This window comes from Vipera ursinii (assembly GCF_947247035.1).
Source record: "Vipera ursinii genome assembly, chromosome: 1".
Taxonomy (NCBI): domain Eukaryota; kingdom Metazoa; phylum Chordata; class Lepidosauria; order Squamata; family Viperidae; genus Vipera; species Vipera ursinii.
In genome coordinates this window covers 8,184,525-8,256,409 of record NC_139512.1, presented here as the reverse complement: position 1 = coordinate 8,256,409, position 71,885 = coordinate 8,184,525, and the positions used below count along the sequence as shown (strand labels likewise).

The 71,885-nt window shown below is 46.0% G+C and overlaps 2 protein-coding genes across 2 annotated transcripts in view; both read left to right on the top strand.

Moving 5' to 3' along the window:
* Nucleotides 1–16,221: 16,221 nt before the first annotated feature.
* On the top strand, nucleotides 16,222–59,488 carry APC2 (APC regulator of WNT signaling pathway 2; the record flags this gene model as incomplete). Its single annotated transcript, XM_083349292.1, has 14 exons — nucleotides 16,222–16,534; nucleotides 22,055–22,145; nucleotides 22,733–22,922; nucleotides 23,926–24,034; nucleotides 24,243–24,356; nucleotides 25,380–25,457; nucleotides 31,678–31,770; nucleotides 35,547–35,931; nucleotides 39,576–39,671; nucleotides 43,243–43,382; nucleotides 50,478–50,555; nucleotides 51,394–51,510; nucleotides 52,404–52,618; nucleotides 53,791–59,488. Exons 1-14 carry the CDS (start codon nucleotides 16,379–16,381, stop codon nucleotides 59,486–59,488), a joined length of 7,560 nt encoding a protein of 2,519 aa, XP_083205418.1. The 5' UTR covers nucleotides 16,222–16,378.
* Nucleotides 59,489–66,514: 7,026 nt separating this feature from the next.
* TJP3 (tight junction protein 3) overlaps nucleotides 66,515–71,885 on the top strand; it is a 50,045-nt gene continuing 44,674 nt past the window's right edge. The window contains exon 1 of the mRNA XM_083363531.1: nucleotides 66,515–66,761. The gene's annotated coding sequence lies outside the window, so the exon portion shown is untranslated. The remainder of the gene's footprint in view (nucleotides 66,762–71,885) is intronic.

The window sequence follows — 71,885 nt, the reverse complement described above, 5'->3', positions numbered from 1 at the left end:
ATAATAGCCTCAGAAGGAATTAAAAAAATAATTTTTTGAATTCATATAGCCAAGAGACATGAAGTGGCCATAATCTGTGTATTTACGTATGAACTTTAATATCTATTTTAAATAATGTTTCTATGTTATATACATTATTGCTATTTATAATCATCCAGTAACTGAGGTTCTGTCAGTGGTGCATGATCAATTCTTTTAATTTTTCTGGTTTTCAGCAAAATTGTGCCCATAGCAAACCAGAGATCATTTAATTTGTTGTTGTTAGTTGCGAAGTCGTGTCCGACCCATCGCGACCCCATGGACAACGTTCCTCCAGGGCTTTCCTGTCCTCTACCATCTTTGGGAGTCCCTTTAAGCCCACGCCTACTGCTTCAGTGACTCCATCCAGCCACCTCATTCTCTGTCGTCCCCTTCTTCTCTTGCCCTCAATCTTTCCCAGCATTAGGCTCTTCTCCAGTGAGTCCTTCCTTCTCATTAGGTGGCCAAAGTATTTGAATCATTTAATAGTTGCAGCATTTGTTTATCGATCACTGCAAAAATAGTCGTACAATCGGATTGGTGACATGAAGCTCCGTTATGGTTGTATGTTGAGGACGACAGTCCTCAACGTATGTGTAAAGTCGCGTGCTTCACATAGAGACGGACACAGAGTTGGGGTAAAGATGAGTTTATTCTGAACAGAATGAACTGGGGAAACAGGGAAGCCTGGCGTCTATTTGTACCTGCCCAGGTGGATGGCATCCAATCAGTTCAAACCTGGGCTTCCTGCCAGTGCAGGTGACAATGGGTGTAGATCCTGGCTTCCCACCAGGCTGACCATGCCTGGGGCTGTCAACAGCTTAACTCATTAGGCTTATCCTGAGTGAGCAGTTATCGCCCGGAGCTGTCCAACCCCTCTGCTGATCTGCACCATCAGCCTCCTGCTGTGCTGTCCTTTGTGTATGCTGGGAGGCATACACTGCAGTATGACCCCAGCTGAGCTCAAGATTTCTGTTTTTAAGCAAGGCATTCCTTAAGTGAGTTTTGCCCCGTTTTATGACCTTTCTTGCCACAGTTGTTAATTGAATCACTGCAGTTGTGAAGTTAGCAGCAAGGTTGTTAAGTGAATCTGGCTTCCCCACTGACTTCGTTCATCAGAAGGTCACAAAAGGGGATCACATGACCCTGGGACACGGCAACCGTCGTAAATATGAACCAGCTGCCAAGCCTCTGAATTTTGATCACGTGGCCATGGGGATGCTGCAAAGGTGGTAACTGCGAAAAACAGTCACAACTCACTTTTTCCAGTGCCGTTGTAACTTTGAATGGTCACTAAATGAACTGTAGTAAGTTGTGGACTACCTGTGTCACTAAGTCAGTGTCAGCTCTTTGCAATCACATAGACTGATCTTCTCCAGGATGATCTGTGTCCAGCCTGGTTCTTCAACCATACTCAGATCCATCCACCCTGCTGCTGATTCTCCTCTTCTCTTTCCTTCCACTTTCCCACCATTAATGTCTTCTATAGAATAGAACAGAATAGAATAAAATAACAGAGTTGGAAGGGACCTTGGAGGCCTTCTATGTTGTGATTCAGGGTCAGCCTGTGGGTTCGGCAGTTGGGTCGGACGACTCAGAGGAGGAGGAGGGGGGTGTTGAAGAGCTTGCTGAGGGGATTGGACAGCTTGATGAGAGCCCCCAGCAAGGCCCCTCTCATCTGGTCACGATGCAGACCCAGCTGTGTGAGCCTGACAGCGTGGATGAAGATGACCCACAGCTGGCCCTGTTCAAGGACGCCCGACGCAGGAGGCAGTCAGTCAGGAGTAAACAGAGGGAGGCAATGGGGCACCTCGGAAGGAGGCAGAGAGAGGCCACGCCCTGAACTGTATTTAAGGGGAATGTGTGGGAGGGCTGGTTTGCTGAAGGCAACCGCTTGGATTGTTCCTGCTTCTTAGCTCGTGTTTTATGGTTGGTGTCTTGTCTTGCTCTGTTTTATGTGAATAAATTTGGCAGGCGTAATTCCAGCCTCTTTCCGTTTGTAGAGGGGTTGTCCCTGCCTTTTCTGCAGGGCCGGTAGCAGGCTGGTACAGAACATTCTAGTCCAGCCCCCTGCTCAGGCCAGAAACCCTATACCATTTCAGACAAATGGATGTCCAGTCTCTTCTTAAAATCTTCCAGTGTTGGAGCGTTCACAGCTTCTGGAGGCAGGTTGTTCCACTGATTAAGTGTTCTGTCAGGAAATTTCTCCTTAGTTCCAGGTTGCTTCTCTCTTTGGTTAGTTTCCATCTGTTGCTTCTTGTCCTTCCTTCAGGTGCTTTGGAGAATAGCTTGACTCCCTCTTTTGGGGGGCAGCCCCTGAGATACTGGAACACTGCTATCATATCATCGTTCTTCTCTTCGTTAAACTAGACATATCCAATTCCAGCAACCGTTCCTTTTATGTTTTAGCCTCCAGACCCCTGATCATCTTTATTGCTCTTCTCTGCGCTCTTTCTAGTGTCTCAACAGCTTTTTACATCATGGTGACCAAAACTGGATGGAGTATTCCACGTGTGGCCTTACCAAGAGATGATAAAGTGGCATTAACACTTCACATAATCTTGATTCTATCCCTCTGTTAGTAGCAGTCTAGGTCTTTGAATAACACATCCCAAATACGATCATTTGAGCAGTATCACTTGTCCCTTGAGTGAGAACCCTGATTACTTTGTTTCATGACCCAGCAGTTTCTTTCTTGGCTGTGCACCGGATTCTCAAGAGACTTATCCAACACCCAAGTTCAAAAGCATCCATCCTCTTTCTGTCTCACACTTTTTTCAAAGTCCAACTTTGGCTTCCAAAGAAGGTCAAAAGGGAAACACACACACACACACACACACACACACACACACACACACACACACACTGTTTTAGCAGTGGCTGATGTAGTCAAGATTATGCACAGCTGGTTAAACACTGCATTAATCAGATCCCAATAGCAATCTGGAAGCCCCCCTCCTTTTTGAATTCATGTTGAACTAATTGGTTTTTTTCCAGATCATCTCCCAAGGTGGGGGGGGGGTAGGGGGAGCATTTTGTGGACTTTTTAAGAATCTGCAGGCAGAGCACAAAGAAATTCAAGTGGTCCTTATGAGTTGGGACTGCAGTTGAGCCCAAGATTTTTGTCATTAAGCAAAGCAGTTGTTAAGTGAGTTTGCCCCATTGTACGACCTTCCTTTTTTTTGGCCGCACACAGTTGTTAAGCAAATCACTGCAGTTTGTTAAGTGAATCCTGAAGCCATTAATTGAACCTAGTTTTCCCCTACTGACTTTGCAGCCAGCTGCTAAGCGTCTGGATTTCGATCCTATGACACTGGGGATGCTGCAAAGGTCATAACGGTGAAAAACGTTCACAAGTCATGTTGTTCGGTGACGTTGTAACTTTGAACGGTTGCTAAATGACCTCTTGTAAGTTGAGGACTACCTATAGTTCCATCCCTGCTCCAAAATTGCCCCATAGAAGCCAGGGTCCGAAAAGCACTTCCAGTTTACCTCAGCAGCATGGCGTTTATTCTTATAAGTAAGCTCACCAAGAGAGGAAAATCAATGGGGTGAAGATCCCTGTGAGGAGGGGGAGAAAGGAAAGTGTGGGTGTGGGGGGGGTGTAGGAACTCTCCCCTCCCATTACTTTTATCTACCAATTTCTTGGAAACAATTGGCCAACACTGTGGTTACCCAAGAGAAGAATCTGGGCTTTCATTGGTTGGCCGCATTAGCCTTCTGCCACTTTTTCCTCTGCCCTCCCCCTCGCTCTCTCCTTTTATGCTGATTTATTCATCCTAAAGGACAGGGCCCCGGGGGTGTGCTTGGCTCCTGCAAAATGAATGGGCACATCAAGGGATGAACCAGCTGTTTTGCTTCCAAGGAGAAGGAAAAGGCAAAAAGAAGAGATTTATTAGGCAATTGGAGGTTGTTTTAGATGTTCAAAGGAAAGATCACCACCTTGCATGGATGGGTAACCTGGCTCACCTCAGGCAGGGTATATGGATCCATAGACAGATAAATGCGATGGGGGTTGGGGAGAGGCAGTGGAGCTGCCTGGCTGGGCTTTGTATTAATCAGATTTGGCTAAAACCAGCTTTTGCTTCTTCGTGGCTGATCCTCAAACCAATCTGAGTCAGAAAACACACAAAGAAGTTTTCTGCTCCTTCTGAAGAGGAGGTGGTCCTAATTAGTGGCTTATAAAACTGTAAGCAGTATGGGGAGGGGGTGGAAACAGAAAAGCATTTTTCCTTTTTTTTCCTGTCGAATTATTTTGATTTTTTTTCCAATCCTGCTTTTATTATTTTTATAAATAACTCAAGGCAGTGAATATACCTAATATTCCTTTCTCCTCCTGTTTTCCCCACAATAACAACAACCCTGTGTGGTGGGTTGCATTGAAAGAGAGAGGGGTTGGCTCAAGGTCACCCAAACTGTCTTACGTGCCTAAGGCAGGACTAGAACTCACCATCTCCTCTTGAGTGGTCCAAAGTCACCAAGCCACCTTTCACGCTTAAGGCAAGATTAGAACTCGCAATCTCCTCTCGATTGGTCCAATGTCAGCCAGCTGGGTTTCATGCCTGAGGCAGGACTAGAACTCACCATCTCCTGGTGATTGGACCCAAACTCACACAACTAGCTTTCATGCCTACAGTGGGACTAGAACTCACTGTCTCCTGGTTTCCAGCCTGGTGCCTTAACTGTGACCAAACTCTGTCTCCTGGAGCTCTTCTCCATTTCATTAACAGCAGAATAAAAGAATCCCCATTCTCCCAAAATGAATTTGCCTTTTTATGCACAATGGACTTTCCAACTTATACAACTTAGTGTCACAACCCTTGGCAAGGGCAGGTGTTGGCATACTTTGAGATGAAAAGCCACTATTAGGTCTGATTCTCAGGGAAATGTGCATAAGAAGCATTGCTAGATGGGTCCCCCCCCCAATATATTATGCACAGACCCCACAGGTTGTCTCAAAACTCAAGACAGCATATAGAGCAGAGGTCCCCAACCTTTTCGGCACCAGGAACCAGTTGCGTGGAGAAAGGTTTTTCCACGGACAAGAGAGTGTGTGGACACTAAGTTGATGTTGAATTTAATTACGGCAGCGAGACTTTTAGTAGGGCAATATTGGAAGAAGGAAGAACTGCCGACTATAGAAGAATGGACTCTAAAAGTTTCTAACCTGGCGGAAATGGCAAAGATCTCAGCGTATTTGAAAGACCATTCGCAACAGCGATATATTGTGGAGTGGAGAAGATGGATTGATTACATCCAGAATAAATATGGGACTAAAAAGTTTCATTTAGCATTTGAATAAGTATTGATGTGATATTTATATTGCTTGTAGTCATTTTACAAGAGTTAAAGTGCGATAGACTTAATAACTTATTGTCGTTAGCATATGGTAGATTATGATTGTTTTTACTTTTATACCTTGTATTTAGCTCTGGGAAGTCGGGGAGGGGGGAAGGGGAGGGAGGGAGGGTTGGGGTGGGTTGGGAAGGGGTGGGTGGGTTGGGAGGGGTTTTGTTTTGTTAAAGATAAAATGTACTGAAAAACTTTTCAATAAAAAAAAGAGAGTGTGTGGTTTGGTGTGCTGCCTGCATCCCACAGATGGGGCTTTGCTTGTATGTTGTATGTTGCTGGCATGCCACGGCCCAGTACCGGTCCACGGACCGGGGGTTGGAGACCTCAGATATAGAGCAAAGGTGTCCAATATTGCAAACTTTCAAGACTTGTGGACTTCAACTCCCAGAATTCCTCAGCCAGCCAGGGCTTCTGGGAGTTGAAGTCCACAGGTCTTAAAGTTGCCAAGGCTGGACACCCTTCTGCTACGGAAAGCATCTCCCCTCACTCCCAAATTGTAAAGTTCAAAAATCAACGAGTGACCAAGTGGAGACTTAAAGATGGCGCTTCTGAGTCCCATCCAAAGCCATAATGGAGGTAGTCCTCAACTTATGACCACAACTGAGACAGGAAAATTCATCTAGCATCATGCAGTTGTTAAGCAAAACATCCACATAACCACAACCTGCAACTTGCCACCTTCCCTGCTGGCTCCCCCATCGCCTTTGCTTGTCAGAAGGTGGCAAAAGTGGTCACGGGAGGCCAGGAAGCGGCAGCCGTCATAAAGATGACGTATGTATGCCCAAGCATGCAGATTTTAATCATGTGACCATGGGGAGGCTGCAACAGTTGTGTGAAAAACGGTCATAAGTCACTTTTCCCCCCCAGGGCTGTTGTAACTTGGAACGGTCGCTAAGTGAGCCGTTGTAAGTCGAGGACTACTTGTGTCAGTTTGTTGAGGGCTGTCTTTATGGGATTGTTACAAGGAATATGCCAGCAACCGGTCCACACAAACAAGCAAAGCCCCATCCGCAGCACACAAAACCACGCACCCTCCTGTCCACGGAAAAACCTCTCTCCACGGAACCGGTCCCCGGTGCCCCAAAGGTTGGGGACCTCTGGTCTAGTGAAGGATGCTTGCTCAGAGAGGACCAATCGGGATGGTTGGTACATTCCTGCTCTTTTAATGGGATTCCCAAGGACAGGACGGCTTTGCCCTAAGGCTGAGCAGACATTAGCCTAGGGGCATCAAAGCTTCCTTCCAAATCTTTCTAAAAATGCAAATCTTAATTGCTGGGAGAGGGCAACATCAGTCAATGTGGCCCAGAGTGCCATGTGCCCTTCAGCTGACGCTGCCCAAGGATACTGTCAGAAACGAACAGTTACTTTGATAATGCAGTATCACAGCTATGAGCTTGATTAAGTACCCTTAGGTTGTGAGGACTCGCAAACACCCTTCCTCCCTCCCTCCCTCCCTCCCTCCCTCCCTCTCCTTCTTTCCTTCCTTCCTTCTTCTCTCCTTTTTCTTCCTTCCTTCCTTCCTCTCCTTCCTTCTTCTCTGCCTCTCCTTCCTTCCTTCCTTCCTTCCTTCCTTCCTTCCTTCCTTCCTTCCCCTCTCCTTCTTCTTTCCTCCCTCCCTCCTTCTCTCCCTCTCCTTCTTTCCTTCCTTCCTTCTTCTCTCCTTTTCCTTCCTTCCATCCTTCCTTCTTCTCCACCTCTCCTTCCTTCTTTTCTCCGTCCTTCCTTCTTCTCTTCCCTTCCTTCCTTCCTTCCTTCCTTCCTTCCTCCCTTCCCACCCACAAGAGAATTAAGTCCAGCCCACCTTGAGTTCCATTGACTCTTACCTACTGCCAATTTGCTTTAACCATTAGTAGGTCAGATTCTTGTAGATAGCTGAAGCTTGCAATAAATCTTGATATTCATTTGAACTGCCCGGGTTCCCTGATTTCCTTGGCACTTGACACTCCCCAGGTTTTGACCTAATTCCTTTTTACTATTCGTAATGAAAATGCTTTTTAACTCCCAGCTGTTTTGTTCCATTACCCATCTGTTATGAGAAGGGCTTCCAGGCGGAGATGAACAAGAACTCTTATCTTAGAACTCTTTTCTGGCACTTCTGCATTAATTATTTAGGTAATTTATCTGCCTCCCTTCAATATACAGGTAGTCCTCCACTTACGACAACAATTGAGCCCCAAATGTGTGTGGCTAAGCGAGACAGTTCTTAAGTGAATTTTGCCCCATTTAGGCCTTTTCTTGCCACAGTTGTTAAGTGAATCACTGCAATTTTTAAATTAGTAACATAACTGTTAATTGAATCTGGCTTCCCCGTTGACTTTGCTTGTCAGAAGATCGCAAAAGGTGATCACGTGACCCCAGGACACAGGACACAGGAACATTCATAACAGTCATACTGGGCATTATATTTAATCGTTTTTTAACTTTTGTATTCTGTTTTTATATTTATTGCCCTGTACACCGCCCTGAGTCCTTCGGGAGAAGGGCGGTATAAAAATATAATAAATAATAATAAATAATAATAAATATGAGTCAGTTTTCAAGCATCTGAATTTTTGATCACATTGGCCACAGAGATGCTGCAAGGGTCATAAGTACGAAAGTGGTCATAAATCACTTTTTTCAGCACCGTTGTAACTTTGAATGGTCACTAAACAAACTGTGGTAAATTGAGGACTATCTGTAAAAGTATTTTGGGGGTGGCTTATGACATTGTCCTAAAACCCTATAATCTTATGCCGACAAACTCTATAAAAACACCAGCAGTTTAACAAGGCATTGTCAGCCAAAGAAGACCCAGGACGTTAAATAAGTTATTAAAAGAAGGAGAAGGCAGCCTTTTTGTGGAGATTCTCTATCATCCAGATCATGGTTGTCCCAAAGGTGATTTCTAAAAGGCAAATGGACTTATTTGGGTTTTTTTGTTGTTTGTTTGCTTCCCCACCTTCATTTCTGAACTGAACTGAAGAAGCTTCTTGGACGAGAAGCGAAAGAATTTTAAGGGAAAAAACCCCCAAGAAAGTCAGGTTGTTTTTTTTTTGGGAGAAACACCTTTAGGACAACAAGGCAGCAGAAACAAAACTGTAGAATGAGGCGCATTATTTATTTATTTATTATTTATTTTAATCCCATTTATATCCCGCCCTTCTCCGAAGACTCAGGGCGGCTTACAATTTAAGCACAAATCAAATGTGCTTAGCAGTAGCCTTCATTCTATGTATATGCCTGCTTATTAGGGCTTTCACACACACACCCCAAGCGGCATTATTACAAAGTCAGCTTAATTGCCCCCAACAATCTGGGTCCTCATTTTACCTACCTGGGAAGGATGGAAGGCTGAGTCAACCTTGAGCCTGGTGGGACTCGAACCTGCACTAATTGCAGGCAGCTGGTGTTACTTAAGGAGGCATTAGCCCACTGCTCCACCAAGGCATGATGAAGCTTCTTGCCACATCAAAAAAAAATGTATCAAAAGTTTGGGGAACAGAGATACTGTCATCTGAGGTTGGAAAGGTGATGCCCAAGGTATAAGCATTGCAGACGCTGAGGCTGTCCCCCCCAAAAATTTAACTTACAGACCATGAAACGTGACCACCAATGTTGGGCAAAACTCAGTGGCAGGACCCAGATGTCATGGTTCCGACTAATGAAAGACTTCAAAGAATCTTCAGGCAAAAGAGGAAAAAGAATAAAAAGCTGCCTCTTATATTGTCAAAGCAAAAACATTCAATGTTTGCAGCGTTGACACCTGAGTTGCCAGCAGGAAATCTTGGATCCTAATAACGTTTCTGAGCAGACCTGGGAAAAGTTTTCTCTCCAAAATTTTGAAGAGTCAACATTGATCAAGGTAGAACAACCTGACTCTAAAAAAGGCAACTGTGGGGGGAGGGTCTTCTGCGTGGAAAGACATCTGTCTTGTACAGTGAAATTCCTAGATTCTGCTTCTAACATCTCCCAATACAGCTGGGGAACCTCTGCCAATGTCTTTTTTACATACAAGTAGTCCTCGGCTTACGGCAACTCGGAGCAAAATTTCTACGGCTAAGCAAGGCAATATTTAAATCAGCCGTGCCCAATTTTAGGACCTTTTTTTGCCATGGTTTTTAAGAAAATTATTGCAGTCGTTAAGTGAATCATGCCATTGTTAAGTGAATCTGGCAGTTGTTAAGCCAATCCGTTCCCCCCCCGCACATTGCTTGTCAGAAGCCTTGTGGGAAATCACAAATGGTGGTCATGCAACGGTCATAAATACATGCCAGTTGCCAAGCACCCAAATTGTCATCATGTGTTCGTCAGGATGTAGCGACAGTCATAATTGTGAAGAAAGGGTATAAGCAGTGGTGGGATTCTATCTATCTATCTATCTATCTATCTATCTATCTATCTATCTATCTATCCATCCATCCATCCATCCATCCATCCATCCATCCATCCATTCATCCAGTGGTGGGATTCAGCCAGTTCACAGCACTTCAGCAGAACTGGTAGCTAATTTTTTGTTGCCCAGGTCCAGAATGGACATCCATGCAGAGAATCAGTTGTTTACATATTTGAATCCCATCACTCTATCTATCTATCTATCTATCTATCTATCTATCTATCTATCTATCTATCTATCCATCCACCCATCCAGCGGTGGGATTCAGCCGGTTCATTTCCTCTATTTTCTCAGTAGGAAGCCCTGGCTTCTTTCAGGACTCAATTGCAGAAGGCTGCGGTTGCCCCCTGGCATGGAAGGCGTGGGATCCAATCAGCTGCTCTGGAGCGCCTGAGTAGAGAAAGCCAGCCGTGATGCTCTCCTGTGAGATTCCTGACTAGCAAAGGGAGGGGGGAACAGCACACGCACGTGTGTGTGTGTGTGTGTGTGCGCGCGCGCGTGCCCATGCAAAGCTATGCCGTCGATCTTTCCAGTCACATGACCTGTCATTTACAATCGGGGACTCTGAAAAGGAGGAACCCACATGCATGGGAATGCTTTTTTTTCCTTCCCACCTTAGTACAAATATCAAATGGAACAATAAGTCATTGATATATATATGTAAATATATTAAAGGATGGGCAGAGGTGCAGGCCTCCGCTCGGAAAAGGCACGGGAATGAAACTGCTGGATAAGGCAGCAGGAGAGCAGCATCAGGAAGATCAAAGCTAGATGCAATCACATGCAGAATTGGTGACCTGGAGGTTGTCTCTTGTGAGCTGAGTGCCCTGAAGATTCCCCTAACCTTGGCGAATCTGGCTTGCTTGCTTGCTTGCTTGCTAAGGAACAGGTGAGTCGGCTTGTTTGGCATCTTCCCTTTGTAATCGGGTGGCGGTGGGCAAAAAACGGGGCCAGCAGAGATAATCAAAAAGGATCCACTAGACTGTAGGGCAAAACAGGGAGGGAAAGATTGCAAAGGCATTAGTAAAAACCTCCACCGCCTTCCCTGCGATTTCTTAAAGGGGGGGGGGACTGGAGAAGGAGTTTGCTGCTAGACAAAGAGATGAAAGAGGAACGAGAGACAAAAGAATGGGATTGTGGAGCCCGAAATGAAGTGGAGAAAGACGATGGACTGCAAAGACCAGAAACGGCTCCAGAAGAAGGAACAATGGCCCGTTTACTAAATTAGCGGTTCCCCCCTCCCAGCTCAGATGCCTTGGTCCTTTTAAGGAAAAGAACACATTTTGTACAGGAGTTTTATTCATTCCGAGTCAATGGACCAATAGAAAGGTTTCCGTAATGAAAGAGCGGTATTATTCCCGCTCTTGGGATCTGTCCAGGGTTTGGCAGGAGAAGCTGGATTTCTGGTATTCGGTGGGTTCCTGATGCCGAGTCCTTGACCCTGGACTAAAAGGGGACAAGAGGACGGGTCGGTTGTGGCATTGCAAGGATTGACGTGTGAATGAATGAACCCTTCTCTTGTTCACGCCCGTTTCCTTGGGGATGCTGAAAAGTGGTGGGTTTGGTCCAAGGAGACACTTTGTCCTGAGCAGAGATTGTAGAACAGAGACGCCACATCTGCGTTGTTTGGAAGAAAGGAGGAATATAACAGCTCACACTCTGTCACCTCTTGATTGGATTACCGTAATAAGCCCTACGCGGGGCTACACTTGAAGACCATTTGGGAACTGCAGCCGACCGAAATGCAAAGAACAGTCAGTGATGGGTGTGTCGTAGTGTGTGCATGTGTCTCTGTTGCTTTGTGAGTGCACTGGCTGCCACTTGACTTGACTCGTGACCTCTCGTATAGACTACTGCAATGCTCTGTACATGGGGCTGCCCTTGAGGACCACTCGGAGGCTCCAGCTGGTGCAGAATGCGGCCGCGCGAGTTGTGATGGGGGTCTCCCAATACTCCCATGTAACACCTCTACTCCACGAGCTGCATTGGCTTCCAGTTGCCCTCCGGGTGAGATTCAAGGTGCTGGTGATGACCTATAAAGCCCTAAATGGCATGGGTCCGGATTACTTACGGGAGCACCTGCTGCCGGCGTCAACTTTCCTTCGTCCTGTGCGCTCCCACAGAGAGGGCCTCCTCAGGGTGCCGCCGGTCAAAGAGTGTCGACTGGCGGCCCCCAGGGGGAGGGCGTTCTCTGTGGGCGCGCCAGACCTTTGGAACCGCTTACCGGTTGAGCTCCGGATGGCTCCCGACCTTCGCTCTTTCCGCCGTGATCTGAAAACTTACCTATTTAAACAAGCCGGCCTGGTCTAATGGGTTTGGGGTATTTTAATTAGTAAGTTTTAATTATTTATTGTAATGGGCTAGTTCTATTTAATCTTATTTTTAACTTTTGTATATTGTATTTTTATTGTATTTTTATTGCCCTGTACACCGCCCTGAGTCCTTCGGGAGAAGGGCGGTATAGAAATTAAATTAATAAATTAATAAATAATAAATAAATAATATTTCCACTTGGGTGCAATGCGAGGTGATGTTCCAATCTCTGTAGCTTAGGGTTGAACTGTGGGGTCCTTGATGCTCTCTGAACCTGGTGGTTTCCTTCCAAACAGTTCATTAACCAACTAGGTAACATCATCAGTGCTAGACAGTACTGGTTATCATCTATAAAGCGCTGCATTCAACCAGCTTAGTTGCTTGATGGACCACCTGTCTCCAGATGTTTCCATCTGTCCAGTTAGGTCAGATCCTATCTATTAAGCACTGTCATCTTCCAGGGCTCAGGAAGTGGGCCTTTCCCCCACGATCACGTGATCAACATTCAGATGCTTGGCAACTGGTTCGTATTTATGACGGTTGCAGTGTCCCGGGGTCATGTGATCTCCTTTTGTAACCTTCTGACAATCAAAGGCAATGGGGGAAGCCAGATTCACTTAACAACCTTAGCCTTAACTAAGGAACTGCAGCGATTCACTTAACAACTGTGGCAAGAAATTTCGTAAAATGGGACAAAACTCACTTCACAAACGACTCGCTTTAACAGCAGAAATTTTGGACTCAGTTGTAGTCGTAAGTCAAGGACTACCTATACAGAAATATAATGGGAGCACTGAAAGCAGGAGTTTCCAAACTTGAGCGACTTTAAGACTTGTGGACTTCAACTCCCAGAATTCCCCAGCCAGAATGAACCAAGGTTGGATACCCCGGGCTATCACAGCAGAGTTAACGGAGTCTTGCAGCTGCACTTCCTATAACCAGTTGTCGGGTAAAGCTTTTTCCCTCTTCTGTAATTAAAATTGAAACTTCTCTGGTGTCTGGAAGCATTTTTTTTACTTATTAATGTATTCAGTTACTTATTAATGTATTCAGTTTCTATAGCCCAATCATTGATTCTGGGTAGCATACAATTCCCAAAGTACAAAGCAAAACTAATAAAAATCATTTTAAAAACAATAAAAATTCTACTTGCAACCATCTTGGAAGAGGTAGACTAGATCAGAGCAAAAGTCCACCTTATACAGCTGGCTTGGCAACAGAATAACAGAACTGGAAGGGACTTTGGAGGTCTTCTAGTCCAACCCCCTATTTAAGCAGAAGACCCTATAGGATTCCAGACAAATGGCTTGTCCAATCTTTTCCCAAAAATCTCCAGCGATGAAGCACCCACAACTTTTGGAGGCAAGGTAGTCCTGATTGATTGTGTGCCATCAAGTCATTGTCACCTCTTAATGCCCATATAGGAAGGGACGCGGTGGCTCAGTGGGTTAGGACGCTGAGCTTGTCAATCAGAAGGTCGGCAGTTTGGTGGGTCGAATCCCGAGTGCCGCGTAACAGAGTGAGGGCCTGTTACTCGTCCCAGCTTCTGCCAACCTAGCAGTTCGAAAGCACGTAAAAATGCAAGTAGAAAAATAGGGACCACTCCGGTGGGAAGGTAACAGCGTTCTGTGCGCCTTTGGCGTCTAGTCATGCTGGCCACATGACCACGGAGATGTCCTCGGACAAGCGCTGGCTCTTCGGCTTTGAAACGGAGTCGGAAACGACTAGCATGCATGTGCGGGGGAACCTTTACCTTTACCTTTAATGCCCATATAAATAGACCTTTTCCATGATGATCAATCCCTAACTTGTCCTTACAGGTCTTCCAATCCTGCACTCATCACTGCTGTATTTGTGTCCATCCACCTTGCTGCTGGCCATCCTCTTCTTCTTTTTCCTCCCACCTGTTGTGATTCAGGGTCAGCCTGTGGGTTCGGCAGTTGGGTCGGACGATTCAGAGGAGGAGGAGAGGGGGTGTTGGAGAGCTTGCTGAGAATAATATTGAGGCTCCACAGAGCCCTCAGCCAGGCCCCTCCCACCTGGTCACAACGCAGACCCAGCTGTGTGAGCCTGACAGCATGGATGAAGATGACCCACAGCTGGCCCTGTTCAAGGACGCCCGACGCAGGAGGCAGTCAATCAGTAGTAAACAGAGGAAGGCAATGGGGCACCTCGGAAGGAGGCAGAGAGAAGCCACGCCCTGAACTGTTTAAAAGGGGAATGCATGGGAGGGCTGGTTTGCTGAAGGCAACCATTTGAATAGCTCCTGTTTCATGGTTCGTGTTTGCTCTCTTTGCTCTCTTTGCTCTGTTTATGTTTTTATGTTAATAAATTTGGCAGGCTTAATTCCAGCCTCTTGCCTTCTTGTAAAAGGGGTTGTCCCTGCCTTATCTGCAGGGCCGGTAGTAGGCTGGTACAGAACACCACCTTTCTCAAGTGGAGCCTTTGCATCAGGTGTCCCAAGTAGGATTATTTGAGCTTGGTCATCAGGGCATCAAGTGGATTGATTGACCTGGGTAATCTATTGGTTTGGGTTTGTTTTTTTTGGCTCGCCCCAGTATTTTCAGGAATCTTCTCCAACACCAGCATGCAAAGGTGTTTTAGTACTCTTCTATCCTGCTTCATCAACAGGGCTCCTGAAATACAAGTAGTCCTCAACTTACGAACACAACTGAGCCCAAGATTTCGGTTGCTGAGGGAGACAGTCGTTAAGCCAGTCTTGCCTCATGTCACGACCTTTTCTTGCCAGAGTTGTTCAGTGAATCACTGCGGTTATTGAATTAGTTACACATTGGTTAAGTGAATCTGGCTTCCCCATTGACTTTGCTTGTCAGACGGTTGCAAAAGGGGATCATGTGACCGAGGAACGCTGCAACCGTCATAAATGCAAGTCAGTTGCCAAGTATTCTGTGCGCTCCCACATGGAGGGTCTTTTCAGGGTGCCGCCAGTAAAAGACTGCCGGCGGATAACACCCAGGGGGAGGGCCTTCTCAGTGGATGCGCCTGCCCTTTGGAACCAGCTGCCCTTGGAGCTTAGGACTGCCCCCAACCTTCGGTCATTCTGCCGGGACCTAAAGACCTGGCTCTTTGAGCTTTCTGGCCCAGGCTGAGAGTTTTTAATTGGGGTTTTATATTTTTCAGGGATCAAATTTAATTATTTTTAACTGTTTTTAACTTTTGTATTGTATTGATGTTTTTAAATACTTTGTAAACTTCCCTGAGTCCTACGGGAAAAGGGTGGTATATAAATTCAATAAACTTAAACATATTGGGGATGCTGCAGTAGGCATAAGTGTGAAAAATGGTCACTTTTTTCAATGCCATTTTTAATTTCAAATGGTCACTAAATGAACTCTTGTAAGTTGAGGACTACCTGTATTCAAAAGTAGGAGAAGAGAGCATCTATTTCTTTTGTGATCAGCTGCTTCTCAAGCCATTTACTCAACTGGTATCTATGCCTGTCTGAGCTTGGAAGCTAAACAGGGTTGGCCTTGGCTAAGAGTTGGATGGGAGACTATCAGGAAATGTCAGGATCAACTTCTAGGAAGTTGAAAAGATACCCCAGAAGAAGACAGAGACAAACTACTTCCATGAGTCCATGAAATTAATAACTAATACTGTAATTCCATGAAATTATTAGAAGTTGAACTCAGTTTGAAAACAAAACATCTCTTTCTTCCAACATAAGTGATTAGCATAAATGGCCTGTTATCAGACAAGCCCATTTAAGTTGCTATAAGCAGTCCTTGACTTACGACCACGATCGGCACTAGAATTTCTATTGCTAAGCAAAGCATTAGTTACGTATGTGAGTTGCGCCTGATTTTACAACCTTTTTGTGCCAAGGTGCTGAAGGAAAAGTCTTCATCATGGTTTAGTCAGAAATCTTTATACTGTACCGGTCAAATGGTTGTCCAATCTTCTTGAAAACCCACAACTCTGGGAGGCAAGCTGTTCCACTGATTAATCATTGTTACTGTCAGGAAATTCCTCCTTATTTCTAGGTTGGATGTGTCTTTGAAAGGTTTCCACCCGTTGCTTCCTGTCCCGGCCTCTGGTGTTTCTGGTGAACAAGTCAATCCCCTCTTCTCTGTGACAGCCGAAGACAGCTATCATGTCTCCCCTGGACCTTCTCTTCATTAGGCTAAACCAGGGGTCTTCCAACTTGGCAACTTTAAGACTTGTGGACTTCAGAATTCTGGGAGTTGAAGTCCACAAGTCTTAAAAGTTGCCAAGTTGGAAGACCCCTGGGCTAAACATACCTAGTTCCTTTAGCCATTCATCGTATGATGTCCCCTATCTTCTTTTCTTCTCCAGGCAATGGAAGAGCTGAAAATGTCTGGATCCATTGCGTCCTACGACCAACTGGTGAAGCAGGTGGAGGCGCTGAAGAAAGAGAACACCCACCTCCGTCAGGAGTTGGAAGACAACTCCAACCATCTCTCCAAGCTAGAAAATGAGACTTCAGATATGAAGGTGAGGACCTCTCTCTCTTTATCAGCACTGATCCGGTGGTTTGTTTTTTTTTCCTAGTTGTGAAAATGTTGCTTTTCTATGTGACAGGTTGTCCTCGATTTATGACTACAGTTGAACGCAAAACTGATGTTGCTAAGTGAAACATTTCTTGTCTTGCTCCATGTTACGACTTTTCTTGCCGCTGTTCTTGAGTGAATCGTTGCAACTGTTAAGTTAGTAACGTGGTTGTTAAGTGAATCTGGCTTCCCCATGGACTTTGCTTGTCAGAGGTCTGCAAAAGGGGATCACATGACAGCAACGGTCATAAGTGTGAACAAGATGCCAAGCATCTGAATGTTGATCACGGGATCATGGGGATGCTGCAAAGGTTGTAATTGTGAAAAACACTCATAAGTCACCTTTTCCAGTGCCGTTGTAACTTTGAATTGGCATAAACAAAGTGTTGTAATTTGAGGACTACCTGTATTTATTTCTGATCATCTTGATCTCTCTCCAAATTCTGTTAAGCATCCTTTCCAAAATTAACACTTTACACCAGGGGTCTTCAAATATGGCCCTTTTATGACTTGTGGACTTCAACTACCAGAATTCCTCAGCCAGGCATGCCTGAGGCTGGGATTTGTAATCCCTGAGTCAAGGATACCTGATCTTAATGTTGAATTGCAGAGAGGATGGGTCTTGTCTCTTGCTACACAAATGTACCTGGACACATTGTGAGTACAATCTGTGTGAACTTTTACGACTGCTACTTAGAAATATCCGTTATTATTGTGGTTGGTTGCAGTCAGCCAGATGTTCAGAGCGGTTTTGGCATTTTTATCCACCCATTGAGTCCTTCCCCAGGGTTAGGATAGACAGATGTTGTTTGTTGGTGTTATAAGTATCATCACAGGATGTGAGCTCTTCCAAGTATTATTGTTGTTACTGTTATTACTGTTAGTCAATTTAATATAGCAACCCACTCCATGAGATATATTTGCTATATATTTGGATATGTTTAATTGACCAGCTTTAGGTGAGTTTTGTCTGTGTTTTGATGCTTGATTTCCTTCCATATGAGAGACACAAAGCAATATTCCAATTCTTCCTTTCTTGGCTCATCTTTTGCTTGAGAGTTTCCTAATTAGAGTTTATGACCATATTTTGCGGTTGGTTTAGTTATCTTAATTCATCATATTTTCTGCAATTGGATAGGCGGGCTAGCTGATCTTCTGGCTTTGAACACAAACGTGAAAGGCTAGAGTGGCTGCTAAATGAGGCTGCTCTAGCCGCAAAGTCTTTGTTGCTCCAGTTATTGTAATACAAGTATAAAATGATTTTAGAAAATGAAGTTTGAAACTCTCAATGGGAAATTTATTTTTATTTTATTTATTTTTATTACATTTATATCCCGCCCTTCTCCGAAGACTCAGGGCGGCTTACAAGCTTAGCAGTAGCCTTCATTCTATGTATATGCCTGCTTGTTAGGGCTTTCACACACACACACCCCAAGCGGCATTATTACAAAGTCAGCTTATTGCCCCCAACAATCTGGGTCCTCATTTTACCTACCTCAGAAGGATGGAAGGCTGAGTCAACCTTGAGCCTGGTGGGATGCGAACCTGCACTAATTGCAGGCAGCTGGTGTTACTTAAGGAGGCATTAGCCCACTGCTCCACCAAGGCTCATAATGTTGCCTCTGGTCTCAAAAGCGTATACATTTAATGCATAGCTGACAATGGCATCTCTGAAGAGAATACTGGGAGTTGAAGTCCACAGGCAGGCCAGTGAACAACCTTCTATTCTAACCACTGCTACGATCTCTTGAAACACTGATAATTAAGTATGGATATTACAACAAAATACAATGAGGGTTTTTTCCCCTCCCAATTACCCAATAGTTTTTTTAATGACAAAAGATGTGGGTAGAAAGATATCACAATCACTAGAACGCCCTAAGCAGCTCATGTAGACTTATTAAAGAATAAATCTCAACAACCGAGAAGCCTGGGATTTAAGATGATCTGTGCGATACAGGAATGTTCTTTCTGCAGGAGAAAAAAGAACACAACAACAAATCCATTTTACTTCCTTCATTATTCATCTGTAAAAGCTTAATTTACGTTTACCGATCTATCATTGTTGCAGAATCAAGAGACTCAGACCCCGGAATCAAAAGAAGTTTGTTTTATTTTGCACAAAAGGTTCAGAGCAAAAAGCAATGTCAATGTCTGAACCCATTTTCAGGGAAAAGCAAGTGCATATATCGTCTTCAAAAGTAGCAAAACACGGAAATGTAACTTATGAGCATTGATTGGTTACTTGAATTACAGCCCCCAACTCCCCCTTCTTGCTATGCTGAATTTAGCTAAATATCTTGCAACCTTTTCTGATCGAGGTCACAGGTTCCTTGTAGAAGCGCTTAAGTTTCCGGCACCATGTTTGTGGTTAGCTACAAACGAGACATATGTGGTTAGATGTATCACAGCTCTATGCTTGACTAAATAGGTGTGAGAGACAGATGAACTCGTGGTTTGGCATTTTCCATTTCCTTGTTCTTTTCTAACTAATACACACGTTTTCTTTATGCCTCACTTTCATGTCCTGCCTTCACTTTATGTCTTGTCTCACTTTATGTCCTGCCTCATCATGACAACAACTCTATTACAGTTTGCCAACTCTTTATGAGGAACAATCTGCTGCTTTTCCTAATTCTACTGCGTTTTCTTAGTAAAACTAACGCTACACAGACTATACCTATACTGTATATTAACATACTGTATATAAAGTATGTACAGATAGACCAGGGACGCGGTGGCTCAGTGGATTAGGACGCTGAGCTTGTCGATCAGAAGGTCGGCAGTTTGGCGGGTCAAATCCCGAGTGGCGCGTAACAGAGTGAGCGCCTCTTACTCGTCCCAGCTTCTGCCGACCTAGCAGTTTGAAAGCACGTAAAAATGCAAGTAGAAAAATAGGGACCACTACGGTGGGAAGGTAACAGCGTTCCGTGTGCCTTTGGCGTCCAGTCATGCCGGCCACATGACCACGGAGACGTCCTCGGACAAGCGCTGGCTCTTCGGCTTTGAAACGGAGATGAGCACCGGCCCCTAGAGTCGGAAACGACTAGCACACACGTGCGGGGGAACCTTTACCTTTACAGATAGACCTCCATTTATGACTGTAATAGAGCCTGCCCGTTATGATCATTAGTTGTGATGGTTGCAAAGCAAGTCACTATGTGACTAGACTCTTTCTTATGACCCTTTTCTGCAGCAGTCTTTAAGTGAAGGTAGTGATTATAAGGGGAAGGCCATGGTAATAAAGCAAACACCCATTGTTTGCTATGGGCCCTATTTGTTTATTTATTTGTATCCCGCTTTGTTATTTTTACAAATAATTCAAGGTGGTGAACATATCCAACACACTTTCCTCCTATCTTCCCTACAACAACCCTGTGAGGTGGGTTGGGCTGAGAGAGAGTGACTGCCCAAAGTCACCCAGCTGGATTTCATGCCTAAAGAAGGACTAGAACATGACTGCATTTTATGCTAACCGGCACTTATGTCCAGTTTTTGGCAAAAACATGTCCATAGCTAACTTAGTTCACTTAATGACCATGGCACTTACTTAACAACAACTGCAAAAAGGTCATAAAATGGATCAATCATGTGGCCGACCTGTTTAATGATCTTCACAACTCACAACCATGATGGGCAAGCTACATCAGGGGTCTTCAACCTTGGCAACTTTAAGACTTGAGGACTTCAACTCCTACAATTCCTCAGCCAGCAAAGCTGGCTGAGGAATTCTAGCAGTTGAAATCCACAAGTCTTAAAGTTGCCAAGGCTGAGGACCCCTGAGCTACATTACGGTCATTAGTCAAGGACTACATGTAATCTATTCTATCTAATCAGCAAAACCAAAAATCACAAGTTCATTTTTATGCAAAAAGTCCAAAAGAAGCTTCCAGTCACCAATAAATGTAGATCAGCAGCTCGACTTGCACGAGTGGCAGGCCAGCGCATATGCACCGCAAGCTGTATGCACATGCATGTCTGCTGGCCCATCGCTCCTTCTGCCCAGTTGTAATGAGCCACAGCCCAGGTGTTGGGGATCCCTTATGTAGATAATATCTAATCTTGAATCCAAGAAGTAAATTTATCCTTTTTCGGCAAAATTTGCCAATCCTTCTGCCATAGTGGGTAGTGTCAAATCTTTCTATCTATGTGCATATAGTAAGCTTGATGCATCATATACTGAAATAATCTTCCATAGCTTTTTTCTAATTGTTTAGCCATTAATCTTAAGAGGAAAAATTCTGTCTTCAGCTGAATACAGGTAGTCTTTGAGCCCAAGTTTTCTGTTGCTAAACAAGGTGTTAAGTGAATTTTGCCCCTTTTTACATCCTTTCTTGCCACAGTTGTTAAGTGAATCACTGCAACTGTCGTTAGTAATACAATTGTAAAGTAATTCTGGCTTCCCCATTGACTTTGCTTGTCAGAAGGTCGCAAAAGGTAACACTGCAATCTTCATGAATACAGTTACCAGGAATCCAAATTTTGATCACTTGGCCACAGGCATGTTGCAACAGTCATAAATATGAAAAACAATCAAAAGTCACTTTCTTGGTGCCATTGTAACTTCAAGTGGTCACTAAACAAATGGTTGTAAATTAACGACTACCTCTGTGGATCTTTAAAATCCTCTATACCTATTAGCCACCCAGCTCCAACAGAATCTGGCTGATCAGTTATTGTCAGAAAGAGAATGGAAGATTAGCCAAACCTTTTGTATGACCAAAATCCAATCTATATATGAAAACATTATACCAGTGTTTCTCCACCTCAGCACTTTAAGATGGGTGGACTTCAGCTCCCAGAATTCCCCTGCCAGCATGGCTGGCTGGGGGATTTTGGGAGTTGAAGTCCGCCCATCTTAAAGTTGCTGAGGTGGAGAAACACTGCATTAGACCTTCCAGGAATGACTGTCTCGGCCTGCCTTGATACAATCAATTGACTAATCAACACATTAATCAATATTGTAGCCCAGCAAATCAGAACTTTAACCCGGGACACTGAATTTTGCAACTTTATTATTAACATTTATTTATTTATTTATTTTATTTGTTTGTTTTTATATACCGACCTTCTCTTGCTTCTCTTGTCTTGCTCCTCAAGGAAAGCTGGGGTGTTACTTCTATTTCAGGGATACGAAATGCTTCCAGATATACTTCTATAGTATGTCAGAACGTACATGCAATTTGTTGGGGATGAGTAACAAGTGGATAAGACCTGTTAGGTTCATGCTGCGGTGGCTCCCCCACCATGTTTTGATTTAAATGAATAAAAACAGCTTAAAACAGCCACCATATGCAATCACGCAGAGCAGAGGATAATAGAGATCTTGCCCACATTTAAGGATTATCTCATCACAAGAGTGAAAGCTGTACAGAGAATGAGGACAAAAAGCTCTCTGAGGTTTATTTGGATCACTTTCTTCTTCTCTATTTTATTTTATTTTTAATTCTTCCTTCTTCCCCAGGTGGTTTTGAAGCATCTGCAGGGCAAATTGGAACAGGAGGCCAAAGTCATGGTGTCTTCAGGACAAATGGAGGTTTTAGACCAGTTAAAAGGTGAGTGAGAGGTTTACTGTATATCCGAAAGCAGGGGTCTTCAAACTTGACCCCTTTATGACTTCAAGTTATTAAACAATTCACTACAGATGTTAAGTGAATCTTGAGGCCACTGAGCAAATCTGGCCTCTCCCGTTGACTCTGTTTGTCTGAAATCAGCTGGGAAGATTATAAATCGGGGGGTGTTCAAACTCAGCCCTTTTATGACTCATGGACTTCAACTTCCAGAATTCCTCAGCCAGGCACACGTGCCTGGCTGAGGAATTCTGGGAGTTGAAGTCCATGAGTCATAAAAGGGCCGAGTTTGAACACCCCTGCTATAAATGATGATTATGTGAGCCCAGGACACTGCAACTGTCATAAATATGAGCCAGTTGCCGAGCAACCATTACCCTGGGGAAGCAGCAATGGTCGTTAAGTGCGAAAACTGGTCCCAAGTCACTTTTTCCTCATGTTGTTGTAACTTTGAATGGTCACTCAATGAACGGCTGTAGGTCGAGGACTACCTGTTTCCTGGAGCTGGGAGAAAGGTGTCTGGCGGCCTAAGCTGTCCTCATGGCGTCCTTTCACCTTCCCTGTTCCTTCAGCCCTGCAGATGGACATCTCCAGTTTGTACAACTTGAAATTCCACCCTCCGGCCCTGCTTCCCGAGCCGGTCTGCCAGGATCAGAGTCCGGAGCAGAGCTTGTCCCATTCAGCCCGTCTCCAAAGGAAGGACAGCATGGGAGACGTGGGTCGGGCCACCATCCGTCTCTTGGAGGAGCTGGACAGGGAGAGGTGAAGTTGTTGAAAGTCTTTGTGTGTTTGTGTGTGTGTGTGTGGGGGGGGACATGGATGAACATCCTGCTCATATTCCTCTTCCTCTTCCGGATGGTTTCTTCATGAAGTCAAGTGGAGCCCATCCATCTTCCTTCTGAGGCGTGGCTAGGCTCCAGTTGGACGCCACGTGCTGAGGGAAAGAACTTTCCGTTTCTCCTCAGTTTCAGATTTTCTTGTTTTTTTTCCCCTCCCCCGCTTCGGCAGAATTCATATTTGCTTGTGTCTGAAGTGATGCAGACTCCCTTCTCCTTTTTTTCTTCCTTCCTTCCTTCCCTCCCTCCCTCTCTTCTTGTCTTCCAACGTGCAATTGTAAGCTATCTTTCCTTCCTCTCAGCCTCCTTGTGACTTTCCTTCCTTCCTTCCTTCTTTCCTCCCTCCCTCCCTCCCTCCCCCTCCTTTCCTTCCTTCCTTTTTTTATTTCTATCTGTCCTTCCTTCCTCTTGTTTTCTCTCCTTTTCTTCCTTCCCTTTTTCCTTCCTTCCTTCCCTTTTTATTTCTATCTCTCCTTCCTTTGTCTTGCTTTACCTCTCTTCTTCCTTCCCTTTTTCCTTCCTTCCTTCCCTTTTTATTTCTATCTCTCCTTCCTTCCTCGTTTTACCTCTCCTTTTCTTCCTTCCCTTTTCCTTCCTTCCTTCCTTTTTTTATTTCTATCCCTTCCTCGTTTTACCTCCTTTTCTTTTTTCATTTCCTTTTTTTCCTCCCTTCCTTCCTTCCTTCCTTCCTTCCTTCCTTCCTTCCCTTTTTATTTCTATATCTCCTTCCTTCCCCGTTTTACCTCTCCTTTTCTTCCTTCCCTTTTCCTTCCTTCCTTCCTTTTTTATTTCTATCCCTTCCTCGTTTTACCTCCTTTTCTTTTTTCGTTTCCTTTTTTTCCTTCCTTCCTTCCTTCCTTCCTTCCTTCCTTCCTTCCTTCCTTCCTTCCTTCCTTCCTTCTCTGATTGCCATCTTTCCTTCCTCTCAGATGTTTTCTGTTGAGTGAGATTGAAAAGGAGGAAAAGGAGAAACTCTGGTATTACACTCAACTGCAAAGTCTCTCTAAGCGGCTGGATGACCTGCCCCATGTGGAGACGGTGAGCTTCCAGGCTGGATGGTGGCAGGACAGACTCCAGGACAGGGACATTTTCCTAAGTGTGTCTCAGCTACATCTTCAACACCCCCTTATCTCAAATTCAGGCCCTTAAATTTTGGGGAGACCAGGAAGGAAGGGAGATAAGCAGAGGGCCCCGCTCTTACCTACCTCTTTTCTGCCTCCCCCATCCACCCACCCACCCCCGCCAGTTCTCAATGCAGATGGACCTGATCCGTCAGCAGCTAGAATTTGAAGCCCAGCACATCCGGACACTCATGGAGGAGCGCTTCGGAACGACTGATGAAATGGTACAAAGAGCTCAGGTAAGAAGCAGGAGGAGCAGAAGCGGGAGGGGAAGAGGAGGGAGAGGGGGAGCGGGAGCAGGAGGAGGAGGAGAGGAGGAGGAGAGGGAGCAGGAGGGGAAGAGGAGCAGGAGGGGGAGCGGGAGGGGCAGCAGGAGGGGAAGAAGAGGGGGAGGGAGAGGGAGCAGGAGAAGAGGAGGAGCAGGAGGAGAGGGAGCAGGAGGGGAAGAGGAGGGGAGGGGGAGCAGGAGAAGAGGAGCAGGAGGGGAAGAAGAGGGGGAGGGGAGAGGAAGCAGGGGAAGAGGAGCAGGAGCGGGAGGAGGAGAGGGAGCAGGAGGGGAAGAAGAGGGGGGAGCAGGAGGAGGAGAGAAGGAGCAGGAGGAGGAGAGGGAGCAGGAGGGGAAGAGGAGCAGGAGGGGGAGCGGGAGGGGCAGCAGGAGGGGAAGAAGAGGGGGAGGGAGAGGGAGCAGGAGAAGAGGAGGAGCAGGAGGAGAGGGAGCAGGAGGGGAAGAGGAGGGGAGGGGGAGCAGGAGAAGAGGAGCAGGAGGGGAAGAAGAGGGGGAGGGGAGAGGAAGCAGGGGAAGAGGAGCAGGAGCGGGAGGAGGAGAGGGAGCAGGAGGGGAAGAAGAGGGGGGAGCAGGAGGAGGAGAGAAGGAGCAGGAGGAGGAGAGGGAGCAGGAGGGGAAGAGGAGGGGGAGGGGGAGGAGGAGCAGGAGAGGGAGAGGAGGAGGGGAAGAGAAGGGGGGAGCAGGAGGAGGAGAGAAGTAGCAGGAGGAGGAGGAGAGGGAGCAGGAGGAGGAGAGAAGGAGCAGGAGGAGGAGGAGAGGGAGCAGGAGGGGAAGAGGAGGAGGACTGGAGGGGAAGCAGGAGGGGAAGAGGAGCAGGGGGAGGGGGAGCAGGAGAGGAAGAGGAGGGGGAGGGGGAGCGGGAGAGGGAGCAGGAGGGAGAGGAGGAGGGGGAGGAGGGGAGGGGGTGCAGGAGGGGAAGAAGAGGAGCAGGAGGAGGGGGAGCAGGATGCTACATTTTTTATTTTAAAACTTGCAGATCCGGGCATCTCGTCTGGAACAGATTGACAAAGAGCTGATGGAAGCTCAGGATAAAGTGCAGCCTTCGGAACAGCCGGTAAGAAGCCAGCAAGATGCCAGACCAGTGTTTCCAACACTGGCAGCTTCAGATGTGTGGACTCCAACTCCCAGAATTCCCTAGCCAGCCCCTCCTGGCTCAGGAATTCTAGGAGTTGGAGTCCACGCAGCTGAAAGCTGACAAGGTTGAGAAACAGTATTCTAGACTGCAAGGCTGGGTCAAAATTCAAGATGCCTTTGCATGATGGTAGCCTTGTATCTTTTATGTGGGTGAAAAAGGGATCAGGGCTTGACTGTGTGATTGCAGCTGGCATCTTGATTTTTCACACACACACACAAACCAAAAAAGTGGAAGAAGGATAAATTTCACCCAATGTCTTCTGTACCTACATTTATAGCTGTTCTTTAGAGAGGGCAATTCCAGGAAAGAAAGGAAGAATTATATAATTATTGCATAATTATGCTTGTCTGTCTCAGTTGCCTGAAATAAAATGGGCAGAAGGAGGAAAATGTAATTGCTTATTTTTGGAACACTGCTAGCATTGTTTTTCTTCGTTTAAAGTACTTACTGAACTCCAGGTGGGTGTCTTTGGGTCACTCTCTCACACAGGCAGGTGGCTGTGCGGAAAGTATGAGATAGGACTGTATTTATTTTTTATTTATTTTTATTTTAATCCCATTTATATCCCGCCCTTCTCTGAAGACTCAGGGCGGCTTACAATTTAAAGAACAAATCAATGTGCTTAGCAATACAGTATGTCATCTGTCATATCTCTACAATCTCTAATCTGTCATCTATCTATCTATCTATCTATCTATCTATCTATCTATCTATCTATCTATCTATCTATCTATCTATCATCTATTTGTCATCTTGAATCTGTCATCTATCTGTCATCTGTCATCTCTATCTCTCTTTCATCTGTCATATCTCTAACTTATCTGTCATCTCTCTGTCATCGATCTCTCTTTCTATTTCTCTCTATCTTTCATGTCATCTCTCTAATCTGTCATATCTATGTCATCTCTATATCTCTAATATGTCATCTGTCATCTATCTATCTATATCTGTCATCTATCTAATCTGTCATCTATCTGTCATCTATATCTATCTCATTTATCATCTATCTATCATCTTTCTATCTCTATCTCCCCATCTCTATTTATCTCGGGATAAAATTATTATGATTTTACTTTTGATAAGCCACTTTGTTTAGATTTTGGCCTGGCACGTCCTACAAACTCTGATGCTGTGATGGTTAAACCACACTTTATGACTTAGGATGCTTATAGCAAGTCATATGGATTTATTGAAAAAACCCCGATCGGACAAGGCCAAAGCTTAATACACTGTTTGAACCCGATCGGTGATGGAAAACCTTTTGGGCTGAGTTATGCAAAAGTTTGGAAAATGCCAAACTTGATTCTGCCAACATGTCACACTCTCCACCACCGATCCAAGAGAAACAATCCTATACATATTCAGTTACTTTTAAAAATATACAGTCCAATCATATGTGCTGCTATGTATTATATAGAGAAACATCAATTGTCCAGAGGCTGTGCAAGAGCATATACCCCATTCTCACAGGCTCTGAAAATCATGCAAGAACAGGACATGCTTTTGAAAATGGTTCTTCTTGGGTGCTCGTGATCTCTTGGCATGTTACCCAAAATGTGATGTGTCACCTTTGACATGTTTGCCATAGATTCATCATCAATGAATTAGGTCAGGGGCAGGCAACCTTGGCTCTTTTGTGACTCGTGGACTTCAACTCCCAGAATTCCTGAGCCAGCCATGCTGAGGGGAAAGGGAGAGGTTTCCAAGCTGAGCCATGCTGGCTAAGGGATTCTGGGAGTTGAAGTCCACAAGTCATAAAAGAGCCAAGGTTGCCTACCCCTGAATTAGGGGGACAGGGGTGAATGTTGTTAGATCGCTCATTGGCTATTCAGTGTCCCTTCTGGAGCCTGCACAGAACAACACAGTAGTCCTTGACTTACAACCATTCGTTTAATGACCCCTTCAAAGTTACAACCATGAAAAAAGTGACCTATGACTATTTTTCACACTTACGACTGTTGGAGCATTCCAAAGGTCTTGTGATCCAAATTCAAGCACTTGACAACTGTCTCATATTTGCAACAGCTGCACTGTCCTGGGGTCATGTGATCACTATTTGTGACCTTCCCAGCCAGCTTCCGACAAAGCAAAATCAATGAGGGAAAACCAGACTCACTTAATGACCATACGATTCCCTTAAAAACTGCATTATTTGCTTAGCTGGCAAAAAAAAAGCTCGTAAAATGAGGTGCAACTCACTTACAACTGCCTCGCTTGGCATTGGAAATTTGGGGCTCAATTGAGGTCGTAAGTCGAGGACTACCTGTAGTGCATGCTGTGCTTTACAAAGGGTGTCCCCAATATGTTGGGTCAGACAGGGGGAGGGGGACAGAGATCCAAAACAAAATGATGAATTAAGGAGGGAGGCCAGGCTGGAATGGCCGGGGTGTCGCCTTGCATGAGAATCGGGTCAGATAATGAGAGGGCAATTCCATATTTGTTCCCCCCCCACTCCCTCCTTTGGCCCAGAGGCACTGGAGAGTGTGGGCTTTGTGTGCATTTCCTATACAGTGACAAAGAGGCAGTTGCCATGGAGATGAAAAATAGGCCAGCGAAGGATGGAGAGCAGTTGGTGGCCATGCCAGGGTTGGGCAGCTGGGATCTGAGGCTGCTGGGGTGGGAGAGCCAAACAGCTAGAGGACGATCTGGCTCGGGTTCAAAATTGGGCTGAGTCTGCTGTGAGATTTGTATGAAGAAGCAGGGGGGGCGGGGCGGGGGGATGGCATGGAATGGAACCCCCTGCAAATAATAATAGAACGGTCATAAAACACAAAGGCCTGCAAACAAGCAAACAGAACGACTGTGGCAAAGGAAATCAAAGATAGTAGAGGTAGTTCTCAACTTACAAGAGTTCATCATCATCATCATAATGTTGGAAGGGACCTTGGAGGTCATCTAGTCCAAACCCCTGCTCAGGCAGGAAACCCTATACCATTTCAGACAAATGGCTGTCCAGTCTCTTCTTAAAAGTTATGGGTGCTCCAGTGTTGGAGCACCTATAACTTCTGGAGGCAGGTCGTTCCACTGGTTAATTGTTCTGTCAGGAAATTTCTCCTTAATTGCTTCTCTCTTCGATTAGTCCCCATCCGTTGCTTCTTGTCCTTGGAGAATAGCTTGACTCCCTCTTCTTTGGGGCAGCCCCTGAGATACTAGAACACTGCTATCATGTCCCCCCTCGTCCTTCTCTTCATTAAACGAGACAGACCCAATTGCAGTAGCTATTTCTTATATGTTTTAGCCTCCAGTCCCCTAATTGTCTTTGTTGCTTTTCTCTGTACTCTTTCTAGAGAGTACAACAGCACGGAAAAAAGTGACTTATGATGATTTTTCACACTTATGACCATTGCAGCATCCCCACGGTCACGTGATCAAAATTCATTTAACAAACGTCTCACTTAGCAACAGAAATTTTGGGCTCAATTGTGATCATTGAGCACCCCCTGTACTTAAGACCTGGTTCCAAACTTCCGACGAACATGTCCCCTCCCTGTGGTCATGTGACTGCATTTCAGGTGCTTAGCAACCATCCCGTGTATACAGCTGATTGCAGCGCCCCATGTTCACTTGACGCTGTTTGACAACATTTTTGCCCCAAATCGACATTTACTTTTGTTACTGGCCCATCGCAAGCAATAGCTTTGCTTAATGACCACAGTATTCACTTAATAACTATGGGTTCATTTAATGACAATCATGCGTCGCTTAATGACCATTGCAAACAAAGGTCGTAAAATCAAGTAGGCCATGTGGGTCAGGGGTCCCCAACCCCCGGTCCGTGGACCAGTACTGGGCCGCGGCATGCCAGCAACCGGTCCACACAAATAAGTAAAGCCCTATCCACGAGATGCAGGCAGCACACAAAACCACGCACCCTCCGGTCTGCGGAAAAACGACTCTCCACAGAATCGGTCCCTGGTGCCCAAAAGGTTGGGGACCTCTGATGTGGGTCACCCATTTTACAACTGTCATGACTTATGACCGTAATGGGTAGACTCTATTACAGTCATAAGTCGAAAACTACCTGCGTGGGAGAAAGGCCATCTCTTACATAACTAGGCCCTGTACCAGGAATTATCCTTGTTATACAGGCAGACCTTAACTTGTGACTTCAACTGATCCCAAAATTACCATTGCTAAGGAAGACAGTTGTTTAAGTGACTTTTGCATCATTTTAAGCCCTTTCTTGCCACAGTTGTTAAGTGAATCACTGCAGTTGTTAAGTTAGTAACACAGCTGTTGAAGTCAATCCGGCTTCCCCATTAAGTCAGAAGACCTCAAAAGGGGATCACCTGACTCCGGGACACTGCAACCGTCATAAAGACATGCCAGTTGCCAAGCCTCCAAAATATGATCACGTGACCATGGGGATGCCGCAACCGTTCTTTAAGTGTGAAAATCTTTTTTCAGTGCAAGTGTAACTTCACGAATGGTTGTAAGTTGTAAGTTGTTTAGAGTTCACGAAAGAGATAAACCAGACCCCAATTCGTAGGTAACAAACTTTTTCTTATCTGGAGATAGTCTCCAGCTAGTTTATCTTTTCAGCTTAGGAATGTTAAAAGCTATTCCTACATACCAGCCTGTAATGAGCCTGGACATCATTTTAAAAGAGAGAAAATAAGTCAAATTAAAATATAAAGTAATTATCTTAGCTAACAAGTTACACAATCCATGTCATGTGCCCCTCGCCACTGATATGACAACTTCGTTCATATTTTTTAGTCCGTCCTCTGCTTGAAACTTCAGAGCCTTATTCCAAAAATAGAAGCAGGGCGGGATCAGGTGCTGCGGGTTGGGTGAGGCACCACTTGACACTCTTTCAGATGTCTGGAGAGAGAGAGGAGTCCCCTGAGGCCATCTAGTCCAACCCCCGGTTCGTGGACCAGCACCGGGCAGCGGCATGCTAAAAACTGGGCCGCACAAACAAGCGAAACCCCATCCGCGGGATGCAAGCAGCACATGAAACCACACCCCCTCCGGTCTGTGGAAAAAGCTCTCTCCATGGAACTAGTCCCTGGTGCCCCAAAAGGTTGGAGGGCTGCTGATCTAGCCCAACCCTTGCTAAGTTCAGGAATCTAACTGCAAACATCAAGTAAATAAATCAAGCTTGATTAAGCCACCCATGTAGAGACGCTCACTATCTCCCTCATTAACTAGCTCCCTGACTAAATGGCTCTTATTAAGATGGATGTGTTCTTTTCCCATTCACATTTAAGAAATAATAGCTATGCATATCTAATTTTGGGATGCCTGCGATTGTGATAAATACTTTGGGCATCTGCTGGGGAATATGGGCCAAAGAGTCACGACATGCTGCATGCACAACAGACATAAAATAACAAACAGGGCTTCAATCCTCCATCTTAACTTTTGACACTCCCCACCCCCACCCCAGGAAGCATTCCCTCCATAAATTCATCCAAATCATTCATTCATTATATTAAGAGAGCTGGCTTAGTGTAGGGGTGAAGACATCAAGTTAGAAACTGGGTGACCATGAGTTCTAGTCCTACCTGAGGCACAAAAGCCAGCTGGGCGACTTTGGACCAATCAGCAGGAGGCTGTGAGTTCTAGTCCCACCTGATAGACAAAAGCTGGTTGGATACCTTTGGGCCAATCATCAGGAGGCTGAGAGTTCTAGTCCTGCCTTAGGTATGAAAGACAGCTGGGTGACTTTGGGCCAATCACCAGGAGGCTGTGAGTTCCAGTCCCACTGTAGGCATGAAGGTCAGCTGATTGACTTTGGGCCAATCACCAGGAGACTGTGAGTTCTAGTCCCACCTGAGACACAAAAGCTAGTTGGATAACTTTGGGCCAATCATCAGGAGGCTGAGAGTTCTAGTCCTGCCTTAGGCATGAAAGACAGCTGGGTGACTTTGGGCCAATCACTCTCTCTCAGCCCAGCTCACCTCACAGGATGGTTTTGTGGGGGAAATAGGAGGAGGAAGAAATATTATGTATATTACCCTCCCAGGAAATAGTCTAAAACTCTTTGGATTTGCCAAACCAAGATTAAGACCTGGCTGCACCGACAAAAACGGGCTCTGCAGATCCTGGCAGGCAGACTTCAGCTGGGTGCAAGGATGCAACTTTTATTAAACGTTTCTGTGTGTTTCCCATCTGACCAACTCTTATCTTCCAGCCCTCTGGAAAACTGCCATGCACAGACGGGGATGGACGGCTCGACATCACAACACACTCAGAGGAAGTGAAGGGTCAGCTAGGCAGCAGTAAGGTACAGTATTATGTTTCGGTGGTCAAAAAAGTCAAGATGTATTTAAGGGCATATGCATAATAACCATGAGCTGCAGACAGCCCTCTATTGTTTTAAGGCAGGGATCCTCAACCTTGGATGAGGAAGTCTGCTGGCTGAGGAATTCTGGGAGTTGAAGTCCACAAGTTGCCAAAGTTGAGGACCCCTGCCTTAGAACAATAGAAGGCTGCCTGCAGCTCATGGTTATTATGCATATGCCCGTAAAAAACATCTTGACTTTTTCTAATCTCTCTCTCTCTCTCTCCTTACTCATCATGCTAAGCCCATAATGGGTGTGTTTTAAGTTGGCTTGATTGAGGCACAAAGTCATTGCAGTTTATAAGCCAAGGTTAAGAGCAGGGGTGTCCAACCTTGGCAACTTTAAGACCCATGGACTTCAATTCCCAGGATTCCACAGCCAGCATGGCTGGCTGAGGAATTCTGGGAATTGAAGTCCACAAGTCTTCAGGTTGCCAAGGTTGAGGACCCCTGTTCTAAGGCACACACATGGTTTGAATAACAGAGTTGGAAGTGATCTTAGAGCTGGTCCAACCCCCTGCTCAGGCAGGAAACTATACCATTTCAGACAAATGGTTGTCCAATCACTTCTTAAAAACTTCCAGTGTTGGGAGCACCTACAACATCTGGAGGCAGGTTGTTCCACTGATTAATTGTTCTCACTGTCAGGAAATTTCTCCTTAATTCTAGGTTGCTTCTCTCCTTGATTCATTTCCATCTGTTGCTTCTTGTTCTCCCTTCAGGTGCTTTGGAGAATAGCTTGACTCCCTCTTCCTTGTGGCAACCCTTTAGATATCGGAACACTGCTATCATGTCACCCCTAGTCCTTCTTTTCATTAAACTAGACATACCCTAGGCCAGGGGTCGGCAACCTCGGCTCTTTTATGACTCGTGGACTTCAACTTCCAGAATTCCTGAGCCAGCTGGCTCAGGAATTCTGGGAGTTGAAGTGCACGAGTCATAAAAGAGCCGAGGTTGCCGACCCCTGCCCTGGGCATATTTGCGTTGTGTGACAATAAATGTGTGCAAAGTGTGATCAAAATGCAGCGCAGCCTCCACGCAAACTATTATTGATTGATTCGTTGATTTTATTTCTTATTTCTTTACCATAATCATCCATCCCACCTGTGGTGGCTTTAAGAGGCCAACAGAGAAGATTGAATCAAACAAGATTACTGTGTAAAATAAACATCCAAGTATAATCTTCATGTGAGGACATAAATCATCCCTGTTACAGTCCAAAGTTTGGCAATGAATTAATCAAAAACCAATTAACTTTCTGGCCCAAGTGCCAGGGAGAACAATCACGTCTTTAATGCCTTAGAATAGGTTAATGTGGTTGGGGTTATCTGGATTTCCATGGGGATGTGGTTCGACAGGGCAGGATCGGTGCCGTTTCACTACTGGAATTTAACCCAATCCTACTTTACAAAGTCAATTTTCCCTTTTGTGGGTGTGTTTCAACAAGCTTACAAACACAGCCAGTTTGGTGTACAGGTAGTCCTCGACATACGACTGTTCACTTAGTGACCATTCAAAGCTAAAAATAGCTCCCCAAGGCTATTTACTACCCAGATTTGAGGTTCTGACAGCCATGGTCACATGATCACATTTTGGCAGCCGGCCCACCTTTACAGCCATTTGCCACAGTAAGTCATGTGACCATTACAAAGTCATGTGCCCATGATTTACTGTTTTTGTGCTAGAAATCGGCATTTACGTCATTTCTAGCAAAAAAAACCCTCCCATTGCAGACAATGGATTCACTTAACCACCATGCATTCACTTTACAACTGCCACGTTCACTTAACGGCCACAGCAGAAAAGGTCATAAAATCAGGCAGATTTTGTTTGGAGTTGTTCCTGTGGCATGAACTTTGACCTGAATCTGAGCAGTAGCGTAGCGTGGGTTGTCAGCACCCGGGGCAAGGCAAGTAATTTGCACCCCCTAACCCAGCGTTTCCCAACCTTAGGAACTTGAAGATGCGTGGACTTCAACTCCCAGAATTCCCCAGCCAGCATAGCTGGCTGGGGAATTCTGGGAGTTGAAGTCCACGCATCTTCAAGTTCCTAAGGTTGGGAAACACTGCCCTAACCCATGGATTTTAGCACTCGAGTCTCTTCCACTAGATTAGTTAAAGAAACCCTTACCCCCTAAGCACATGTATTGTTTGTTATGAAAATACTGATGTAATTAAAGTAAAATGCATCTAATGCGCCCCCCCAGATGTTGCGCCCGGTGCGGCCGGCCCCCCCTGCACCCCCCACGTTACGCCACTGAATCTGAGTATGCCTTTTTGGTATTCTGATGGCGGTGGGTTAATTCTATTATATCCCAAAAGTCATATCCTGCTTCCCTGGGGGTGTGGTTGATGACTATGTCCTGTATTGGAATTTTTGGTGTAAGAGGGATTGTTGATTCTAGGGATGTTTGTCTTTCTAATCCCATCAACTCCAAGCTTCCAGGTGCCAGTCTTTCTGAAAGGATTATGATATCTGCATTTCTATAGAGCTGGTTTCTGCGTGGGAGAGGCAGGCTTGGGGCTATTAAGAAAACCGCATGCTTTTCTGCCTTTTTAAGATCCTTTTAAATATTTATTTGGGCGGGAGAGGGCTGACTTCCTAGAGTCAAAACAAAAGTCAAAATAATGGCCACATGGCAAATCATGGTTTCAAATACCAGATATTCGGCTTTTACATGAGTGCCATCTAGTGGCAGCATCTAAATGTGCAACTCCCTGTCTTCTCACCCTCTGTTTAAAAAAACATTTGCACCAGGTAGTCCTTGACTTATGATCATAATTGAATCCAAAATTTCTGTTGCTAAGTGAGACAGTTTAGTGAAATTTGCCCCGTTTTATGACCCTTTTGGCCACAGTTGTGAATCACAACTGTGTGATTCACTGTGAATCAGTGAATAAGTGAATCACTGTCGCTGTTCAGTTGGTAACAGGGCTGTAAGATGAATCTGGCTTCCCCATTAACTTTGCTTGTCAGAAGGTCACAAAAGGGTATCACGTGACCCCGGGACACTGCGACCATCATAAATATGAGTAGGTTGCCAAGCATCCAAATTTTGATCATGTGACCATGGGGATGCTGCAACATCGCAAGTGTGGAAAAGGGTCATACATCACTTTTTTCAGTGCTGTTGTCACTTTGGTCACTAAATGAACTGTTGTAAGTCGAGGACTATCTGTATTGTCTAACGGAATGCAACAAGGCAGAATGAAATGAAATACAGAAGAAAAACAAACCAACCACAAGATAAAGCCACCATGGGGGCGCAGTGGTTAGAATGCAGTATTGCAAACTCTGCCCACTGCCAAGAGTTCGATCCTGACCAGTTCAAGGTTGACTCAGCCTTCCATCCTTCTGAGGTCGCTAAAATCAGGACCCAGATTGTTGGGGGTAAGAGGCTGACTCTGTAAAACCGCTTAGAGAGGGCTGCAAAGCACGATCAAGCGGTATATAAGTCTAAGTCAGGGGTAGGCAACCTTGGCTCTTTTATGACTCGTGGACTTCAACTCCCAGAATTCCTGAGGCAGCCGTGCTGAGGGGAAAGGGAGAGGTTTCCAAGCTGAGCCATGCTGGCTCAGGAATTCTGGAAGTTGAAGTCCACGAGTCATAAAAGAGCCAAGGTTGCCTACCCCTTGTCTAAGTGCTATTGCTACTGGGGAGGAAAAATCACTGCTGTGCTAAGTGTGAATAAAAAGGGATTTATTTCTTCTGATCCTCAGGTGGAAGTGGTCTTCTGGCTGCTTTCCATGTTGGCCACCCGAGACAAGGAAGACATGTCACGCACACTGCTGGCCATGTCCAGTTCCCAGGAAAGCTGCCTGGCCATGCGCAAGTCGGGATGCCTCCCTCTCCTCATCCAGATTCTCCATGACTCAGATCGTGAACCAAGCGCGCCTGACAGCCCTGGAGCCGCAGGGAAGGATTGCCGCATGCGGGCCAACGCTGCCCTCCACAACATCATTTTCTCTCAGCCCGATGAAGGACAGGCCAAGAAGGAGATGCGGGTGCTACACGTGCTGGAACAAATCCGCTCCTACTCTGAGACCTGCTGGGACTGGCTCAGGATGCACAAGGAAGGGGCCAAGATCCCCGAGGGGGGAGCAGGTAGAGGGAGGATTTGGGTTAGCTATCAGCCCTTTGAGGTAGTCTAGTCAAGAAGCCCACCCAGGACCGCTAGCTCTATCTTTGTTGCAAGGTTATATTAACACAGGGGTCTTCAAACTTGGCAACTTTTAAGACTTGTGGACTTCAACTTCCAGAATTCCTCAGCCAGCCAGGGCTGGCTGAGGAATTCTGGGATTTGAAGTCCACAAGTCTTAAAGTTGCCAAGTTTGAAGACCCCTGGATTAACAGAAGATTGCAAGTCTGAAAGGACGTCTCTTTTCCCTCACCTTTACAGTTCAAGGAACCGAGCAGGATCCCTTCCAAGAGATTTCCCATGCCCCTTTTCCTTCCATCTTTTTTAATTTCACATTACAGATAGTCCTCGACTTACAACCATAGTTTTAATTTCATATTACAGGTAGTCCTCGACTTACGACCATAATTGTGCCCAAAATTTAGGTTGCTACGTGAGACATTTGTTCAGTGAATTTTGCCTCATTTTATGACTTTTCTTGCCAAAGTTCTTAAGTGAATCACTGCAGTTGTTAGTAACATGGTTGTAAAGTGAATCTGGCTTCCCCGTTGACTTTCAACATTGACTGCAATGGTCCTAAAGTGTGAAAAATGGTCGTAAGTCAGTTGCACTTTTCATTTCCATTGTAACTTCAAACAGTCACTAAAGTCAAGGTCTACCTGTATTGTTCGTCAATTGTTTATTTTTATTCCTTTATCACTTCATTACTGTTACATTTTCTATCTGGCTTTTTTTCCTGTTTTATGGTTGTAAGCTGCCTAGAGTAGCCCCTTGGCAAGACAGGCCACAAATCAGTTTAACAAATAAATAAATAAAACATGGCCCACAGCCCAACAAAACACATTTACACACACGTCTTGTGTTGATCCCTTCCTTCCAAAAGCAAGCTTGTGCTGCAAGATTAATTTCGTTTCTGTTGTTAAAAGGCGGACACCGTTTTTCCTCAGAGGAACAGCAAGTTCCTCCATCCATCCCGCAGAATGACTCTCTCCATAACTTGGGAAAACATATTCCTTTTTTTTCCAGATTTACTGCTAGAAACTTTCTGATTGCAAAGCTTTTTAATGAGATCTTTGCTGTCCAAACCTGGCTTGTAGTATTTCTGCAGGCAGCCAAGGAATGCCTTCAGTCATCCTTGTTTGTAGGAAGGGTTGAAAGAGTTTTGGTTGGGCATATCTGAAGTTGCGAAGGGATGCCTCGCCGCCTGTTTCTTGGATGCTTGCCCAAGGTGGCTGATTTTACTGCGAAAGTAAATATGAGCCAGCAGTGTGCTACAGCTGCCAAAAAAGCCAACACAGTGCTAGGCTGCATTAACAGAGGAATAGAATCAAGATCATGTGAAGTATTAATACCACTTTACGATGCCTTGGTAAGGCCACACTTGGAATACTGCATCCAGTTTTGGTCACCACGATGTAAAAAAGATGTTGAGACTCTAGAAAGAGTACAGAGAAGAGCAACAAAGATGATTGGGGGACTGGAGGCTAAAACATATAAGGAATGGCAGCTGGAATTGGGTATGTCTAGTTTAATGAAGAGAAGGACGAGGGGGGACATGATAGCAGTGTTCCAATATCTCAGGGGCTGCCACAAAGAGGAGGGACTCAAGCTATTCTCCAAAGTGCCCAAAGGCAGAACAAGAAGCAATGGATGGAAACTAATCAAGGAGAGAAGCAACCTAGGAGAAACTTACTGACAGTTAGAACAATTAACCAGTGGAACAACCTGCCTCCAGAAGCTGTGAATGCTCCAACACTGGAAATTTTTAAGAAGAGACTGGACAGCCATTTGTCCGAAATGGTATAGGGTTTCCTGCCTGAGCAGGCGGTTGGACTAGATGACCTCTAAGGTCCCTTCCAACTTTATTATTACTATTATTATTATTAGTAGTAGTAGTAATAGTAGTAGTAGTAGTGGAGAAGAAGTGGCGTAGTTAACACCATTAATGTTGATCTTTTACATTAATGGACAAAATACTTCTTAATTTGACAACAGCAAGGGCTAGGACTCTTGGATCACTCTGGGTTGGAAAACAATTGACTCATAGAACAGTAGAGTTGGAAGGAAACATGAAGATCATCTAGTCCAGCAGACCCCAACCGTTTGGGCACCAGGGACTGGTTCCATGGAAAGAGGTGTTTCTGCGGACTGGAGGGGACGTGGCTTCATGTGTTGTCTGCATCCCATGGATGGGGCTTTATTGTTTGCGTGGACCAATTGCTGACATGCCACGGACCAGTGCCACTCCACGAACTGGGGGTTGGGGACCCCCGATCTAGTCCAGGGATCCTCAACCCCTGGTCCACAGCCCAGTATCAGGCTATGGCCTGTTCGGAACCAGGCCGTGCAAGTGACGGGCGAACACGCTTGTGCACGCAAGTCCATTTGTGTAGGCTGCACGTGAGGAACTATCCCCCACCACTGCTGGTCCGCAAAGCCAGAAAGGCTGGGAACCACTGATCTAGTTCAGAAGTTTGCATTGTGCAATAGGACCACATATTTCACAAATTTGGCAACTTTCAACATGTCGACTGCGGCTCCCAAAATTCCACAGCCAGCAATGCTGTGGAATTCTGGGAGTTGAACTCCAAATGTCTGAAAGTAGTCAAGTTTGAGAAATGCTGCTTTACATGCTCTCTACTGCTCATGAAGACTGTCCAGAGAAGTCTGTAGTTCACCTGCTGTGACTCGTCCACAATCTTCTTAGAGATGCCCCCCCACCACTTATTAGAGCTCTCTTTTTTTTGGGAGGCCCTCAACCAACCTGAAAAATGTAAATACTTTGCTGGTCAAAATAATTTCCACATGAGAGTTGCTTTGATTTTTAGTCTGTTGTTTTGCTTCAGTGTTTTTTTTAACAACCTAACTTTTAATGAATATTGCCCTGAGCTATTTTGGAAGGGCGGTAGAGAAAGGAAATGAACTGAATAAATAACTGCCACACTCTCCCTTTTTTGGCATAACAATGCAATGATTACATTAGACCAAGAGATAGAAACTGACCTGAGATTACGCAACAGCAGATACTCAGTTCTGTTGACTTTAAAAGTATTTCTTTAAGTGGAATATTTCTGTGCCAGCCTTCCAGTTGTTAGATTTGCTAAGCGGCTTGCTAAAGGACATTTGAATAGCATTTATTCAAACCTCTCCCGATGAGAAACCAACCATTTTAAAAGAGAGCATTACCAACATTTTTTAAAGTTTTATTGATGGCTGTATTTTGCAGTGCAGCTTTAATAAGCTCATTTCAAAATTACTGGTTTCAAAGCAACCATAATGTTCCTCTTCATGCAGGAGAGTTGATTAATATTTCAGAAGAGTCTCTCTATAATTCTCATTTGTAGCTATCATCTCTCTACTCAGTCTTCTCTTTGCATTCTTTAAACATTTTAATTCCTTTCCTCTTCATAAGCCTTTCTAGCCCGCTGATCTAGCCAGCAACTTTTTGAGCTTGTGCCAAGTTCTTAAAATCCTACTTAAAGTGGGATTAATCATTTGGGGTATAAACCACCAGGGATGTGACTCCATTGAATTGCATCAAAAGTCAATACTAATTGACTACGTTTTGGGTTTCTGTTCCATTCAGCCCATTCCACTTTCTTCTCTGCAGCTCCTGTTCCGATTGAGCCCCAGATCTGCCAAGCTACCTGCGCCATCATGAAGCTCTCGTTTGATGAAGAATATCGCCGTGCCATGAATGAGCTGGGTAAGTTACCTGTGGGAGCCGTGCAACCTGCCATCTCAGAAAAGTAGCAATAGCAAAAGCACTTTTTACAGCCCTGTCTAAGCGGTTTACAGTGTCAGCATCTCGCCCCCAACAATCTGGGTCTTCGTTTTACCGAGCCCGGAAGGATGGAAGGCTGAGTCAACCTTGAGACGGTCAGGATCGAACTCCTGGCAGTGAGCAGAGGCAGCCTGCAATACAGGTAGTCCTCGTCTTACAACCACAATTGAGCCCACGATTTCTGTTGCTAAGTGAGACAGTTGGTAAGTGAATTTTGCCCCATTTTACAGCTTTTCTTGCCACAGTTGTTAAGCGAATCACTGCAGTTGTTAACTTAGTAACAAGGTTGTAAAGTGAACCTGGCTTCCCCACTGACTTTGCTTGTATGTAAGGGGACTGACATGACCCCAGGACACTGCAACTGTCATAAATATGAGTCAGTTGCCAAGCATCTGAATTTTGATTACGTGACCATGGGGATGCTGCAACAGTCACAGATGTGAGAAACGGTCTTAAGTCACTTTTTTCAGTGTCGTCGTAACTTCAAATGGTCACTAAATGAACTGTTGCAAGTCGAGGACTACCTGTACTGCATTCTAACTACTGCGCCAGCACAGCTCCTATCCTAAGTAAGTCCAAAGACTCTGCAAGTCCAATGGCTTAAGCTTGACCACTTAAATTGCCAGTAGCAGGACCACAAAAATGGCACTTGCTTTCAAGCAAGAAGGCATTGGGGGTCCAGGTATAGACCAGTATCTGGGAACTTCACAACCCTTCATTTTGGTATTCAGATGTTCCTATTCCAAGGATGATGGTAACAACAACAACAACAACAACAATAAAGTTGGAAGGGACCTTGGAGGTCTAGCCCAACCCCCTGCTCAGGCAGAACACACAATACCATTTCAGACAAATGGCTGTCTAGTCTCTTCTTCAAAATATCTTCATATCTAATGTCTCCTCCAAAACATGCAGTGACTTGATGGACACATACAGATAGTATTTGACTTAAAATCTTAATTGAGCTCAGAATTACAATCTTAAATTGTGCCAGCAGGCCATCATGTGAGCAACCCGATTTTATGACATTTTTTCGCAGTTGCTGTTAACCAAATCCATTGTCTGCAATGGGCATTTTTTTGCTGGAAATCAGAAGTAAACACCGATTTCTGCCAAAACAAATCCCTGTAAATTGTGATCATATAATGTGGGGATGCTGCAAATGGCCGTAAATGCATGTAGCTTTTTTGAACTTGCCGTAACTTCAAACGGTTGCTAAGCAACCAGTCCTAGGTTGAGAACTGCCTCTAGAGGTGGTTCGCCATTGCCATCATCTTCCAGGCTATCCCTTAATAAATCTGACTTAAATAGATCCGATGTTCTTTAGCTTTCCAAAATCTGTCAAAATTGGCTACAAGTCCCCATTTTTGAGAGACTATGGCTACTCTAATAATAGCAGTACAGAACCTTTCGGGAGGTTGAGGTCACAAAATGGTTGCCGCTGAAGGAGGGATTGGAGTTTTCAAAATGGCTGCCGCAGAGAGTGGCCTAAACCACACATTGTCAGAAGACTTCCCACAACTGAGAGCCGGTGTGGGAGAGTGGTTTTGGCCTGGCTTTAGGCATGAACTCAGCTGGGTGACTTTGGATCAGCCACAGTCTCCCTGCCCTAGAAAGAAGGTAAGGACACGCCACTTCCAAAAATGAAAGCCAAGGAAACAGGGGATTACCCATTTAGTCCCCAGGAACCAAGATTGACATACAACCATCCATTTTGTGATCGTTCAAAGTTATAAGGACACTGGAAGAAGTAACTTATGACCAGTCGTCATACTTACAACCACTGCAGCATCCTCATGGTCACGTGATCAAAATTTGGGCACTCAGCAATCAGCATGTATTTACAATGTCTGCAGCATTCCAGAGTCGTCAATTACCATTTGCGATCTTCCCAGCTGGCTTCGAACAAGAAAAGTCAATGGGAGAAGCCAGATTTACTGATCAACCATGAGGTTCACTTAAGAAGGACAGTGGTTCGCTTAATAATAGTGGTAAAAAAATTGTAAAATCGGGCACAACCCACTTAACCACTGTCTTGCTTACAGTCCTCCACTTACAACAGTTTGTTTAGTGATCGTTCGAAGTTACAACTGCACTGAAAAAGTGACTGACTGTTTTTCACACTTACTGTCATGGTTCCGACAGATGAATCTGTTCAAAAGAACTTTGAGGCATTATTTTCCTTAAAGGAGGGGTGTCAAGCTCCCAGCCCGTGGGCCAGACGCGTCATCCGGAAGCCAGGCCCACCGCATTGCCGGCAATGGCAAATCTGTCCTGATAAGTTGTGCGACATCACGTGACGTCATGAGTTTGACATGTCTGCCTTAAAGAATCTTTTATTCGAGAAACAAAGTATTGGCACTACATTACTGAAGCCAAAAACTGAATTCCCCTCCCCTGGATACAAAGTAGCAAAACACAATTCCCTCCTCCAATTAACAGTCATAAATCACATTCCCCAATTAATTTGAAGTGTGGGCTTTCTCCCCAGCTCTCCAGCCTGCCAAATCTCTATTACCTCTGGACCTAATAACCTTGGGTTCCCACAGCTGAATTATTATTGTTATGACTAGCTGGACTCTCATCCACATCCCCCCTCCCAGCATCATTTAACTTTAAAAGCAAAAGAGAAAAGATGGCTACATTTCCATCTGTTGTCAAAGCAAGAACATCCGATGTTAGCAGCATTGACACTTACAACCCTTGTAGTATCCCCATGGCCATGTGATCAAAACTCAGATGCTTGGCAGTTGACTCATATTTATGATGGTTGCAGTGCCCTGGGGTCATGTGATCGTCTTTTGTGACCTTCTGACAAGCAAAGTTAGTGAGGAAGCCAGATTCACTTAACAACCGTGTCACTACCTTAAGACCTGCAGTGATTCACTTAACAACCGTGGCAAGAAAGGTTATAAAATGGGGCAAAGCTCACCTAATAAATGTCTTACTTAGCAACAGAAATTTTAGGCTTAATTGTGGTCGTAAGTCAAGGACTACCTGTAATGGAAATTCTGGTCCCAATTGTGGTTATAAGTCAAGGACTACCTATAGAGTTATCTATTTCCCATAGTATTTAATTTCTACATCCTTTTTCTTTGCATTAAACCTGCTAAATGTGACTGGGTGAATATTAACACAATAAGAGAATAACAAGAGTTGGAAGGGACCTTGGAGGTCTTCTAGTCCAACTCCCTGCTCAGGCAGGAAACCCTATACAATTTCAGACAAATGTTTGCCCAATCTCTTCTTAAAAATCTCCAGTGGAGGCAAGCTGTTCCACTGATTAATTGTTCTCACTATCAGGAAATGTCTCCTTAGTTCTAGGTTGCTTCTCTCCTTGGTTAGTTTCAAGCAGACTTCCAGTGTTGGAGCATTCACAACTTCTGGAGGCAAGTTGTTCCACTGATGTTGCAGCCTTGGTTGTGCACTCCTGTCGGGGGCTGCATGCTCATAGTTGGTCCTGTTTTTTCCTCTTCCCCGTTTCCCTTCCCAGGTGGACTCCAGGCCATTGCTGAGCTGCTGCAAGTGGACTACGAGATGCACAGCATGACCAATGACCCCCTCAATCTGGCACTCAGGCGCTACACAGGCATGGCCTTGACCAACCTCACCTTCGGGGATGTGGTCAACAAGGTGAGATGGGACCCAAGGCAAAAAAAAAACAACCCTGAATCCGTTGATACAAGGAAGACAACCCACACAGCCAGTCAGCAATCTAGGCTATAGCAGACAAACCTATTAGAACAGGGCTTTTCAACCTTTTCACCCATTGTACCACTTTTAGGATCTAGCAACATCCGAGTACCACCAGTCACCTAGCAAGGTGTCAAAAACTTGATGACCAAAAAAAAAAAAAAAAGGAAAAAAGTGATGAAGTACAAGTAGTCCTCGACTTACAACAGTTAGCTTAGTGACTGTTTGAAGTTACAATGGCACTGAAAAAAGTGCCCGTCCCCACAAGCCACAGCCAAGCAAGACACTTGCCTGCCCGCCCAGCGGTGCTCTTCCTTCTGTCCAAGGTTTTCATTGTTGTGAGCATTTCTGTTGAGGACTGGCAGCGGGGGTGGGGTGGGGGGGTGTTTGGTTTTTATTCCCCCCCTCTGCTGGGTGGTTGCAGCAGGTTTTGGTCACTTCACAGGACCCTGGGACACTGAGACCATCATAAATATGAATCAGTTGCCAAGAATCTGAATGTAAATCACAAGACCCTGGAGATGCTGCAACATTCCAGCTGATCGGCGCTTCTTCTGGGCTCAGAAGAGCCAGGATCAGCGCCGAGCTCCAGTTGGAGCCTGGCGCTGATCCTGGCGCTTCCGCTGAGCCCTGACAGCCCTGAAGAAGCGCTGATCCTGGCGCTTCTGTTGAGCCCTGACAGCCCTGCAGCTCCAGTCATCTCTCACTCAGGCTTGTGCGGTGCTGCCACCAGTTCAGCTCATTCCCCTCCCCTGCTACCACTTCTCTAGGATGGTCGCGTACCACCTGCCAGAACCCTTTTGAAATAAATGGATCCCTCCCACCTCCCTCCCATTTCACAATCTAACTTGTACTCCACCCTCACTTATCTGGTTTGAGATCCCGGTCAACAGTGCCGTAATTGTGAAGTTACTCAAGGGCAAGGACTATCTCAGCAAAATACATCCAGGCCATGTCCACAGGCAAAGGTGCGCTCCCAGTGCGCTCCCACAGAGGGCCTCCTCAGGGTGCCACCGATCAGAGAATGTCGATTGGTGGCCCCCAGGGGGAGGTCCTTCTCTGTGGGCGCCCCGGAGCTATGGAATCTGTTGTGTATGTAAATAGTTAGCAATAAGCCATAGAAGATATTGCAAACACTGTGCAGCTTTGCAAGGTTTAAAGCGGGAAAATAAGGTGCAATCATTGGACGCCACAACCAAGGAGCGGGAAAACAGACAGTTTGTATTGGTTACAGTTCAAACGCTTTCTCTATAAAAGGGTTGCAAGATTTGACATTTGACAGTTGACTTTGTGTATTCAATAAACTCGTTCAGTGTTAACCACTCTGAGTCCTCGTCAATTCGAACCAAACAACTGGCGACGAAGGTGGGATCGACAGAAGACCAGAGATTAGGAAGAATTGTCGTGAAGGCGGCAAAGTCTGAGCGAGTCACAGTCAACCGAGCGGCCGCGGCAGAATAGGAAAAAAATTCTCCGAATGGCGCAAATCGGGTCATTGAAGGAATTTGACCCTAACTTCCCCGAAGATTGGGAAGAATATATTGGTCAGGTCGAAGGATTCCTGTTAGTGAACGGAATCACCGACGACCGAAAAAAAGCGGCGGCACTTTTGACAATTTGCGGCACACCGGTCTACAGAGTCGCTGTCGGGCTGTGCCAGCCACAACCAGTCTCCAGCGTGCCCTATGCCGACCTCCTTGCAAAACTAAAGGTGCACTTTACTCCCCGAAGGTCCGAACTTTTTTGGCGGCGCATCTTCGAGAAGAGAAATCAGAGACCGGGGGAATCCATACAGAAATTCGTCGCTGCCGTTAGGGAAGCCGCAGTTCGTTGCAAATACGATAATTTAGAAATTAGGATTCGGGACAGAGTTGTGCTAGGCTTACGCGATGAACAATTACAAAACAGAATAATCGCCAAACCTACTGGCGATTTACAGGAAGTGCTCGACGAACTCCTAACGTATGAGTCTACCGGGTATCGCGACCCCCCCCGCAGTAGCATGGCGACAGCACCTGAAATTAACCAAGAGGGCTATGTGGACTGCGGGGAGGTGGATCAGCAGTGGGAGGAAGAGATCGCCGAAGTCTCCAGGCGATTTGGGAAGATGGCACCCAGACAACTTAGAAGCGAAGGGCCCGAACCCGGCCGCCGGCAACAACCCGCAACACCGCAGAGACCACCGACCGGGGCACAACGACCGTGGCGGGACACCGCAACCAGACCGCGCGACAACGACACCCAGAACCGATGCGGCAGCTGTGGCGGCAACCATCCCCGCGCTTCCTGCCGATTCCGCACCGCCAAGTGCAGGGCTTGTGGCAAGACCGGCCACATCCAGGCCATCTGCAGAAACCGCGTCCGGGACTCCCGTCTGAATGAAGTCGATGTGTGGCCAGAGGGTAAGGTAACCCCCAATGCTAGTGGCAAGGAGACCCCTAGATCCCGGGCGAAATTTTCAAACCCAGGGGAGGTGGCCCGAGTCAATCGGAAAAGGCAGGGAAGGGGGCACAATTTTCCGGACGGAAAATTAAAAATCACAGTCCTTCTGCAAGGGGTTCCTTGCAGAATGGAAATCGACTCTGGGGCTTCAGTGTCGATAATTTCCACTGAAACCCTGAAAAAAATTGAACAACTAAGTGGAAAAAGAATTCCACTTAGCCCAACAAATATTCAATTAACGGACTTCCAAAAAAGTCCAATAATCGTAAAGGGAAAGACCAGCCTTAGAGTTAATTTTAAGGGATTTAAGGGGGTCTTAGATGTGGTAGTTACGGAGGGGAATAGGACTAGCTTAATAGGGCTTAATTGGTTTCCTGCCCTGGGAATTTGGATAGGGGGAATAAATTCTGTGATTAAAAATAAGACCCTCGAATCCGTCTGCAAAGAATTTGCAGACGTATTCGATGGATCTCTAGGCAAGTACAAAGGGCCCCCCATTAATTTTAACCTAGACCCCTCAGTAAATCCAATCAGGCTAAAGGCCCGGAGGGTACCTTTTGCCTTAAAAGAAAAAATCGAGGCCGAGCTCGACCGGCTTGTAGGCCTCGGAGTTTTAGAACCCGTTGAGGGCGGTTTATGGGAGACGCCGATCGTCACACCCCTCAAACCCAATGGGGATGTGAGGATCTGCGCCGACTATAAAGCGACCCTCAACATTGGAATGAAAAAGCATGCTTACCCGGTCCCGACGGTGAAGCAGGTCCTCGCCACGATCCAGGACGCCGCCATCTTCGCCAAGCTCGACTTGGCGCATGCGTACTTACAGTTGACTGTTTCCAAAGAGGCTGCAGAGGCGCAAACAATTGTTACCCACAAGGGGGCGTTCCGAGTCCACAGACTGCAATTTGGGATTGCAGCTGCTCCAGGCATCTTCCAAGAAGTGATGGAGAGGACCTTAAAGGGCATACCTGGAGTATGCCCTTACTTTGATGATGTCCTAATAGCTGGAAAAGATGAAGGAATGTTAGTAGAGCGGCTGGAACAGGTACTGGGTAGATTTAGAAAGGCTGGATTAAAATTAAAAAAGGAAAAATGTAGCATAGGGGTTAAATCCACTGATTTTTTGGGGTTCAGGATTGACAAAAGCGGGGTCCACCCTACCCCTGAAAAAATTAAAGCAATAAAAGGGGCTCCTGAACCAAGGAACAAGGCTGAGCTACAGGCCTTCCTAGGCTTGGTAAATTTTTATCACACTTTTGTGCCACATAAGGCTGCCATTGCAGAACCACTGCACAGGCTTTTAGATAAGAAGACCCCTTGGCATTGGCATGACAAGCACAAAGTGAGTTTCCAGACCTTAAAAGATATCCTTTCCAGTAGCTCAACTGTAACCCACTTTATAGAAAATAGACCAATCTACCTGGCGTGCGATGCTTCGCCTTATGGCGTCGGGGCAGTAATCAGCCATTTAGACACCCAGGGAATGCAAAGACCCATTGCTTACTACTCCCGCACACTAACCAAGGCAGAGCGGAACTATGCTCAAATTGACCGGGAAGCTTTAGCCATAGTGGCAGGAGTTAAAAAGTTCCACGACTACCTGTATGGCAGGAACTTTACAATCCTGACAGACCACAAACCCCTGCTGGGACTGTTTACCACAGATAAACAGACTCCCCAAATTATGTCTCCCAGGATGCTGAGATGGTCCATTTTCCTCTCAGCATATTCATTTTCCCTCCAATACCGACCAGGTAAAGACATGGGTCATGCAGACGCTCTTAGCAGATTGCCCCTTAGCACAACAGAGGAGGACCCTGCCCCAGTGGGACAAGTAATGTCCCTACAAGATATTCCTGATCTGCCCCTAACTGCTAAAGACATAGCGGAGGCAACCAATAAGGACCCCATCTTAAGGAGAGTAATGGCCTGGGTCATGAGCGGTTGGCCCAACGCCAACCCAGACGTAAAATACAGTCCATTTTTCCGAAGGAAGGATGAACTATCAGTTCATATGGGTTGCTTACTTTGGGGAACTCGTGTAGTAATCCCAGGAATCCACAAATCAGCTATTCTATTTGAATTGCATGAAGGACACCCTGGAATAGTAAGGATGAAGGCCTTAGCTAGGAGTCACTTGTGGTGGCCAGGATTGGACCAAGACATTGAGGAATGCGTTGCCAATTGCCATCTGTGCCAACGTTCCAGGCCTGAACAACAACACATCCGCACACATAAATGGGAGTTAGCTAGGAATCCTTGGTCCAGGATTCATATTGACTTCGCTGGACCTTTCCAGGGGTTAACGTTCCTTGTAGTGGTCGACAGCTACTCTAGATGGCTAGAAGTAGTACCGGTCAGTTCAGTAACGGCAGGCAGAACAATACAGGCATTAAGGGGCCTCTTTGCCACTCATGGGTTGCCGGATTTAATAGTGTCTGATAACGGGCCACAATTCACATCTATTGAATTTCAGGATTTCCTCAAGGCCAACTCGATTAAGCATAAGACTTCTGCACCCTTCCACCCCTCCACCAACGGATTGGCTGAAAGGAACGTGAGGACCACGAAGGACGCGCTTAAAAGAATTATTCGAGGTGACTGGCATCAGAGACTAGCTGAGTTCTTGTTGGCCCAACACACAACCCCTTGTTCGGCTACAGGGAAAAGTCCAGCTGAAATGAGGTGGGGAAGAAAAATCTTGACCAAGTTGGACAGACTACACCCCGACCGACTCCAACCAAACATTGAATTTGACATTCCTAACAGAACATTTGAAGTGGGGGACTTGATTTGGGCCAGGAACTACGCCCAAGGGGATAAGTGGATTCCTGGGGTGGTAACTGAAATCTTAGGTCCCTTATCATACATCATTGAGGGGGAAGGGAATAGGGTCTGTAAAAGACACATAGACCAGCTGAGGAAAAGATCTAGTGGGTGTGTGCCAGCTGAGGGGGACCAAAGCTCAGTTAGGGCAAACAGTACAGATAACATTTGGCCTGAAAGTGGTGTAGTGGTGGGGCAAGATGACATATTTCCAGATGCCCATCAACAACAATTCAGTCCAATTGATTGGGAAATACCCCTGCGAAGTAGGCCAGTGACAACTGAATCCCAAACACAACCTAATACACAAGGCAGTACATCTGAAGCCAGTAACCCTGAGCCCAGGTCCAGTAGTAACCAGCATAGTAACCAGCAGCCAAGCAGTCAACCAGGAGAAGGGGCCCCTAGCAGCCAAAGTAACAGATACCCTTCTAGAATACATAGGCCACCAAAATACCTAAAGGACTTTGTAAAGAAATGACACCAACTGGGGGGTAAGGGGTGTTGTGTATGTAAATAGTTAGCAATAAGCCATAGAAGATATTGCAAACACTGTGCAGCTTTGCAAGGTTTAAAGCGGGAAAATAAGGTGCAATCATTGGACGCCACAACCAAGGAGCGGGAAAACAGACAGTTTGTATTGGTTACAGTTCAAACGCTTTCTCTATAAAAGGGTTGCAAGATTTGACATTTGACAGTTGACTTTGTGTATTCAATAAACTCGTTCAGTGTTAACCACTCTGAGTCCTCGTCAATTCGAACCAAACAGAATCGGTTGCCAGTTGAGCTCCGGATGGCGCCCGACCTTCGCTCCTTCCGTCGCGATCTGAAGACACTCTTATTTGAACAAGCCGGCCTGGCCTGATGGGGGATGGGTTGGGTTTTTATGTCATTTTTAATATCTGTATTTACTGTTTTTAGCTGGGCATATGTTTAATTTTCTTTTAACTTTTGTATTTTTGTATTTTTTATATTTCTTCCCTGTTCACCGCCCTGAGTCCTTCGGGAGAAGGGCGGTATATAAATAATTTTTTTTTAAAAAAAAGATCCCATGTTTTTCAGCAATCCCCACCTAGAGAAGCAATGTCAGAGTCCTTTTTTTTGCCTGAGTTGTAAGATGTCAATTCATCCAAGATTTACCTAAATAATAGATTTTTACCCAGATTTTTCCGCACAGTAGCCAGCTTCAGGGAGAACTGCTATTCTCCCATAGAGGGATGTTTTGTTACAGGCAGTTCTCAACTTATCACCATTTGTCTGTGACCGTTCAGAGTTAAAACAGCACTGGAAAAAAATGAATGGCGACCGTTTTCATACTTACGTCCGTTGCAGCATCCCCATGGTCATGACAACTGCTCTGCCCCAGGGTCATCTGATCACTATTTGTAACCTTCCCAGCCAGCTTTCAACAAGCAAAGTCAGCGTGAGAAGCCACTTAATGACTGGATCGGTCACTTAACAACGGTGACAAGAAAGGTCGTAAAATGGGGCAAAGGCTCACTTCACAATGCTTTACGGTGGAAATTTTGAGCAGTGGTCAACTTTATGAGTGATGTATTTGCTTTATGACTGTGGCATAAAGATCATAAAATCGGTCACATGGGCACCCCGATCTACAACTATCATAACTTACAGCAGAAAGTCTGGGCCCCATTGTGGTCATAAGTTGAGGGCTAACTCTGTAACTTCTTCAGAGGAACATAAAAGCAATCCTAAATAAAACATTCATCCCTAATTGCTATTTCTTACTCTTTTCTTGCTGTTCAGGCGACGCTATGTTCACGGCAAAGGTGTATGCAAGCTATCGTGGACCAATTAGTATCTGACAGTGAGGAACTGCACCAGGTACCGTAGCTACTAGGAGACCGTGGATGATCACCGAATCTGCACCCTACCTGCCCTTCTCTAGCAGGCCCAGGCCCAGATGTTTCCTTCTCTGAGCATGTAAAGAGGGCACTTTAAATAATGTCCAAAGCTGCTTTACATGACCTCAGATTCTCTGTCTGGCCCAGTGGGAAAAATAGGTGCTGAAGGTAGCTTTCACTCTGAAACACTCCTTGCTTGGAAAAATGAATGTTATTGATTAGATTTAAAGCTCACATTTTATTTAGGAGCTCAAGACCGTGCTAACGCCTTCTTTTCACACAACCATAATGTTAGTTAGGGTGAAAGTGAGGAATTGGTGCAGAATCTGCTTCTAACCTAGTGTTTTTTCAACCTTGGTAGCTTTAAGAGGTGTGGACTCCCAGAAGTCACCAGCCAGCCATGCAGCCATTTTGTGGCCTCCAGGCCACATCTGACCCTATGGCTGTCTCTGTCCAGCCCATGTGGATTACTTTTATTTTGAAGGCGTTACTTTTATTTTGAAGGCGACGGCTTTTTTTTTCATTTAGCAATTTGTATGTTTGTCTATGGAGATTCCCAGTCAACCAGCTCATGATTGTCCCAAAGGTGCTTTTTCGAGAGGCAACTGGACTTTGTTTTTCCTTTCTTGGATGAGAAGTGAAACGTCTTCAAGGAAAAACAAAGAGAGTCCAGTTGATTCTCGAAAAAGCACCTTTGGGACATATTTGCATGCGTGCATATCTACATACCTTCACAGCCCTATTGTTTCGGTCCTCCACAACAGCCCTAGTTTCTCATGTGGCCACTTGGAAACATTAATTGCCCACCCCTTTCTTAGGTGGTATCCAGCATCCTACGCAACCTCTCATGGCGAGCCGATATGAACAGCAAGAAAGTCTTACGAGAAGTGGGCAGTGTCTCAGCGCTGATGCAGTGCGCCTTACGGGCAAGCAAGGTAAGACGGAGGAAGAGGTAGAATTGACAGCCAACTCTGCTAAAATATGAGCACCACAATGCTTGCACAAAATGGGCAATAGCCCTCCTGGCCACAGCTCTTACCAGCTCTTCCAGCAGGAGCAACAAGCCTAGGTGGACCCCAACCCATCAAGAGTTGAAACTGGGTCTGTCTTAGAATGAGTAGTATTCCGAATTAACAACCTTAACTCTGTTTTATTGCCTACACCAGGATATCTCTGTATCTCTGTATCTCTGTATCTCTGTATCTATCTATCTATCTATCTATCTATCTATCTATCTATCTATCTATCTATCTCAATCATATGACACGTTCACATTACATTTCAGCAAAAAGGAACACAGTTAAAATACAAAACACAAAATATACCGTATGAAATCTTAACAGGAAGATTACAAACGTATATCTAAGCTGCAAATGTGATTTTTCTTACTTCATTTGTCACAGCCAAGAATTCAGCGAAAATCTCCATTATAGGCTCTGTTTTGACACACAGTCACTTTTGGATAGTTTGTTTTTTGGCTCCACAGTCACAATGCAGTGATGGTATTTTGCCCCGCTTATAGAGGGCGTCTGCGCATCTACCGTGGCCAGAGCGAATTCAGTTCAACGTTGTCCATATCGCATGGGGCTGGAAAAATCCAGGTGGTTTTTCCAAGATGCAAGGCAAACTTTGACATTGTGGGGGGCAATTTTCTATCCTGTGTCAAAATCATCTTTTATAACTGCTTTAGCGGTAGAGATGTCTGGATCTTAACCTGTTTCGCTCCAAGCAGGCTACATTGCTCAGTGTTAGCGGTTGGGAATTATCAATAATCTTCAAATGTTCTTGAAGGAGAACCTCATTTCATCTTTTTCCCCCCCTACACTAGGAATCCACGCTGAAGAGCGTCCTGAGTGCCTTGTGGAATCTCTCAGCTCACAGCACTGAGAATAAAACCGCGATCTGCATGGTGGAAGGAGCGCTTGGCTTCCTAGTGAGCACACTCACCTTCAAGTGCCAGAGTAACTCGCTTGCCATCATTGAAAGTGGAGGTGGGATCCTAAGGAATGTCTCCAGCCTGATTGCCACCAGAGAAGATTACCGGTTAGTGATCCCCATCTTCCTCCTTGTTCCAGTAACTAACCTTTGCACCAAGAAACATCTTTCTTCACCCATCAGTACAGTGATATCTTGGCAGTCAACTGCTTTGAAACTGAACAAATTTGGGACTCAATGCATTTTGATGTGAAAATTTTGTCCTGGTACTGATTGTTTGTTTGGTCCTCAACGCACAAGCTAGAACTTGTCGGTGTTGTCTGCCTTGTGACTCACTACATGATTCCTTATGGGGAAAATTTTAACTGGGGTTTTAATGTACAGGGTGATTTAATGCTTTTTAATTGGTTTTAACTTTTGTATGTTTTGATTTTTAATTCCCTGTAAACCGCCCTGAGTCCTCAGGGAAAGGGCGGTATACAAATGCAAATATTAAATTATTAAATTAAATTAAATTAAATTAAATTAAATTAATTAAAAATTTGTTTAGTATTCATCATTTTTGGTACTCATTATGCCTCCCGGAACCATTTACTGATGAGTATTGAGGTACTGCTGTACATCAGTAGAGTCAAGACTAGCCCTTGCAGTCCTCAATCTCATCTCTGACCCCTTCCCAAGGTACTCTAGTCCAGGGGTTTTCAAACCTGGCCCTTTTATCACCTGTGGACTTCAACTGAGGAATTCTGGGAGTTGAAGTTCACAAGTCATAAAAGGGCCAAGTTTGAAGACCCCTGCTCTAGTCTGTCAGAAAATGAGTGGCATTATTGTCATTGAATCTCCTGGAAATCCTTATAAGGGTAGTCCTTAATTTACATCTATAATTCCATCACTAAGCAATGCAATCATTAATATGTAAATATATGCCAGTTGTCAAGCACCCGAATTTGGATCACTTGACTGTGGGGACAACTGCCGTTGTAACTTTGTTTGCTAAATGAATGGGTGTAAGTCATGGACTACCTGTATCCTTTTTCCAATTGTGGTCCATTTTCCCTTTTGGATAGCTACACATTAGATATGAAAGCTAAAACCCCACTTGTGTTGTTGTTCCCAACAATTGATATTCATCAGACTATCCCATGAATTCAGAGATCCTAAAACAGCTCCTGCCCCCTCCCCTTAAATTATATGATCCCTTGCTAGTCTAACCCTTGTGTTTTCCTCCAGGATTTGTGCTGCTTTTATCCTAACCCCAGTGTCAATCTGCTCTTTCCTAGGCAAATTCTGAGGGATCACAACTGCCTTCAAACTCTCCTCCAGCACCTCAAATCACACAGTCTGACCATCGTCAGCAACGCATGTGGCACTCTGTGGAACCTCTCTGCACGCAGCCCCAAAGACCAAGAGCTACTATGGGACCTGGGAGCGGTCAGCATGCTCCGAAATCTCGTCCACTCTAAGCACAAGATGATTGCAATGGGCAGCACCGCAGCCCTCCGGAACCTCCTTGCCAATCGGCCACTCAAGTATAAAGATGCCATGGTCATCTCACCAGGTTCTTGTATGCCCTCCCTGTATATGCGGAAACAGAAGGCCCTGGAGGCTGAATTGGATGCCCAGCACTTGGCTGAAACTTTTGACACCATGGAGAAGCAGTCAATGAAGAAGCAGAGCGTCACCAAGAAACCAATGAGGCACATGGATAGCTTGGCCAAAGACTACGCTTCTGATTCAGGCTGTTTTGATGACGATGAAGTGCCCAACGTCTCCAGCAGTACAGAGACAGGAAATGCGTCAGTTCTCTCCATGTTCCTAAATTCATCCTTCCTCCAAAGTCAAACTTTGCCAAGAAAGGTTTCCCAAAGAAGAGGCCCAGAACCGGAGAAAGATGAAAGTGGGAAGTCCACAGAGGCCAAGAAGGTCTCTCCGCTGCTCATGCCCCAGGACAATGATGTCTCTGTAGTGGCTGAGAAGTTGGCCAAGATCACTACGACGGTGGCCAAGATAGATAAGTTGGTGGAAGATATAACCACTCTCCATACCTCTTCTGATGACAGCTTCAGCCTCAGCTCTGAAGACCACTGCCTTGACTGGCATTATGGTCTGGATGAAGTCCATGAGGCCCGTGCCCAATCTTGCTCTCCATGCCGCCTCTCGGACACCAGTGGGATTATCAAGCGTGAAGGTCTGAACCGGGCTCACACCCTCTTGAGATTGAAAAATGCTTATACGAGCTTGTCCAATGACAGCCTCAACAGTGGAAGTACCAGTGATGGCTACTGCCCTAAGGAACACATGAGACCATGTACTAGAACAACCTTCCTGGACTTTAAAGATGAACTACACCGGTATCAGAAACGGCCCAGCCGTCTTGATTTGAAGAACATCTTGATGAATAGGCCAGAAAAGATGGAACTGCCTGAGAAGAAACAGCAAGAATCCAATGTGGTGGTCGAGAAACCAGAACTTCTTGAGAAAGCAAAAGCAACAAGGCTTCCACCCAATCCTGATGTTGCTGAGAAAGAATCTGAATGTAAGAAGAAAGAGGGAGGCAGAGAGCTAGATCCTGATCCCAAAGTCCATACAATCAAACTCTCCCCATCCTATCAACATGTGCCCCTCATAGAGAACAGTGCCATAGCATCTGGGACTATGGGGGTCTTGGGAACCAGCTCTTACTATCCCAGCTTATCCATGAAAACCACAGATAATCTTAACAAGGTTCCAGAGAAACTGACTGCAACAGAACCAGCGAAACAAGAACGGCTGCAGAAATACTCAGTGGAAGACACGCCAATCAGCTTCTCCCGATGCGGTTCCCTGTCTTCTATTTCCTCTGCTGACAATGTCCTAGATGGACAGAGCCATAGTGAGAACGAGATGGACACGGACTCCTCTTTAGAGATCATCGAGGTAGAAGAAGTTGAAGAAGCTCAAAAGGACGAACGAGAAGAGAAGGCAAAGCAAGAGGTGGAACCCCTCACCTCATCTTCACAACCCATTGCTATCCCCTTCCCTAAGAAAGAGAAAATGTTCCTAAGAGGAGTGTCACCTTCTCGCCACGAGGACTTGACCCCTTCCAGCTCATCTGAAAATTACATCCAGGAGACCCCTTTGGTGATGAGTCGCTGCAGTTCAGTCAGTTCGCTGGGCAGTTTTGAGAGCCCGTCCATTGCGAGCTCTATCCAAAGTGAACCCTGCAGTGAGATGATTAGTGGTACGGTCAGTCCTAGCGAGCTGCCGGATAGTCCTGGGCAAACCATGCCTCCAAGCCGCAGCAAAACACCTCTGTTTGAACTAAACAGCCAGCCAGAGAAGGAGGCAAGCCAGTTCAACATCCAGTGGGAGAACAATGTCAAGAAATTTATGGACATCACGGATTTTAAGGAGCGTTTCCAGATGCCCCAAGACCTTGACTCCATGGTCTACTTCACGGTGGAGAAACCCAATGAGAACTTTTCATGTGCCTCCAGCTTAAGCGCATTGCCCCTCCACGAGCATTATGTCCAGAAGGATGTTGAGTTGAAACTTATCCCACCATTCCCGGAAAGGAGTGGGTTGAACTTCATGACGCATGAGAAGAGAGATGATGAAAGGGTCACTGAGGGCCAAAGGAAACTGGAGCGCCTTGAGTTGACTTCCGATGAGGATATTGAAATTCTGAGGGAGTGCATCAATTCAGCTATGCCATCCCGTTTCCGGAAGATCAGGACATCTCTTGTCTCGGGCCTTCCAGGTCAAATCCTAAACCCTCAGTCAAAGAAGTCAATGCAGGTTCCAGTCTATATGTTGGTTCCTGCCAATTCCCACTTGGGTATCCCCAAGCACAGATGGGCCACGGTCACCAGGCCCAACAAGGACTACCTGGGCAATGAGGATTCCTTCACTGACTCAGCAGAAGGAACCCCCGTCAACTTCTCCAGTGCTGCTTCTTTGAGTGATGAGACCCTTCAATACCCTATGAAAGACGAGGGAGATTCCCGGCATTGCTCTGGGAAAAAAAAGGAAGTAACGGGGGCTCCGATGGGGGGGCTCAAGAGGGAGATCTGCCAGCTTGAACAAAGCAACTGCCGGATTGGGAGAATCAACTCCAGCCATTCAACACCAACCAAAATGGCCTCCTCCTCTAAGCACAAAACTGGATCGAATCACACCAGCCCTCTCCGTGCAAGCCGGGCCCAATCAGCTGAGTCCAGGAGAGGAAACATTCCCCTCAGAAATCTAGAATTGACTGTCTTGAGGCAAGGTAGCTCAAGGGCAAGTTCTGAGGGCAACCGTTCCAAGAAGAAGGAGGAATCTCGGGAGAACAGCAGCCGTGACAGTGATGGAGCCTTCCCATCCTTCTGCCACACCACGCCAACCGAAGAGGCTGTCTACTGCTTCTATGAGAATGACTCCGATGACTTAGTGGAGTCAGACATGAAGAACTCACCCAAGAGAAAGCCCAACCTGGCCAGCAAAGGTCAAAAGAAAGAATGCTGGGCTAAGAAAGAACTTGAGCCAAGTTCCAGTCAGCCGCTTCATGCTAAAAACAAGATGGTGCCCCATCCCCGGAGCAACCTAATTGCAGATGAGACTCCACCGTGTTACTCTCTCAGCTCCTCCCTAAGTTCCCTGAGTGACCTTGAACTCTATGGGACTGGAGAAAAGATGCAGATGTCCAAGATCAGAGCTAACCGCCAACTGACCTTGAACTGTCGGCATGGGATGAAAGCAGCCGTGTCCAAAGGGAGGGACAGCTCTGCCAGTTCCCTCAGTTACAATTCAGACAACGATCTCCTGCAGAAGGGCACCGGTCTGAGCGGGCCCAAGAGGAGACGCCATTCAGCCAAAAGGAGGAATGCTGAGAAGGAGCAGAAGGGTCTCAAGGCCAAGGAATGGAAGCCTGAGGGGTTTCCTGATGAAATAGCTTCTGAAAGAGGTTCAGATCTGGACAGCATTGAGTGGAAAGCCATCCAGGAAGGCGCAAACTCCATTGTTACCTGGCTTCACCAAGCTGCTTCTTCCTTTGGCAACGAGACGTCCTCAGAATCTGACTCCATTTTGTCTTTTATGTCTGGCCTTTCGGCAAGCTCTGCTTTACAGATGAGTTTGAACAGAAGAGACAAGACCCGGGGCAGGAAAGGTCCCACCACTGGTACGGAGAAGAAAAACCACCTCAAATCTTTCCAAGATGGTAAGAATCTGAATGAATCAAGAGGTGCTGGAGGCAGGAATAAAGTGGAGAAAAACATAGGACAGCAGAAACCATTGAGCAACCTGCCCGTAGTTTTCCGTGGCAGGACGGTGATCTATATGCCTGAGGCAGCCAAGGAATCCCCAGTGCAGAGCTCCAGATCCACGCCAAGGAAAACAGTAGGGGCCACTAAGCAGGAAATTCCTGAGAAAACTCTGAATCTCAACCAACCGAGATCAAGGAGTCTCCACCGGCCTGGGAAGATCTCAGAAATGGTGGAATTGATGTTGCCCAAAAGAAGCGCAACCCCACCTGCCAGGATGAACAGAGCACCGTCATCCGGATCCTCCAGGACATCCACGCCATCCCAACCCAACCAGAAGAAGCTCACATCACCATCGCAGCATCCCAACAGACAGACACCATCACGTGAAGCTGGAAAGACCAGTGGAAGCACCACACCTGTTGGTCCAGCCCCCAAACCAGTCCAGAAATCCCCTGTGTCTAAGCAACACAAGACCCAGAAATCACCTGTCCGCATCCCTTTTATGCAGAAGCCCGTTAAGAAGACTCTTCCGGTGAGGAACACCATGCCTACATTGGAGGAACGAGGAGGAAACAGCAGCAGTGAAATAAGGCCTAAGGTCAACGGGAAAGGTATTCTCCAGGCCAACCGCCTTAATTTGATACGCATGTCCTCAGCGAGATCCATCAGCAGTGAATCCCACCAGTCGGGCTTCCTACGGCAGCTGACATTCATCAAGGAGTCGCCCAGTCTTCGCATGAGGCAACGTTCTGAGGTCTCATCTTCCCAGCCTTTGTCCTCACTCTCTCAGGGTGCCTCACCACGAAGAGGCCGGCTTGGCCTGCCTACCGTTTTCCTCTGCTCGTCCAGATGTGATGATCTCAAAGTGGACAAGCCCACTGGGTCAAGCCAACGTCCTGTCATCTCCAGGGTGTCTCTTCCCAGCCACAGTCCCTCTGCAGGGGGCCCCCCAAGGCCGCCGCGCAGGACAAGCTCAGAAAGCCCCTCCCGGCTTCCCATCAAAAACAACAACGTTCCTCCGGAGCCCTTCAAGCGTTACTCCTCGTCTCCTCAAATCAACATCATCAAGAGGACCGCCAGCCCCACTTGTACTCCATCGGATGGCCCTGAGCCATTAAGTGAGAGAAAGAAGAACGAGGGGGTCTCAAAACTACCAGTGATTCCTCCAGCAGAGAAAGGAACCGAAAATCAACAGCAGCAACAGCAACAGCCACAGTTACCGCAGCAACCGCAACAGCCATCGCAGCAGCAGCCACCACAGCTGCAGCCACCGCAGCTGCAGCCACCAGAGCAGCAGGCGATGGTGAAAGGGACCTGGAAGAGGATCCGTGATGAGGATATACCCCATATTCTGAAAAGCACCCTACCTTCTACAGCGCTGCCCCTGGTTAGCGCTTGGAAGGAAGAAGAGAGTGATCAGACGCCTGAAGTTCTCCACCCGAAGACAAGTGACGCGGTGGTGCAGACAGAAGATTTCGCCACCACAAAGACTAATTCCAGCACTTCCCCTACTTTGGAGGTGCAGAAAGTCATCAAGATCCCACCTGATGGAGATGGCTTTGCTCTAGCGAAGGCCACCACCGTGTCCATCTCCTTTACTCATGAAGGGTCAGTCAGCTCTCTTGGGAATTTCCCTTCCAGCAGGCACAGCTCCCCAAGCCGGGCTGCTCGGGTGACCCCGTTTAATTACACCCCCAGCCCAATGGTGGAGCCCACAGTCAAAGAGAAGCAGGTGGAGAAAACACAAGTTTGACAACCCTTCAGCTTGGTCTGACAAACTCCTGGGATCTCCTTAGCTAGCCACCAATCTATAAAAACCAAACTTGGATGTATTCATTTTTTAAGACGTTATATTTGTCATTGTACCCCAACCATCTCCATTCTTAACAAACAAGGAGGATCGGATGAGCGTTATACTGTACACACAAGATTAGAGGCATCGCTTCTTGTGAGAGATACAAAAGACACAAAGGAACAAAATGTACAGGTAATCCTCGACTTACGACCACAATTGGGACCAAATTTCTGTTGCTAAGCAAAGCGGTTAAGTGAATCGCACCTGATTATATGACCTTTTTGCCACGGTTAAACAAATCACTGAAGTTGTTAAGTGAAACGTGTGATCTTTAAGCAAATCTGGCTTCCCTCACTGACTTTGCTTGTCGGAAGCCAGCTGGGAAGGTTACAAATGATGATCACATCACACACACAAAACACACACACAAACACACGAGACATTGCAATCTTCACAAATGCATGCTGGTTGCCAAGCACTCAAGTTCTGAGTGTCCATGGGGATGTTGCAACAGTTGTTAAATACAAGGACTGATTATACGTCACTTTTTTCAGTGCCATTGTAACTTTGAATGGTCACTAAACATTTTAAGTCGAGGACTACCTGCATTTTTTCCTTCCTTCCTTCCTTCCTTCCTTCCTTCCTTCCTTCCTTCCTTCCTTCCTTCCTTCCTTCCTTCCTTCCTTCCTTCTTTCCTCCCTCCCTCCCTCCCTCTTGTGCAGAGAAATGGGAATGTGAAGCAAAATTCTTTCAACCATCAAGCCCAGGACCCCAGCGCTGGGCTTCTTGTAAAAATTTGCAATGGGGCTTCTGGATATCTCACGGGTGGAGATGCTTCATGACTGCGGTCTCACCCAGCTCCAACAAATCTATTATCTGACTTTTGAAAGATCAACCCAAACTTTGAACTGGCCTTTCGTTTTGGAAATTGGGATCTTCCTTCGTCATTTACAAAAGACCTGCCTGAAGCTGACCAAAGAGGCAGGTTGAATACAGCAGATATGCAAAATTGACCTGCTTCATCTGAGCACAGTTTAGTCCAGGAGTCTGCAACCTTGACAACTTTAAGACTTGTGGACTTCAGCTCCCAGAATTCCTCAGCCAGTTGGCTGAGGAATTCTGGGAGCTAAAGTCCACAAGTCTTAAAGTTGTCATGGTTGCAGACCCCTCCAACCTTCAGAATTACTCACCTTTTACGTTGCACAGGACCAGAGGCAGTCCTCGAGTTAACGACCCCAACTGAGCCCAAAATTTATGTCGCTAAGCGAGACAGTTATTGAGTTTTACCCCATTTTTACGACCTTTTCTTGCCACAGTCGTTAAATGGGTCACTGCGGCATTGTTAATAACTCAGTTGTTAAATGAACCTGGCTTCCCCACTGACTTTGCTTGTCAGAAGCTTGCAAAAGGGGATCCATCCATAGGACTCCGGGACACTGCGACCGTCGTACATGTGAGTCGGTGGCCAAGCGGCCGAATTTGGATCACGTGACCGCGGGGATGCTGCGAAGGTTTGTAACTGTGAAAAATGGTCATCCGTCACTTTTTTTTCTCAGCGCTGTTGTAACTGAACAATCACTTAGCGAACTTTCATTAAGTCGAGGAACGCCTGTAACGAAGAGCATGAAATGGCATTCTGAAGGGGTCCATGGCCTTCCCCTCTGAAACAGACCTCCATCTCATGTTGAGAATATTTCTAGATCGTCTTCTGCCAGATCTGCTCCCCCTTTGCTCCATCTTTGGATCCAGCCACGCAATGAAGAATCACAATGCCAAGGATCAACCCTGGATTATCATCCAACGGCTGGCCAAGTTCATACATCAAAGTGTGCTCAGGATTCCCCTCCGTAACTGCCAGTTTCTCTCCCCGTGGAACTCTTCTCTTCTCCCAAGTCTATGAAGAAAATCCTTTTTGCCTCAGAGAACTTGACGGCGACCATTAATTAAAGTAATAAACCGCCACGCTTCGTGGAGGGCAGGGGGGCGAGAGAAAAGAGAGACAGAAAACCTCAAAACTCGGCTGCATGCTTTAGATTGCAATTTGGATGTGCAGCTATTGGAAATGAGTCCTCTTGGGAACGCATAGAGGCTGACTTCCGAGCAGACATGTCAAGAATTGCACTATTAGTCTTAATATGTGGGCATCAGTACCCCCCAATTAAAATCAAGATGTCCTCAGCTATTTATTGGGGGTGGGAAGCGGGAGGAGGGAGGGAAGGAAGGAGAGGCATTTATGCATCTATGAGGGAATATTTGGCGGGAGAAATTTATACATCAGCGAAAAAGGGGGAAAAAAATAACGACAGACCTAAGGAGAATGGCACCCTTGAGCTGTGAATACATGATCTGTATACTTTGCTGTGCCTCTAATTACAGCCGTTCCTTAATCTGCTAATGACTAATCTGTCTTTCTGTGAATGCTGGGCGTTTTTACGGAGGGGAGAGACACATACGGCATCTTAGCAACTTTGCATTCTGTGGGCAAAACCAGATTGGTTGTTCGGGCAGCTCGGGAGGGTCTTCAAGGAGATTTGGGGTGGTGGAAATGTTTGAGAGAGGTGATAAAGAGAGAGAAATAAAAATTTGCAACTTGTGGGGAGATATGTTTCTGTTGCACATCAGCGCTTTTCAATCTTGGCCACTTTAAGACCTGTGAACTTCAATTCCCAGAATTCCCCAGGCAGCATGGCTGGCTAGGGATTTCTGGGAACTGAAGTCCACCCATCCTAAAGTAGCCACAGTTGAGAAATTCTGCTTCACATATTAAACAGCACTTCCTCTTTAGCTCAATTTCTCATGTTTTAAGATACTTTCAAGAATCCTGTTAATATTCTGGCAAATTAGTCCAGAATTGTGTTTCCATAAGGTCCTTGTGTTGAGGCAGAGCAGTTGGGATTAAATCTGAAGGATTCCTTAGATGACATAAAGAGGAAATTGAAGCAGGTGCATGAGATCAAGCCCCTAAGCCATGGCATCCAGCATTCAGATCCAACCGGGAGGTTCACAAGCAAGCATGAAGAACAAGTACTTTGATTATGGTTTCCGGCGCCTGATAATTCAGAGATTTAGTGATTAATGGCCCTTGTGGAATAACCTCATTCTCTTTGGAAACTCTCCAAGGTACGTCTGTTCAGTCTCTTCACAAGTTGCTTTTGAGCACAGGATCCCGATCACTAGGTTTATATTGCAAGATTCTTATTCTAGCAAAGGATCATCTCCTTCAGTTACTTGAGAACAATATAATCAATCAGAGATACTCTATATTGCTAGGGATAAACAAGAGGATTCTTGAGGCACTTTCAGATTGTAAGATTCTTCTGGGCCTGAATTTACGTGTATAAGCTTTGGGTCTGACTTGGGTGAGAAATTCCCTCTTTATTTCAAGTTGGTTTGTTCCTAAACCTGCAATCCTGTGGATCAGAGTTTCTCAACCATGGCAGCTTTTAGATGTTTGGACTTTAATTCCCAGAATTCCCCCCAAGCCTGTGATGGTGCTGGTTTAGCAGAGCTGAAATCCCTACCAGTAAAGAAAGTCAAAACAATCGAGATGGTGGCCACAGCTGTACATTAAAATTCCTTTTCTGTGTGTGTGTGTGTGTTGCATGTGCTTAAAAAGGGATGGCTTCTACTGCACTGTTCAGCTGCTACTGTAATATATTTATTAATTCTTTAAGAAAAAAACAGAGGGGAAAAAATCCCTGTCTTCCAGTTAAACTAAGCTGGGAGCCAGAACGTTTCACGAAGGGAAACGTTCCACAATTTTCTCATTTCTGAATCAATAAAACCATAAAATCCATCCCAAATTACAATTTTTTTAATTGCCAGTGACTTCAGCTAACCAGATCTTAAGGTCACAGAAGAGAAGAAGGAAGCCTCTCTTCTGTTATTTCAACCTAAGAAAAACTATAGCACAGGGGTCTTCAAACTTGGCCCTTTTATGACTTGTGGACTTCAACTCCCAGAATTCCTCAGCCAGCGTGTCTGGCTGAGGAATTCTGGGAGTTGAAGTCCACAAGTCATAAAAGGGCCAAGTTTGAAGACCCCTGGTGTAGCATATTCTGCAGTAAGCAAAGTTGGATGGGGGGCGGGGTTGGACTTGGTGAATTCTTAGGTCCCTTCCAACATTATGACTGGGCAACCTGCAGCTCCTGAGTCCTCTTTCTTGTTACACATTAAATTCAGAGCATTAAAGGTGCCATTTCCCAACCCTTTAATTATTGCATTATTTACATATGACATTTATAACCCCCTTTTGTAACAGAAGTTCAAAGCAATTTACAGTGTTCCCTCTTCCTATTTTTACCCACCACAATAACCTTCTGGGGTAGGTTAGGCTGAGAGGGAGGGATTGCCCCAGAGTCAGCGAATGAGCTTCTGAGCTGGAGAGAGACTAGAACGCAGGACTCCCCACTCCTAGTCCCCACTAAACCTGATTGGCTCTTGGGCTAAGAGGGAAGGACCAGCGCAGTATCAACCAATGAGCATCTGTGGCTGAGGAGAGACTAAAAATGGGGTATTCCCACTTCGAGTCTAATGTCTTCTCCCCTAGCCCACAATGGCTCTGCTCCCACACATCTTACTCTCTGCACATAGTCCTCAGCATATGACCATAATAGAACCTGCCCGTTATGGTCATAAGTCATGATGACCAATTTTATTATCTTTTGTAAGGCAGTCATTAAGCAAACACAGCTGTAAAGCCGCAACAGTCATTAAACAAATGCCACGGTCATTAAGTGAACGCACAGTTTGCTATGGGCAGAGTTTTGCCAAAGTGCCGGTTTTCAACAAAACTGTTGTAAAACTCAGTCACGTGACCGCAGGACACTGAAAACAGCCATAAATGTGGACGCACTACTGAGCATCAGAAGGGCCGTCACGTGACTATGGAGGAGGCTGGACTGTGGTAACTTCAGATCTGGGTTGTAAGTAGCCCCAAGGCAGTTCCGTCATAACTTTGAATGGTCGCTAATTGACCTTGACTTTAAGTCAAGGCCTACCTGTACAGTAGTCCTTGACTTATAACAGTTCATTTAGTGACTATTCGAAGTTACAACGGCACTGGAAAAAGTGATATATGACCGCTTTTCACACTTACGACCATTGCAGCATCCCCATGGTCACATGATCAAAATTCAGACACTTGGCAACTGACTCATATTTATGACAGTTGCAGCATCCTGGGGTCACGTGATCCCCTTTTGTGACCTTCTGACAAGCAACGTCAATGGGGAAGCCGGATTCACTTAAGAGCCATCTGACTAACTTAACAACTGCTGTGATTCACTTAATCACTGTGGTAAAAAAAAGGCCGTAAAATGAGGCAAAATTCACTTAACAAATGTCTCGCTTAGCAACAGAAATTTTGGGCACAATTGTGGTTGTAATTTGAGGAATACTTGTACTCTAAATTTAACCTCCAGGATAACAGTATCTGTAAAAAGTCAAATTTGACTGTTGAGATTCTTGAGATGTATTCCTTGTTGTCAGCCATTCAGCTGTGTCCGACTGTCAGCCACTCTAGGGATCAGCACTCTTTATGCTCCTCTGTCTCGCACATCTTGAGACATTACACTTTATTAAAACGAAGTTTCCTGCCAGTTGCTGGCATGCCGCAGCCCGGTACTGGTCCACAGACCAGGGGTTGCAGACCCCTGCCCTATACCATTTCAGACAAATAGTTCTCCAGGCTCTTCTTAAAAACCTCCAGTGGTGAAGCACCTACATGAGCTGGCGCAGTGGTTAGAACGCAGTACTGCAGCTCCTTCTGCTGACTGCCGGCTGCCAGCGGTTCTGCAGTCTGAGTCTCACCGGCTCAAGGTTGACTCAGCCTTCCATCCTTCTCAGATGGGTAAAATGAGGACCTGGATTGTTGGGGGCAATATCCTGACTCTGTAAACTGCTTAGAGAGGGCTGTAAAGCACGGTGAAGCGGTATATAAGTCTAAGTGCTCCAACACTGCAGGTTTTTAAGAAGAGACTAGACAGCCATTTGCCTGAAATGTATAGGGCAGGGATAGGCATAAAGGTAAAGGTAAAGGTTCCCCCGCACATGCGTGCTAGTCGTTTCCAACTCTAGGGGCCGGTGCTCATCTCCGTTTCATAGCCGAAGAGCCAGCGCTTGTCCGAGGACGTCTCCGTGGTCATGTGGCCGGCATGACTAGACGCCAAAGGCGCACGGAACGCTGTTACCTTCCCACCGTAGTGGTCCCTATTTTTCTACTTGCATTTTTACGTGCTTTCGAACTGCTAGGTTGGCAGAAGCTGGGACAAGTAACAGGCGCTCACTCTGTTACGCGGCACTCGGGATTCGACCCGCCAAACTGCCGACCTTCTGATCGACAAGCTCAGCGTCCTAACCCACTGAGCCACCGCGTCCCTTCAGGGATAGGCAACCTCGGCTCTTTTATGACTCATGGACTTCAACTCCCAGAATTCCTGAGCCAGTCAAGCTGGCTCAGGAATTCTGGGAATTGAAGTCCATGAGTCATAAAAGAGCCGAGGTTGCCTACCCCTGGTATAGGGTTTCCTGCCTGAGCAGGGGGTTGGACTAGATGACCTCCAAGGTCCCTTCCAACATTATTATTATTATCATTTGCTATTGCTTTTATATATATGTGTGTGTGTGTGTGTGTGTGTGTGTGTGTGTGTGTGTATGTTTTCTGAGGTTTTCGCGGGTGTCTGTATGTGGACCTTTGGTCATTCGGGTTTTTTCCCCCGCGTAGAATTGAAGGTGTAGGAGCATCCGTCATCCTCAGGCTGGTGGCTTCAGCTTCCTTCTTCTGGGAGAAGCATGTGGTAGTGGCTGTTTGTTCCTCTTTTTTATACATATACACATATACATACATTACAAATATAATATGTTGCCCACATAATAATAATAATAATAATAATAATAAATAATAATAATAATAATAATAATAATAATAATAATAATAATAATAATAATAATAATAATGATGATGATAATAGCAACAGTGCCAGGAGGCCATTCACTTGCTGCCGCTCTGCACAGTAGCCGAGGGCAAAGGCGCCGTGGCGTCGCCCTCCTGGCTCCCTCCTTCTCGGCTGGACCAGGAAGGGTTAAATTGGAGGCGTCCGCCAGGCTCTACCACATACCTGGGCGAAAGGTTCACCTGTGCGCCGCCAGGGAGGAGGAAGTTCGCTCCGCCGCGCGGAGGGGCTCGGGGAGCTCTACGGCTCGCCTTCTGCATCCGCGCACCGGCCGGACGGTGAGTGCTTCGAGGAGGCCTAGTCCCGGACTCCCCCTCCCCTCCCGGCTCTTTCGCCGAAAGTTTCCCCCTCTCTAGCGGCGGCTGCGCTCCCCTGCCTGGGCGCATGCCTGACTAGGGCGCGGCAGCTTCCCCCTTCTCCCTTTTTAGCTCGGGAGCGAGGAAAAAAGGAGGAAGGGGCAACAGTCGGCTCCTGCCGAGCCCGATCCTGCAAGACCCCCGTCCTCCCAACCCGCCACCCCCCGGCTTCTGGAGAGCCCCGATTTTGGCCGAATCCCTTTCGCCTTGGCGGGATTCTCGGCTGCGCCTCTAATACTTCCGAGGGGTGCGCATAAGCACGTCTGGGCGGGAAATCCAGAAATATGGAAACAAGGATCCGGAGTCCTGACGGGCGCAGGTTCTGGATCTGGATCTGGAAAGCGGCCAGCCGCTTGCAGGTGCCTTGGGCTTGTGTTACGCTAGCAGTCCTCGAGTGGGAACCGTGTACAAATAGAAACTGCTTGGATGGGTGTTCCCCGGCGCGGCCCCGTTGAGTTTCTTCTTTAATTTTTGAGAGGAAAGAGGAGAGCGGCTGTGGCGACCTCTGCTTTTGTTTCCCTGTTTCTTTTCTTTGTTATATTTGAATTTCCAGCTCCCAGTGTTTCCTTTGTGTTACAAAACCTGCCTTAAGGAACCAGGGTGAATGCAGGTTGGGATTATCTAGCTCAGCGTTTCCCAACCTTAGGAACTTGAAGATGCGTGGACTTCAACTCCCAGAATTCCCCAGCCAGCTGGCTGGGGAATTCTGGGAGTTGAAGTCCACGCATCTTCAAGTTCCTAAGGTTGGGAAACGCTGATCTAGCTAGCAAATAGAGCGCAAAATCCTTGGGAAGCTGCTGAAACTAAAATAGACAGGGGCTAATTGGTAGCTCTGGATTTCGGATAGAAACTCGTTTCATTTCCTGCCTGCAACGATAATCCTGTGAGCTAGGCTGACTTAAGAGGAAGTAACTAATCGGAGTCAATATCCAAAGTATTTGGGGGTGCAGTCTTGTTCTTCCCACTCCTTCAAAGCTTCATATTGACCCTCGGCTGTAATTTATTGAATAAGCCATAGTACCCTGTTTCTCAACCTTGGCAATTTTACAATGTGTGGACTTAAAACGCTCAGAATTCCCCAGCCAGCATGGAATTCTGGAAGTTGAATTTCCACGTGTCTTCAAGTTGCCAAGGTTGAAAAAAAAAACACTGCCATAAACGCTAGGTTCACACAGCATGCTATGACCTAAATCAGATTTAACAGACCATAACAGCTGGCTGCATATGTTACAGGAAGAGAAAAGGAAGTAAGTGGTGAAATGGTGTAATAAAACCTTCTTTAAAGGGATGGTGCTTCAACGGCAGGGCTGTGATTCACCCCTGCCCATAAAAGCTTCGGTTGAATTGTAATTTTCTTAGTGGGAAATTATCCAGTGCATCGGGAGCAAGTGCATAGAATTTGTTTAATTTAATCGAGTTTAAAATGAAACCAGACATTAGTTTTGGCTTCAAGGTTTTGTTGTCCAGGTCAACTTCTGGTGTCCTTTGGATGAAAAATTAAAGTCCCCTATGGGTTTAAGAGGAGGGACGCGGTGGCTCAGTGGGTTAGGATGCTGAGCTTGTCAATCAGAAGGTCGGCAGTTTGGCGGGTCGAATCCCGAGTGCCGCGTAACAGAGTGAGCGCCTGTTACTCGTCCCAGCTTCTGCCAACCTAGCAGTTCGAAAGCACATAAAAATGCAAGTAGAAAAATAGGGACCACTCCGGTGGGAAGGTAGCAGCGTTCCGTGCGCCTTTGGCGTCTAGCCATGCTGGCCACATGACCACAGAGACGTCCTCGGACAAGCGCTGGCTCTTCGGCTTTGAAACGGAGATGAGCACCGGCCCCTAGAGTCGGAAACGACTAGCACGCACGTGCGGGGGGAACCTTTACCTTTACCTTTATGGGTTTAAGATAAGGAAATATCTCTCCATCTTTAGTTGGAGGAAAAACAGACTGGTTTTGGGACCAAGAGTTACAGGAAAAATAAAACTGAATGTTCTGGTCCTTTAATTTGTAAAGCGTAACCATATATGCAATAGTGAATTTCATCACCTCTAATGAGCCGCTATTTATTATTCATGTATCTGTCAGAACTTATACACTTGCCCTTTCTTCAGGAGCAAAGGGCAATTTGCAGGAGGCTCGTTAATTTATTCCCTCTGAGGTAAATTGGGTCAAGAGAGAGGGGCTGGCCCCAGGTCCCCCAAACAGCTTCCATGGCTGAGGGGGGGCATGTATGTATGTTTCCCCACTCCTAACCCAGCCCTTTCCCCCCTGCAGCTGATTGGCTCTTTGGGCTGAGAGGGAGGGAGTTGCCCAAAAGTCACTGAGTTTCTGGGGGGGGGAACGACTAGAACTTGTTTTTTCCTGTTCCCAGTTGTAAAGTCGCATGCTTCACATAGAGACGGACACAGAGCTGGGGTAAAGATGAGTTTATTCTGAACAGAACGAACTGGGGAAACAGGGAAGCCTGGCGTCTATTTATACCTGCCCAGGTGGATGGCATCCAATCAGTTCAAACCTGGGCTTCCTGCCAGTGCAGGTGACAATGGGTGTAGATCCTGGCTTCCCACCAGGCTGACCATGCCTGGGGCTGTCAACAGCTTAAGTCATTAGGCTTATCCTGAGTGAGCAGTTATCGCCCGGAGCTGTCCAACCCCTCTGCTGATCTGCACCATCAGCCTCCTGCTGTGCTGTCCCTTTGGGTATGCTGGGAGGCATACACTGCACCAGTCCACTCCCTTCTCCACTACACTTGATTGGTTCTTGGTTTGAGAGGGAGGGATTGGCTCAAAGTCAGCCAATGAGCATCCATGGTTGGTGGGGCTAGAACCTGAGATTCCCCACTCCTAGTCCAGTACTTTTACTACTACCACTTGACTGACGCTTTGGGCTGAGAGGGGAAGTCAGCCAATGAGCTTCTATGTCTAAAATGGACCTCCAGCCCCTTCCCTACTACACCTGATTGGCTCTTAAGCCGAGAGGGAGAGACTGTCCCATAGTCAGCCAATGAGCTTCTGGGGCTAAGTCGGGAGTGGGACTTGAACTAGCTCTCCCAACACCTAGTCCAGCACCTTCACGGTTAAGCCACTTTGGTTCTGAAGCTGAGAGAGGACGGTTGTCCGGAAGTCTCCCAGGCGGCTTCCAATGGCTGTAGGGGAACAGAACTCAACTCTCCAGAAAGTCCATACCGTTGGTACTACAAAGTCCATATTGTGTGTCCTTCACTACTCCAGCACCTTCACCAGGGCTCCACAATGGCTCCCTTTTTCTTTGTTTTTCCTGCAAAACATTTCCCCAGCCATCCCTTGGATGTTGTTCTTTGCGGAGGAGGTATTGGAGAGGAAGCACTCAAAATCTTAAACGGATTAGAGAAGGGAAACTAATATTGTTTGCCATCATGTTTGACCTCTGTGGGATTTATCTAGGATTGCAAGCCAGCCATACCAAAGCAAAAAGTAGTTTATTTGCAGGGTGTGACTTTTGGGAAAAAGAGTTGACGTCTTGGCTGGTTTTCTGAGATTTTTCAGGGTTGCTTAACTCTGCCGAGGGGTTGTGAAATAAAAGGCAACACCACAGGAGGAGAGGGGTCAAACAAGTCAAGATGGTGGCTGCAATAATTTGATTGACTTTTGTTTCACCCTTGAGGCCCCGGCAACCAAGTCAGGTATCAAATCAAAGCAATATGGCATACAACAGCTCATTTAGTGACCATTCAAAGTTACAATGGCACTGAAAAAAGTGATTTATATGACCGTTTTCCACATTTAACAACCGTTGTAGCACCCCCTTGGTCATGAGATCAAAATTCAGATGCTTGGGAACTGACTCACGTTTATGACCATTGCAGGGTCATATGGTTACCTTTTTTGCGACCTTCTTACCAGCAAAGTCAATGGGAAAACCTGATACACTTAACAACCGTGTTACTAATTCAACAGCTGCAGTGATTCAATTAACGCTGTGGCAAGAAATGTCCTAAAATGGGATAAAATTCACTGTGCTAGTGTATAGAAGCTCTTAATAATCTGGGGATGTATAGGAGCTCTCCAATCCCAGGTGCAGATAGTCCTCAAGACAACATGCTGGCTGGGGAATTCTGGGAGTTGAAGTCCACAAGCCTTAAAGTTGCCAGGTTTGGTCTCTACACACTTTCCTTTTTGCATTGTGCAGCGGGAAATGGGGCTGATTTACGTGGTGCTTCAGTTTGTAAGGGACAAACAGGGCACAGAGTCAGAACTGAAGAAAAGTTCTTGTTCAGGTATAACCAGTTGTGGGAACACTGTATTTTTGTCTGTGACTTCCTGTTGCTCATTGTAACTTAACCTTTTCTCCATTTCTGAGTGTCCCTTTAAGGGTCTCTAATCATAAGCTGCCACTAGAGAACGAAATAGGTTTTGTAGGATCAATTTCACTGCATAAACCAGGGATCGTCAAACTTGGCCGCTTTATGACTTGTGGACTGCAACTCCCAGGATTGCCTAGCCATCATGACTGGCTAGGGAATTCTGGGAGTTGAAGTCCACATGTCTGAAAGTGGCATGGGCTTGAACTCCCAGAATGTTTCTCAATCTGAAAGTTGCCAGGGTTTTAGGTGTGTTTTAGACATGGCACACAGGAGTCTTCGACTTAATTATTCATTGCTACCAAAAAAACCAACAACAGTCGTGAAACAGCAGGACATCACTCTTCGGTTCTTGGTCTGTACAGGTAGTCCTTGACTTACAACCATTCCTTTAGCGACCATTCAAAGTTACAACAGCACTGGAAAAAAGTGACTTATGACCAGTTTTCACACTTACGACCGTTGCAGTATCCCCAGTGATCACGTGATCAAAATTCAGATGCTTGGCAACTGGTTCATAATTATGATGGTTGCAGTGTCCCGGGATCATGTGATCTCCTTTTGTGACCTTCTGACACGCAAAGTCCATGGGGAAACCAGATTCACTTTACAACCGGGTTACTAACTTAACCACTTCAGTGATTCACTTAACAACTATGGCAAGAGAAGTTGTAAAATGAGGCAAAACTCACTTAACAACTGTCTCACTTAGCAACAGAA